This window comes from Squalius cephalus (genome assembly GCF_949319135.1).
Source record: "Squalius cephalus genome assembly, chromosome: 8".
Taxonomy (NCBI): Eukaryota; Metazoa; Chordata; class Actinopteri; order Cypriniformes; family Leuciscidae; genus Squalius; species Squalius cephalus.
In genome coordinates this window covers 16,114,626-16,186,714 of record NC_137129.1, presented here as the reverse complement: position 1 = coordinate 16,186,714, position 72,089 = coordinate 16,114,626, and the positions used below count along the sequence as shown (strand labels likewise).

At 38.0% G+C, this 72,089-nt stretch overlaps 1 protein-coding gene and 1 long non-coding RNA gene across 5 annotated transcripts; one reads left to right on the top strand and one right to left on the bottom strand.

The window, feature by feature from the left end:
* Positions 1 to 24,743: 24,743 nt before the first annotated feature.
* mc5ra (melanocortin 5a receptor) lies at positions 24,744 to 47,194 on the bottom strand. Of its 3 annotated transcripts, none has more exons than XM_079878275.1 (2): positions 30,629 to 30,883; positions 24,744 to 28,203 (listed from the first exon to the last, which is right to left on the bottom strand). In XM_079878275.1, the coding sequence occupies exons 1-2, from the start codon at positions 30,677 to 30,679 to the stop codon at positions 27,142 to 27,144; spliced, it is 1,113 nt and encodes a 370-aa protein (XP_079734401.1). In that variant the 5' UTR covers positions 30,680 to 30,883; the 3' UTR covers positions 24,744 to 27,141. The 3 variants fall into 3 exon arrangements, with proteins under 3 accessions (XP_079734401.1, XP_079734402.1, XP_079734403.1); XM_079878276.1 differs by lacking the exon at positions 30,629 to 30,883 and adding an exon at positions 47,022 to 47,194 and having other exon boundaries at positions 24,745 to 28,203; XM_079878277.1 differs by lacking the exon at positions 30,629 to 30,883 and adding an exon at positions 41,556 to 41,610 and having other exon boundaries at positions 24,745 to 28,203.
* Positions 47,195 to 49,080: 1,886 nt separating this feature from the next.
* On the top strand, positions 49,081 to 51,945 carry LOC307162744. 2 transcript variants are annotated; one of them, XR_013821973.1, is made up of 7 exons: positions 49,081 to 49,514; positions 49,626 to 49,699; positions 49,798 to 49,874; positions 49,999 to 50,060; positions 50,175 to 50,249; positions 50,487 to 50,596; positions 51,476 to 51,817. It is a non-coding gene; the product is annotated as an uncharacterized lncRNA (long non-coding RNA). The 2 variants fall into 2 exon arrangements; XR_013821972.1 differs by lacking the exon at positions 49,999 to 50,060 and having other exon boundaries at positions 49,084 to 49,514; positions 51,476 to 51,945.
* Positions 51,946 to 72,089: the final 20,144 nt, after the last annotated feature.

The window sequence follows — 72,089 nt, the reverse complement described above, 5'->3', positions numbered from 1 at the left end:
TGTCATTTGATCTCGGATGTAATAAGCAACGTACGAAGAACGGGCCCCTGGACTTGCTGTCATAGCAACATGTGCGCAAACTTAAACCTGCTTGGGAGCAGGCTTATTTCATGTTAACAGGATAGATCCCGGCTTCATAAGCGGAGCTGATACGGGAAGGCCAGCGCAGCGCGATAGTGCACTTTCTTTCTGAGATATTTTTTTTTTTTCTCGTGATTCGTGAAATTGTCGTTTTTTGTCGCTTTTATGTTTAAAAAACAGTTTTATTTATTTTTTTTATTTTTTTTTTTTGTGGCATTTCCAAGCCACTTAAGACCCAATGTTGTAAAGCAGTTTTTTTTTTTTTTTTTTTTTTTTTTTTTTTTTAGGCTATCATATTTTTTTATGAAGATCATACAATCATGACCATGCCAATTACAGATATGTCACTCAGGCTTCACTAACGTGATTGGTACCATAGACTATAGGCTACCATAGACTGCCACCAAGGCCTCAATGAAGGGGATTATGTGAACAGAAAGGGGGTTCACAATGTAAATGTGCAGCCCAGTTACTATTGTGATTCTTAATATTCCAGATTAGTAATATTATATCAAATAAAAAAAAGGCAGTTGACTAAAATCTTCCATATCACAAATGTGAAAGCAAAATGGCCAGGATCTGTGCATGACTTAAGAATTTTCAGAGATTCACATTTATGCACATTATTTGAAAGTGGTAAGGAAAGTTCCACAATTAAATATCAAGCTCAATGTATTACACACACTTATGCTGATCCTAACAGAACTGCATTTTTTTCATAGGTGATTATGACATGTTCCTGCAGACAGGTGTTTTATGACCCCATTCCCTGACCCAAACCAGTTACAATGCAGCTCTAGCCAGGACAAGGGCACACAATGAAATTAACTTTGGCTAACTAAAGGGAAGATTTCAGTGTCTGAAAAGTCTGAGGGTTGCACACCTGACAGGGCCTGGGACATTGTTGCATGTGCCATATTACACAACATTGCCAAAAAAAAAAAACACTTTTCATTAAATGTTTAATAAAAGACAAATATGCTTAGTTCCTTGAGTTTTATTTCAATTGTTCTTTGTAAAGAAAAGCCAGTGGTCAAGTGCCTGCAACAAGAGATATTAGACACATGCCTCATGCAACAAATAAAAAGGAAAAGTTGGCTATACACTGCCCACCTGTAGGCCTATGTCTCCTCTGTCTGTGCAGACTCTTCTGTAGGCCTTTCTGTAGATGTGGAATCCTGCAACTTATATTGCAGCCATAAAGCATACAAGTATAAATTAAGTAAAGTTATTTATGCACTTGCAGGTAGGCTAGTTCCTCCATATGACAGTTATCTGAGAGGGTTTATTCACTGTCCAGTGCAATGGAAACAAATGGACATTACAAAGTCTTATACTTTCTTTTCTTTTGGAAAGTTAGAAAATGTCCACTTACTGCACATATTTCAGCCACCACTTTCTTGGGAACAGATACAAGTGTGTATTATGTAAAAGTGCACAAAAGAGGAAAACACAATGTCATTACAATGAACTACACTGGGGAAAAATGTGATCAATAACTCATGGCAAAATATGTGTACATTAACATAAGTTTATCAGTTTTCACTTTCACAAGTCAAAGCAATTCATCATTACTCAAGATTTAACAGTTGAAATGACTATACAGCCTTAATTTAACGCAGCAAAAATTATTTTACAGTGTAGGCTACTAAGATCTTTTCTATTTTTTTCTCAGCCTTTTTCTTGGTTGCTTTTATAAACAGAACACCATTTATTTAACAGTGCCTTTTATAAAAGAGACTATAATATAACTAAAAATGACCATTATGTAGAATATTTTTGTACTTCACTTTTATTTGTTCCCATGTTCTAGTATGGTGACTGACATTACAATGCACAAAGTAATTATGCAATTATTAAAATACAAAAATATAGGCTAATAAGTGATAAAAACATCTAACATGGCCACTTCTAACGGATTTAAATTGTCTGCTACTTTTTGCCAGCCCTCTCTCCTGGCTTTTGCAGACTTTGAGGTGTTCCCTGGCGTTTTGATTAAACATTAAAATTCCGAATAAACTTCGACTATTAGTTCTTGCTCTGCTGAGGAGAAAAACTGAGCGCGCTCTTTGGCCACGCTGAGCAGCCAATAGCAGCGTTGCTGATCAATGTTTCTACTATCGATACATATCCCCTTTTAACCAGCGCATGAACGCGCAATTATCTCAGATAACTCAATCCAGCGATACTAATCATATCCAGCAAGTGTGTTCGAAGAACCGAGTTAGCCAGATCATGATTCGCACGATGATATCATCTTGGATGTGTCATTTGATCTCGGATGTAATAAGCAACGTACGAAGAACGGGCCCCAGGATCATCAAATCAGAACTATCTACTTCTGATTACAATTAATCATTATAACATGATTTTTCATATCCGAAAAAAGGGAAACCAGCAGCAGTTACAAATAAACTAGTGTGATAGCATTAATACAGCACTTTGTGATAAAACATTTTACAGTTTTACACTGTAAAAAAAATTTATTCAAGGTTCTAAATAAAGATTATTGGAGTGTTTTACTATAAAATACTATTTCATTCTTTCTACTTCAAAATGTAATATTTCATTAAATGTGGTTCAATTTGTGAATATTTTGTGTATGTCAATCCTATACCATTTCTATGTGTGTGTGTGTGTGTGTGTGAGTGTGTGTGTGTGTGTGTGTGTGTGTGTGTGTGTCTAAGAAAAAGTTGTGTGTCAATGAGTAACCCGTTCTGTAATATGATCACATATTAAATCCGCAATATTTAAATCCTTTAAGCTGTGCACTTATTTGAGATAGTTCAAGTGTTGAAATTGCCCCAGCACTGTCCCACTCTGATATATTAATTTAAAGCCTTTCTCTATGTTAATATATTAATGGTACTTTATTATTTGTGGTGAATATTCAAAAAGATGGCAGGCAGATGAGGTAATCTTTCAGCTGAGAATAAAAACATTAAATATATTATAGTTGACTCTGTCTACTGCTAGCAGTCACAAGGACACACAACTTTTTAAAGACATCTAATCAGTGAAAGTTTTCTGAAGCTATAGCAACCAAAAGATGTGTTTGTTTTTTTATTCATATTGCCACTGCAGCTGTAAGGTTTATGTGTAGTCTGTTGAATTTCATTGTGTTTTGGTTCTGTTTTCCCTGTTCTGGTTTGCTTGTGTTCCCTGTGCTAGTTAGTCTCCATGGTTGTTAATTTAGTACCACACCTGTTCTGTTTTCCCTTGATTGCTCCATTGTGTGTATAAGCCTTTGGTTCATTCAGTTCTTGATCTGGTATCGTTTGTGTTATGTGGTTGTGATTTATGTGCTACACCCTGTGATTCTCCTGAGTGTTTTGTGTTGGATTTACGATTAAAGACTGTTATGTGATAATCCTTGTCATTTTGTGCTTCATTACAGCCACTCAAGTTTGACAGCAGCAGTGAAGTGGAGGTTCCCTGTGGCGCTTTTGTGTAGAAAGGTTAGTTTTGGTTTTGCGGTAAAGATCTGTTGCCTCTTCTGTTTAGCACACATTAATGAACTAGTGCTCAGACACCTCATGAAATCTCATCATTAATGCTGCTCTGCAGTGCCACAACCCCCCAAACATCAGGGCGCATGTAACTCCACTGTTGACTCTTTGAAGCAGCGATACATGTTGCCATGGGCAACCAAGACCTTGCTCTACACACTGCCTCTCTCTTACTGGCTGCAGACTTTTGAAAATCAGTCTAAACATGTCACTAATTTGTTTGCTCGTATAGGTCTATTTGTTACACACTGAGCCTCCGACAATAATCAGTTTTCCATTCAGTCCTCTATTTAACTCTAGTGTTCTAGAACAGCATTTATTATGTTTTTCTTTTAAAGGATTCAGTCCACCATGTCTTGAAGCTTTCAGTGTGCAAAAACACTTCTTTCCTTTCAGAGGTAGGTAGGAGTGTGGTGTGTTAAAGGAATATATTTTCTTGTTCTTTTCTTCTTTTTTTACTCTTCTTTTTTTACTCTAGAAGACAAAAATAGATTTTGGTCAGTTCCTGCAAGATCCCAAAAAACAAAACAAAAAAAGGCACAAAAGTACAATGAAATGGTTGATACAGTGTGTGCTATTCAAGTATTTTGAAGCCATTTGACAGTTTTTTTTTTTTTTGTGAGAAACTCAGCAACATGTAAATGCACTTACACATTAGAGGAAACTCTGATGGAGCTTAAATAGCTAAATTTAACCTTTGTTTTAAGAGTGTGGAAAGAGCCACACCGTTTTGAAATCAAGCGGAAATGCTGCAAGTTAGATTTCTGAAAAGTTTCTTCTTAACTTTATTGAATGTGCACTTGCAGTGTAATTCATATCTTAAAAAAATATATTTCTTAAAAACTGTACTTGCAGATAATATAATTTAAATTAGATAAAAGGACACTTCAAGAGAGTACAGTTTCATGTTTTGGTAACACTTTATTTGAAGGGATGTGCATAAGACTGACATGGCAGCTTCATAATCATGACAAGACACATGTAATGAATATGAAGGAAGTTTTATGCATGTTAATGACAATTGCCATTAAGTGTCATTCGCTCAATTATGTCATGTTTAATGCAAAGATGACATTGTTTGAGAAGTCTTTGTCATGACAACTTGACATTACCAAGACAACATAACCTGTCATAAATATGTCATAAACATGACATAGCAGATTAATCATCAAACTTAAGAAACTACTTAGCTTTATGGGTTAACATTACATTATATTTCTGACCACTTTTCTTCCAGTGGTACAAATTGAATTTGTCATTAAAATGTCATTAAGTGTTAATATGTTAACATATTTTATAACAGTGTCATGAATATTTTTCTTGACCTCAACTACAGTGATACGAATTTAATTTGTCATTAAAATGTCATTAAGTGTTAATACTGTCAAATTATTTTATAACTAATACTGGAATACTGGAAAAAAAGTGGTCAGAAATATATTCATGACACAGTTATAATGGCCTCATGACAGTCAATGTCAAAACCAACCACATGACAGTTTAATGTAATGTTAAACCATAAAGCTAAGTAGTTTCTTAAGTTTGATGATTAATCTGCTATGTCATGTTTATGACACATTTATGACAGGTTATGATGTATTGGTTTATTGGTTTAATTGAGCGAATGACACTTAATGACAATTGTCATTAACATGCATAAAACCTCCTTCATATTAATGACGTGTCATGTCATGAGTATGAAGTTGTCATGTCAGTCTTTTGCACACCCCTTTAAGTAAAGTGTTGCCCATGTTTTTACAGAAACAGACGTACATGCACTTTATAATATTTTCTTTTAAAGTGCATTTTAAATCATGTTTTAATTATCTTTTGCTGTGTATAGCACTGTAGTGTGTTGTTTGATTTTACATTTAAAGTTAATGTTTTAAATAAATTGCAACTTCATCATTACAAATGTGTAATAACAAATATATTTAAATGCACGACATACAAGTTTCAATTCAGTTTAATTTAGTTCACCATAAATGCTTGTCAGTACATTTGGCCATTCACTTTAACCATATTTCAAATACAATAAAAGTAATTATGAAATAACATAAAGATTAAAATAAATCAATGCATTCTTTCATGCAGCATAAATAGTGTGTTACTAGACTACTGACAGGGGTGTTACCAGAGCTCATGGTCTAATTTAGATAGAGTGTGAAACAACTCATTCTTTGTGCACTGAACATGTTTCTAGCACTATTTATTTCACAACATAGGCTCGTACTGTCACAAATGCAGGTTGAAGCAGGGAAGGATGCAGGATCTACTTGCAGCAGCTTTTATTTAAACTCAAAACTAGACAAATACAGACTCGGGCTAAGGAACAGGACTCGGGAACAGAACAACCAAACATAACAAAACACGACAACGAACAGACTAAAACACAGGGCTTAAATACACAACAGATCAGGGAAACGAGACACAGCTGGGACAAATGAACTCAATGACTAATTATCAAGACAACAGGTGACAGGGATAACATCAGTGAAACACATGGACAAACTGAGTGTGCCCTATAGGGAAACACCATGAACACAGACACTAAACGTGACAGAATACCCCCCTCCCGGAAGACGTGTCCTCACGCCGCAAGGACTTCACAGGAGTGGGAGGGTGGGCATCCTGGAGGCCAAGGAGGTTTGAGGCCTAACAGGACAGGAGGCCTCCAGGGCAGCGCCAACAGTTCAGGTGGCCAGGGAGGTGCCGAAAGTTCAGGGGGCCAGGGAGGATTCCACCGTTCAGGAGGTCAGGGAGGAGCAGGCTGGGCAGGCGGCCATGGCGAAGACTACCCTTCGGGCGGCCATGGCGGAGCAGACAGTTCAGGGAACCATTGAGGCGCAGCCTCCATGGCCCTATCAAAGGACCCACTGTCCCTCCCCAAAAAATTTCTTGGGGTTATGGGTTGGAACAGACACCGGCTCAAGTGTGTACGCAGCCCACACACACCACATGGCTGTGGCCATAGCCAGTGTAGCAGTCACTGAGGGCTCAGGTTCAGGCGTGGTGGCGGCCATCTGTACTGAGGGGTTTAGGTTCAGGCGTGGCGGCCATTTTGGGACGAGACTCAGGCATGGCGGCGGCCAATTCTGTACTGAGGGTTTAGGTTCAAGCGTGGCGGCCATCTCGGGACGAGACTCAGGCGTGGCGGCGGCCAATTCTGTACTGAGGGTTTAGGCTCAGGCGTGGCGGCCATCTCGGGACGAGACTCAGGCGTGGCAGCCATCTCGGGACAAGACTCTGGCTCGGCAGACGTGACGTGAACGGTCTCTTTGAACGTGAACGCAGCATTTATTTAAACAAACTCAAAACTAGACAAATACAGACACAGGACTCAGGAACAGGACTCAGGAACAGGACTCAGGAACAGGACTCAGGAACAGGACTCAGGAACAGGACTCAGGAACAGGACTCAGGAACAGGACTCAGGAACAGGACTCAGGAACAGGACTCAGGAACAGGACAACCAAACATGACTCGGGAACAGAACAACCAAACATAATACGACAACGACAGACAAGGAACAGACTAAACACAGGGCTTAAATACACAGAGAACAGATCAGGGAAACGAGACACAGCTGGGACAAATTAACTCCATGACTAGTTAACAAGACAACAGGTGACAGGGATAACATCAATGAAACACATGGACAAACTGGGTGTCCCACAGGCAAACACAACATAAGACACTAATCGTGACACGTACATTTCACAAAAAGTAGACTAATTCTTAAAACTTTTAATCAGTATTCCTCCGCTCACCGTTATGCACAGCATGCTCTTTGCGAGCTAATGAAGTCCAAAATGTATTCTGCTTGAGTAACCAACATTAGAGTACAACAAAAGGGAGCACAAAATTTAAAGCGAATTAACTGCATTGTCCTGAAACATTTTGGTCTCCCACATTTTACATTTTTGTTGAAAGTGTGTAATTAAATGGCGTGAGAAGATTTTCTGTAAATAACATGAATTTTGTTCTGTTCCTTACACAAAGCTATCACATGGATTCACTCCATTTGGAGAGTATGAGACACAATGAACAATTTTATGATGTTTTTGTCCTTTTTGGAGCTTGCACTGACTGTCATTTAAAGTGCATTTGTATGATGGTCTAATGGTTTGATCCTGTTTTGTTCATTTTGTCTGAAAGTAAATAACTTTCCCCATAGAAAAAGCTAAAATAAACAATTTTGTTTAAACTATTTATCCCTGACACCAGAATGCTGATGTACAGAACACATACTGTCTAGCTTTACTGACTGCAGAAAGTAGGCTTCATTATTTTTTCATAACAGATTTGTTTTAAAAATATTGATTTTTGTAGTTTTTGTTTTTATTGTGATAGGACAGTACAGAAATGACTGGAAGCAAAGTGGGAGAGAGGTGGAGATGCCGGGATTGGGAAAGGTCCACGAGCCGGGACTCGAACTCTGGTTGCCCGAAGCGCAACCACGATACATGTTGGACCGCTGCTCATGAGGCTATTCACTCTGACGACATAGCATAAATGTGTGTGTGTGTGTGTGTGTGTGTGTGTGCGTGCGTGCGTGCGTGCGTGCGTGCGTGCGTGCGTGCGTGCGTGCGTGTGTGTGTGTGGACGAGAGCAGCATGAACTTTCTGCTAAACATTTTTCAACTAAAGAATCTAAATGGAACAACAAGAGAGTATTACAAAATGTTCACTTTCAGATGAACCAGTGACATGACAAACTCATTACATGCTATTTGTATATATTGTATTAAACTTTGTATTAATGTAAATGTTTAAAATATCCATGTTTTATATTGATAAAGTCCTCTTGCCAGCATGTTGGCATGTGTCACTTTGGCTTTTTTAACACAGATATATATATACACTCTACATTTTTTATTATGCTTATTGCAAAAAAAAAAAAAAAAAAAAATACAGATAAATAATATTAATGCAGATACCTCATACCTCGCAAATATGAAAACGTTACTTTAACAAACATTTGTGGTTCACATTAGATCTAGGTAGCATTCTTCCCACACAAATGATCTTGAGGCAACGTGTGATGAAGAGTCACATGCTTCAGGCTGCTATCACTTCATATTGAAGGTCATTGCAGAGCTTTCAAATAGTGCTTTGTGGACCTCATGCCCTGAAGCACGAACGACGTGCAGAAATGATGATGGCTCTCGTCTACAGTAAGAAACATCAAAGGAAGAGTCCACAGGGAAAGAACACACACGGAGACGTCATGAAATGAAAGGGGGATGTTTACTCTTTTTATTATGTTGACATAACTCACATGATGTCTTCTCAGGAGAGTGCTTATCTGATGCCCAGGAACAGAGGAAAGCAGCATTTCTGTGAAATGTAATCACCTTCTTATTATAAGCAGTCTAAAAGGTCTTGCAATATCTAGATAGATCTGAAAAGTGTATATAGGTGAGGCTGTGATTTGATTGTAATGCTCAGTAGGAACCAAAAAATGATGCAATACACAATTTCATTAGTCTTAAATGAGATTCTGCTCTGTTAAGAGAAGCAGCTGCAAGTTCATCAAGTTTACCAGACCGTTGAATTCTTGAAAGTTGAATCTGAAATGGAAAAACAAGTCGAAGACAAGGAACTGGAATGCACCAATACCTTGAACATCAAATGAAAAAACAAAACAAATTCTTGTCTGCACTGATGTGTTTTTTGCAGCGTGATTCCTCTGGCACCATTTTACACTGGCTCTTTTATCATGAAAGACTCCTTTTTCTTATTATCATGTCATCTCCAAAATGGAAAAAGATTATTCAATTAATTTCATGGCTTTATTACTGTACCAGCAAGAGTCTGAACCCCCTAATGGAGTAACCAAGAGCAACCTTTCTGTACAATGTAAAGCCGTGGTGTTGTTCATGAGTAATAATACATGTTTCTGATATCATAATGATGAGAATATGTTCTAGCAAAATCATATTCATGCTCTGAACATATAATTGGTCAAGCTCTGACACCATTAGGATTTAAACCAAGGACGTCTATTTAAAAAAAAAAAAATCTTGCCTAAATATCACAAAAGCATCTGATTTAAGAAGCCTAACTAATGTTTTTACACACTTCTTACATGGTTTTCAGTGATTTAAATCAGCTGATGCTTCATGGACAAGAAGAACATTCATTTAAAATGCACTGCATCCGTATATATATATATATATATATATATATATATATATTAGGGGTGTAACGGTACACAAAAATCACGGTTCGGTACGTACCTCGGTTTTAAAGTCACGGTTCGGTTTATTTTCGGTACAGTAAGGGAAAGAAATGCAAACATTAAACTGCAGGTTGTTTATTACTATAAACATTTTTTAACAAGTTGTTTACACTTTTTTTTAAACACTTTTTAATAAAATATAATAAAATAGATATAAAATAAAAAAAGAATAAGAAATAAAATACTGCTGCAAAGTTCTCCACTAAATAAAACACTCTCAGTCTCAAACCAATATCACATAATAAAATATAATGAAAAATATAAATAAATAACTATGATTACAGTGCAGGAACAGAAAATAGCCCTATATTAAAATAATATTAAACAAATATATTAATGTATTATTATTTTTCAATAATCAATCAACATAATCAATTTAAGAATTTTTCTTTCCACTTTTTTAATAATTATCAAAATAAAATATAGTCCAAAGCTATAGTACAAAGCTATTATTACCAGAGCATGTGATCAGAGCAGGTCATTTTACCATTGTTGCCAGCATGACTATACCAGCTCAGCAAACAGAAATCTAAGTTACTACTGAGAAATTTCACCTTATTTGAGCGGACTTTGCTTTTCCAGTGCGTGATCGGTACATGATTGGAGTGTTTGGGCCGTTAACGACAGAGCAGAACGCGCAGCGCAAACACGGACTCGAACATTGAGCAGAGAGCGCAGCGGGTCGTCGACACACACACACACACACACACACACGCGCGCGCGCGCGCGCACGCCACGGAACGGAGAGTGCGGCGGCGCACACGAAGCGGAAAAGCTTTTTTTCGCCCTGCAGTCTATTTCATTGTTACAGTGACGACGGGTAAAACACTGGTAAAACCAGAGAATGTCTAATAGGAAAAAACATTAGAATCAGCTGCAGGGCGGGATTTGCGCTGAACGCGGAGACTTCCGCCACTTAATATGTTCGTGTGGAAACACGAAAATGTACCTAATGGTAATGTACCTACAAAATATTGCATTCAGTCATTCGGTACACACGTGCACCGAACCGAAAGCCCTGTACCGAAACGTTACACCCCTAATATATATATATATGTAGTCTGACCAGTCATTTCAGTGATGTTGGTCAGGTATAGGAATATATTTTATATATATGTGATATATATACAGGACTTTATCAATATAAAACATGGTATATTAAAACATTTGCATTAATACACAGTCACCAGCTCAGTCACCAACTCTGTAACCTGTCTGCACTACACTTCCCAGCATCCATTCTGGTCCCCACCTGCACTCAGTCAGATCATCACCATCCCGATCCAGATTTCCAGTCAGCGTGTTCATCCTTCACTTGCACAGAGTTTCCACTTCAGTCTTCACCAGCTAAATCTTCATCACCTGTCATCAAGTCACCATCCTTCCACCATCGTCTGGTTCCCACTGTTGTCCCATCACTCTGCTTTTACTTGAATAAACCATTTCACCTTACCATCTGTCTGTTCCCTTCTGTGAGTGTGGCAGCAGGCTGATAGGTCCTTAACTCAATCTGCAATCACATCATTTTCTATAGGGCACAGCTGATTGTTTCCTGCTGTATCAGTAGCCAATGAGCTTGCTGCTCAATCTTCAAATACTGGTCAGCATTTTCTGGAGAGGTTGCATTGCGCTTTTAGAAACCCTCCACCTTTCCCAGCTCCACCTGTGTAGATATGCTACGAGTAAATCATGTATGCTATTTTGAACAGCAGCAGCATGCTTTTTTACTCACAGTAAATTCTTTGTCGTGTATGTATTGGCAGTAGCAAGTCCCATACTTGCTCTGCAGCAACAAAAACCAAAGCAGCGTATATTCACTATACAGCTACAGACATCCAAACTTTGTGTGGCCTTCAGATTAGCTCAAGAACAGTGTGTAGAGAGCTTCATAGAATGGGTTTCCATGGCCGCATCACCAAGTGCAATGCAAAGCATCGGATGCAGTGGTGTAAAGCCCACCGCCACTGGACTCTAGAGCAGAGGAGACGTGTACTCTGGAGTGACGCATCGCAAGGAGAACGGTACTTGCCTGACTGCATTTTGCCAAGTGTAAAGTTTGGTGGAGGGGGGATTATGGTGTGGGGTTGTTTTTCAGGGGTTGGGCTTGGCCCCTTAGTTCCAGTGAAAGGAACTCTTAACCCTTTGATGTGTACGATCACACTGGTGTGATCAGTCTTGGCTGGTCCCTGGAGCATATGATCACACCGGTGTGATTATAACTTTCAGTGAGTCACGTGTTTTTTTTAGGTTTCATACACTTTAAATTACATTACACAACAACAAAAATACTAGTAAAAACTAAATACAGTTTGTTATTGCACACTAATATCTATAACAGCAAGATAACCTTTTACACATTATGTAATATTATTTTATTCGAGTCAAACACACATCATGTAGATAACTCTAAAGATTACTCTGTTCTGTTCCCAGTTTGACACCCACTTACTGTCATATATTTCAGGAGACATGGATGATCTTGCATGTTGTAAACCCAGCAGGCTCCGAGTCCGACTCCATCAGTGTTGTAAACAAATAATGATGGCGCCCATAGCCCATAATAACTTACAGATTTTTTTTTCAAGTATTAAAACAACATTAGGAGTTCCCTTACATATATTTAACAATGTAGTTAACAAGTTTGTAAATATTTTGCATAAAAAAGATTGTAACTGTCATGCATTGCAAGTCTTTTTTCCCGCTGACGACAAGTGATGTAGAGTTGACGTCACCGTTACCTCACACTCGCCTTTGTTCTAATTTGAGACACAACTTTAATAAAATTCACCAGTTTTTCACTTTTTCAGAGAAAATGACAGAAAATGTATATAAAAGAAGACAATTGACAAATGAGGAAATTGTGGACATTTTTTTTATTCTGATGGGGAGATTTTTGACCGCGAGGCAGAGAGTGACAGCAATGAAGACCTTCCCCCAAACCTTGAAGCTCTTGACAACATCGAAGGTGAAGAGACAACACCAGTCCATGTTTTACCCATGTCAAATGAGGCAGACGAGGTCAACTCATCGTCATGGAAGGCAACCAACCTTTTTAATCCTCCTGGCCCAGGCAATTTTGATAGTTTTCAACGACCTGCTGAAAAAAATTTTGAAACCTCCTCCTTTCATCGCATTTTTGTGCCATACAGGGATCTGTGTGTGGATGAGTCTCTGATGAAGTGGAAAGGCAGGCTGGCATTTCGTCAGTTCATTCCATCTAAACCAGGGGTTCCCAACCTTTTTTGTGCCAGGGACCAGCATATTCATAAAAAAAATTCCAGGGACCAGTTGTCAATTTTAAGATGCATCGTTTGGAACATATCACTATGTAAAACAGTAACAGCCTATCATTTATTTGCATATAATGAACTAGGTGGCAACAAAGGCTACTTGTATGAATATACCAATCTTTTTAAACTTTCAGACCGGTTCACAAAATGTTTCCCTTTTCTGCCATACAATTAGGTCTACTTCAAAAGCAACTCACACAGCACTCACTCACTAGCAGGTGGCAGTAATGGCAAATTGTATGAAAATACCAGTCCATTTCACCTGTCATATCTCTCCAGAACCACTAAAGACAATCACTTCAACAGCAACTTAGTGTTTTCACACACCAACAGGTGACAACAAAGGCTAATTTTATGAAAATAAGAGCCAGTTTCAACAGTCAGACAGTTTCAGAATACAATAGCAAACACATAACTTAGTGATTTCAGCCAATCATTTTTAAAAGTATAAAATTAGAGATTAAGCTTTAACCTTTAACAAAAAATACCAGATCAGACCAATGAGAACAAAACTATTTTAATGTGAGCATGAACTGCTTATTGATATTACTATATTTGTAGCTGTGCATGAGACAAGCTTTTCTTCCTGAGCATCCATAACACATATGCATCCAAAACAATGCACACAAATTCCAGGATACAATAAAACGAAATTTAAAAAGGTCTGCTTTACAAATATGAACGAAAACCAGCTTACAGTTTTTCACCACAAATAATACACAACGGATTTGGCGCCACGGAATCGCCTGTTGTCATAAATCCATACCTAATGTATGAGGTATTGTATTTATGAAGCTTGACTTTTCTCTCTCTCTCTCTCTCTCTCTCTCTCTCTCTCTCTCTCTCTCTCTCTCTCTCTCTCTCTCTCTCTCTCTATTTTCGATGAGTTGGTCATCGCCTTTCCTTTTAACAGAACTGTCCGCAATGAAATTAGCCATTGAAAAAAATATCGCGGCCCGCACATCTCTCCACTTCCCTGTCACTTCAGGTGCAGCGCGCTTTTTTGCAGTCCGTTCAGATATGACGCGTTGCTAAGCAATCGCAAGGCGCTCAAAGAAACACATTTTAATCTATTTATTGTTTAGGTTTTGGATTAAATAACATGACGTCATAGCACTTAAAAAAGCATTTAAAAAAGACTATTATTATTATTATAAAAAAAGAAAAAAGAAAAAAAAAAAGAAACATTATTCTGGGAATATTTCAAGGCCCGGTACTAACGGAGGGTTGGGAATCACTGATCTAAACGACACAGATTTGGGCTTGATTTAACGATGTCATACCATGTAGCTTTTCTCTGCTTTGCTAGTGAGAGATATACAAATCAGTAACAATATTAACACTAAAACAAACAAGAAAATTGATGTAAAGCATTTAACGTCAAATATGTGCTTTGGTATATTCATGTTACGTATAACGTATCAATTCAACTGAACCCTGAACATATTTGCAATTGACAGACAAACAAACAGTAGACATGTGAACGTCCACATTATTGAGCACTGTCCGTTTTATAAGAGAATTTTCATGACGTAAAATATTTATTCATATTTATTGCTTGCTTGTAAATAATTCTAATAAAACAAACAAACAAAAATATAGCCTACTCACCGATTGTCACGCGGCTGTTGTGGGGGAGATGCAAAGTGCCGTGTGCAATCGAAATTCAAAGCAGTGGGGGAAAAAACGCCTCGGTTACGACTGTAACCTCGGTTCCCTGAAGAGGTTTGGCTCCACATAAACCTTTAAAGTGGACGGGGTTAGACCTGCAGTGAACCGCTCCTGCAGGAACTCCAGCACTGTACCAACTGGGCAGTTAACTGGGTCCAAACGACGGTCACTACACCAAGAAGTGAAAACTTTCCACTTCAGGGCATAAAGTTTCCTCGTGGAGGGAGCTCTGGAATGTAGAATGGTCTCTACAACCTCAGTTGAGAGACCTGACTCTATGAGCTGGGCCCCCTCAGAGGCCAAGCCCACAGGTTCCACAGTTCTGGTCGGGGGTGAAATATCGAGCCCTCCGCTTGGGACAGAAGGTCCCTCCTGACACGAGATCGGGGAACCATACTCTGCCCGGCCAGCGCGGGGCTACAAGAAGTAGGTGAATCCGGTCCCTGCGAACTCTCTCCAGAACTCCCGGGAACAGAGCGATTTGGGGAAAAGCATATAGACGTAGTCTCGGCCACGTCTGTACCATAGTGTCCAGTCTCAGAGGAGCTGGATGCGTGAGGGAGAACCAAAGTGGACAGTTAGACGTCTCTCGAGACGCAAACAGATCCACTTGTGCTTGGCCAAACACCCTCTATATCTGCTCCACCACCTCGAGGTGGAGCCTCCATTCCCCTGGCCTCAGCCTCTGTCTCGACAGAATGTCTGCTCCTAAATTCTGGTCCCCAGGGATGTAAGCTGCTCTGGGCGACAACAGCTTGTCCTGGGACCACAAGAGGATATGGCGTGCCAGCTTGCATAATGGGCGTGAGCGCAAACCCCCTTGATGATTTATATAGGCGACTACCGATGTGTTGTCTGTGTGAACTAAAACATGGTGTCCCCTGAGATCTGTGAGAAAATGCTTGAGTGCCAGAAATACAGCCAACGTCTCCAGGCGGTTGATGTGCCATGAAAGATGATGGTCTCTCCACAGACCCTGAGTTGAACGACCCTGTAGGATCGCTCCCCAGCCCGTGAGGGAAGCATCCGCCGTTAGCAGCTTGCGACGACAGGGAGCTCCCAGCACGGGGCCTTGGGACAGGAACCAAGGTTTCTTCCACATAACATAAGCAGCGCCGCGTGACCCTGATTTTGCGAAACGGGTTGCCCCTCGGGGAAAACCCCTTGGTCCTGAGCCACCACTGCAGGGGCCTCATCTGCAGTAGTCCAAAAGGTATCACGTTGGAAGCTGCTGCCATAAGGCCCAACAGTCTCTGAAACTGTTTGACAGTGAGTGACTGGCCTAGCTTTATACTTTTCACAGCTGCAAGGATGGACTCTATGCATGGCGGTGACAGGCGCGCCTGCATCGACACTGAATCCCAAACTACACCCAGAAAAGTGGTCCTCTGAAGTGGAGTAAGCACACTCTTTTTGGCGTTTAGCCGTAACCCCAACTCTTTCATATGTGCGAGAACGACATCTCGATGCCGAACCGCCATCTGATGCGACTGAGCTAGAATCAACCAATCGTCAATGTAGTTCATGATGCGAATACCTTGAAGGCGCAGGGGCGCCAGAGCTGCATCCACGCATTTGGTGAAAGTGCGGGGTGATAAAGTTAGGCCGAATGGAAGAACTCGAAACTGTACCCAAACTGTATTTGATACCCTTTTTCTATGGTCTGCAGGACCCAACGAGAAACATTTGGCAGTAGTTTCCACGCTGTCAAAGATTCTACTAGAGGTACCAGCCTCTCGAGACTGGTTTCTGGATTTTGTTGTTGTTGAGTAGTCGGTCCGTAGCACTGTAACGGCGCACCGGCAGGGAACGACTGAACGGACTGCTCTAACACCCTCCTCAGAGGGGGTGGGCATCCCGAGGCCACTACGTTTCCGGGTCCTGAAGCACCAGAGGTGGCAGGGTTGGCAGAACGGTCCCCTGAGGGCACAGAAGAGAGAGCTCCGTAAAAAGAGGTGTTGACTGCTCTACTTCGGGGGGGACTACGCTCATTGTCCTGAGCCCTCGAGCATCAGGACTTTTTCCCCGCAGCCTTCTTGGCGATAATAACGGTCCGCAGATCCGTTCTACCCCTCGAAGACTGCTGGGTTTGAGAGCGCCCTCCGTCTCCCTGTGATTTTTGTGGGGGAGCATGGGAGGAAACGCTCTGCTTCTGAGTGGCGCGATGCAAAGAGCTCATTTTAGATGTATGAGGCTGCTTCCGCTCAGCAGCCTCCTGATAAGAACGGTGGGGAAGGAGTTTTTGAAAGCCAGTTGCCTGTTTAGATGCCTCTTGGAACTTTTCAACAGCAAAGTTAACAGCATTACCAAAGAGACCTGACATAGAAATAGGCGCATCCATAAGAAAATTATTTTCCTTCTCCTTAATATTACTGAGGTTGAGCCACAGATGCCTCTCAGTGGCCACCAGGGCTGCCATAGACCGGCCGACGGATTTAGCCGTCTCCTTGGTGACCCTAAGAGACAAATCTGTGGCTCTACGTTTTTTCGCAAACTACCTCAGGACCAATACCCCCGCCCTCATCTAAATCGCCCAATAATTCCGCTTGATAGGCTTGCAGTAACGACATAGTGTGTAAACACGCTGCAGCCTGACCAGCGGCGGAATAAGCTTTGCCCACCAGAGAGGATGTTTAGGGAAGATGCCGTTGCTGGAGAGAGATAGCTCGCAAGCGTCTCCTCCACCTTCGGCATTTCCCCATAACCATGATCTTTATAGTTTGATATAGATGAGTAGTTGGATGTTTGTGCACTGTAAACTCTATATGAAACAGGTTTCTCCCACAATCTCGACACCTCGGTGTGGAGATCGGGGAAAAATGGCAGACTCAGGCGCTGAGGCTGTGATCTAGATGGCAGGAAACGTTCGTCGAGCTTTCTTTTTGAACGAACGTCCTGCTTATCTGCTGGCCGCTCAATACATAGTCTTTCAACCGCTCTAGTCACAACCTCTAAGAGCTCTTCGAATGCGTGAGACTGAGGTGGTGAATCCTCAGACTCAGCATCAATACTGACAACATCCAGCTCCTCAGAACTGGATAGTTGCAATATTGGTGCCTCAATCGGGGCGGAAGGAACCGCAACGCGTGCTTCCAAACCCCGAGAAGAGGCACTGGATCTATCAGGTGAAGCCTGAGATAAGGCTGGGCCCGTCTCAAACCCCTCTGCCATTTACGAACTCCAAATGCGATCTCTCAAACCCCAAATCCATTTGCGAACCCCAGGTCTGCAATCGGCGCCGTGCCTCAGCCCTGGAGAACGTGAGCCTGAGCGTCCTCTCGAAAGAACGGCAGGCGGGATCGGAGGGCACGCAATGGGAGCGCGTCACAATGCTCACAGCCAGCACCCTCGAGTGCTGACTGGGCATGCTCTTCACCCAAACAAGCTACACCCACAACGTGAGTGTCCCCACCTGTTAAATAATGCGGGCAGGGGTGCACACACTGTCTGAACTGCTGCTTGCTTGCCATGACTTTATATATACATATACTGATATGATATAAAGACAAACAACACCAAATAACGGGACAGTTTTCACATAGAGCGCTACTGAAGACACAGAAGCTGACGCTCTCTGTTTTCGAGCAGGCTTTATAGCTTCCTGGTACGTGACGTCACCCGCATCTGACGTTCCGCCACGCCATTGGACTGATTTTACATGTGCTTCAAGATATCATCACGCAGGGCGTTCCCCATAGCGTCAATCAAAAAATAAAGCGAAACATTCAAACTACTCACCTGCAGGCAGTTTTCCTTCGTGTGCGCCATCGTGACTGCGAATATCACGTGACAAGGTTGATGCGTCTCCATGGAAATTAGAACGCGATTCATTGCATAATAACCATAGACATAATAAATACACATGGCTGCGTTTACACTTGGTATTAACATGTGATCACCGTGATCTGATCAAGCAGATCGGATCATAATCAGGACACGCCTGGCCAGGTTTACACCTGTCCACATCAAGTGGCTTCTTGCCACGGTTCATGAATTCACTGACTCTTTCTCGTGCTGTGTTTGTGTATGTGTGTGTGTGTGTGTGGGCGTGGTCTCTGATCAGCCGCTGATTGTCATCAGCGGCAGCTGATTCTGATCAGCGATCTCTATTTAAGCTTCTGGTCTTTCGTCCTGTGTTTGTCAGATCGATGTTGGATGTATCCCTGTGCTGTGTGGTCTTCGTCTGGTGTTCCCGGTTCCCGTTTGGAGTTCGTGTTGAGTTCTGTCTGCCTGCCATCGTCAGAGGATCCTGTCTCTTCTCATCACACCACGGGTTCGTGTTGAGTTTCTGTCTGCCTGCCATCGTCGAAGAATCCTGTCTCCTCTCATCACACCACGGATTGTCGGGTTGCCCATCTGCCCCCTGCGCTACCAGGGCTCTTTGGGCTGTGTGTTCACTTGCCACCTTCTACGTGTTCATTCAATAAATCTAGTTTTTCGCAGTTGCATCTTCTGTCATCATTTAAACGTCACAGAACGATCTGACCATCATGGATGCAGCGAGAAGCCCAGACCTGGCCGAATTCCTTTCCAGAAGCGCCACGAGGATGGACCAGCAGGAGGAGAATTTAGCCCTGACTGGCCGCGCTGTACAAGCCTTGGTAGCGCAGGTGTCCGAGCTCACCCAGCGGACTCAAGAACTAGCGACACCCACTGCGCCACCCACACCGCCAACTCCACCCACGCCCTCGCCGACCAACCATCCACCTGAGCCAAGATTACCTGCTCCTTAGAGATACAACGGTGAGCCCCAGTTGTGTAGAGCATTTCTAACCAAGTGTTCCATGTTTTTTCTCTGCAACCCCAGACTTTTGCTTCTGAAGATGCCAAAGTGGCTCTGGTTCTGACCCTACTGTCTGGACGTGCGGCACTGTGGGGAACGGCGTGTGGGAGAATCAAGATCTATGCTGTTCCTCATTCCAGTCACTCGCGGCAGAGATGAACACGGAAGAACTCTCATTTCTACTCCTTGACTCTCCTCATACTCCGGTCGTCCTCGGTCATCCCTGGCTCACCCAGCACAATCCCAGGGTTGACTGGGGTCACAATTCGGTGTCTGCTTGGAGCACTAAGTGTTATGCGTCTTGTTTAGTGTCTGCCTGTTCTTCGGTGTCCAGTTCTGTTTTGCAGGAGGAGTCGGTGATTTGTCTAACGTGCCCGCGGAGTACCTCGACCTGAAGGAAGTGTTCAGTAAGTCTCGGGCTGCTTCTCTTCCTCCGCATCGTCGCTATGACTGTGCTATAGCTCTTATGCCAGGTACATCTCCGCCTAAAGGCAAGTTATACTCACTTTCTGTTCCGGAGAGGGAGGCCATGGAGAAATACATTTCTGATTCTCTAGCTTCTGAATTCATTCGTCCTTCCTCTTCTCCGGCGGGGGCGGGGTTCTTTTTTGTTGGTAAGAAGGACGGATCTCTGCGACCGTGTATTGATTACCGGGGGTTGAACAACATCACGGTAAAGAATACTTATCCTTTGTCGTTGATGTCTTCAGCCTTCGAGCGGTTGCAGGGAGCCTCTGTATTCACAAAATTGGACTTACGCAATGCATATCATTTGGTTCGCATCAGGAAGGGGGATGAATGGAAAACCGCATTTAATACACCCAGGGGCCATTTTGAATATTTGGTCATGCCGTTCGGGCTGTCCAACTCCCCAGCGGTTTTCCAGGCACTCGTCAATGACGTGCTGAGAGATATGGTAGACCAATTCATATATGTCTACCTGGATGACATATTGATTTTTTCTTCTTCTCTCCAGGAACACGTTCAGCACGTCAGACGAGTGCTTCAGAGGTTGCTAGAGAATGGGCTTTTTGTCAAAGCGGAGAAATGCACTTTTCATGCACAGTCTGTTCCTTTCTTAGGTTACATCATCTCATCTGAGGGAGTGCGCATGGACCCTGACAAGGTTAAAGCTGTGATGGATTGGCCAAGTCCAGATTCCCGTAAGGCCCTACAGAGGTTTCTGGGGTTTGCCAATTTCTATCGCCATTTTATTCGCAACTTCAGCCAACTAGCCGCTCCTCTGACTGCCTTGACCTCCCCCAGAACGACGTTCAGGTGGTCCGATACAGCCGAGGCTGTATTCGCTAACCTCAAGAGCTGCTTCAGTTCAGCTCCCATTCTGATTGCCCCTGATCCATCACGTCAGTTCGTGGTGGAGGTCGACGCGTCAGAGGTGGGGGTAGGTGCAGTTCTATCCCAGCGCTCTTCCACAGATGACAAGATGCACCCTTGCGCGTTTTTGTCCCATCGTTTATCGCCTGCCGAACGTAACTATGACATTGGTAACAGAGAGTTGTTGGCAGTCAAGTTAGCGCTGGAAGAATGGCGTCATTGGTTAGAAGGGTCGGGGGTACCTTTTATCGTTTGGACCGATCATAAGAACCTGGAATATATTAGATCTGCCAAAAGACTCAACTCCAGGCAGGCTCAATGGGCACTTTTTTTCGGTCGTTTTGATTTTTCACTCTCGTACCGCCCGGGGTCCAAAAACATCAGACCCGATTCTTTATCTAGTATTTTTGATCCATCCGAACGCCCGGTTACTCCCGAGTGCATTTTGCCCAAGAAGATAGTTATCTCCACACTCACATGGGAGGTCGAATCGAAGGACAAGACGGCCTTAGAAGGGGTAACGCCTCCGCCCTGTTGCCCACCGAGTCGATTGTTTGTGCCAGAGGGGGTTCGGTCCGACGTTATTCGATGGGGTCACTGTTCCAGCGTAGAATGTCATCCAGGGGTAAATCGCACCAGTTTTTTGGTCAAGCAACAATTCTGGTGGCCATTAATGGCTCGCGACATTCAGAGTTTTGTTTTGGCTTGCTCGGTTTGTGCCACTGGTAAGATTTCCAATCGACCCCCAAATTACCATCTGCCAAGGAGACCGCGGTGGCTGTCATAGATCACGTTTTTCGTTTACATGGCCTCCCGACAGATGTGGTTTCTGACAGGGGTTCCCAATTTGTGTCCAAATTTTGGCAGGAGTTTTGTAGATTACTGGGAGCGACTGTCAGTCTATCTTCGGGTTACCATCCCCAAAGCAATGGGCAAACCGAGAGAGCCAACCAAGATCTGGAGAGTGTGTTGCGATGTTTGGTGTCTAAGAATCCTTCCTCCTGGAGTCAGCAACTTTCATTGGTGGAGTACGCCCATAACTCGTTACCAGTGTCATCTACGGGCCTATCTCCGTTTCAGTGTAGCTTAGGGTACCCGCCACCAGTTTTTTCTAGCCTGGAATCCGAAGTCGCGGTCCCCTCCGCTCACGCCTTCATCCAGAGGTGCCATCGCACATGGACCAGAGCCCGCGAGACTCTGCTCCAGGTGAGGGCACGCACCAAGGCTAAGGCCGATTGCCATCGGTCAAAGCCTCCCGTATACGTTGTGGGTCAAAAAGTGTGGCTTTCTACCAAAAACATTCCGCTCCGCTCCGTGTCTAATAAGCTAGCTCCCAAATTCATCGGCCCTTTCACTATCACCAAGATCATTAGTCCGGTGGACTCGAGACGGAGGGGACACAGAGCTAAAACTTCATATACACACTCTGGGGACATCAAAGACTTATTTTACATCTTGTGAAAAGGGCATACCACCCCTTTAAAGTCACAGACACAATACTCTGACATCAGTATATTTGTGATGTACTTCACACTCGACTGTATCGCAAAACCACACAACTACATGCAGCAATTCCTGGAGAGAGGAGGGGGAATAATGACAGTGGGCGGGGTTTTGTGTGACGTCCACCTGTGAATACAGACATGATGGCTGGGTTGCGTTTACATTACACTGAGATCCGATCACAATGCATCCTCGACTACCTCCGAACCTGGACACGCTGATCGGATAACATTCCGATCAGAAGCGAGTTTACACTTGTCTTTTCAATGTGTAATGTGGACAACATCCGGATACAGGTCGCTTGTTAATGCCAAGTGTAAACGCAACTAGACGCCCTATTGGCCGCTTTGAAAAGTTGCTGCGATACGTCAACGCGTCCACCAGCTGAGGGCAAGACTGCGCTGTAAACAAATGCAAGTAAGCGGGTGAGCTGCGGTTTTTCTGGATAAAAACAGATTTCAGTGGTTTGTACGTTGTGTACAAAAAGTTCCATCTCTAGTTATTTAAAATCTCGATAGTTAGACTTATAAAATATTTTTTTTAATAAGGAATTGCCAAAGCTCCGGCTTGTCATGTATTTGGCTTTATGTATATGTATATGTATTATTCTTGGATAAGAATTGTGAAGACCCCCATTCTGAGATATAATTAAATTTTCACATTAAATGAAAATAAAGTTTTCTTATTGTGGAAAAATCATTTTCTGTCTTTTACCCAATTTTAGCTTTTCTTGTGCTTAGAATTGATCGCCATTGAGAAAATGAAACAAATCGGCATATACAAATCACACCGGCATGCTGCTTTTTGTATTTTTATAGCACTAAAATGATAGATATTTATAGATAGATACTCCAGATACACAATAATGAAGATAACTGATGTATCCTTTATGGTAATACATATGATTTGGTACAACTACAGTGCAATGCAAATAGTAAATAAGATAAAGTGAGAAGTAATAGTAAATAGTTTAGTGTGTAGTCAATAAAATAAACAAGCAGTATACAGCAAATAAAACAGTAATAAAATAGTAATGAATAGTATAATTATATAATATCATAAGTACAATAATATAATAATAATATATTGATAATATCATATAGTTTATATATAATACTATAATAATAGCATTACCATATGAAATATCAATTACAGAATGCAGACAATAAAAAATAATAAGTTAAATAGTGACTAGTGAATAGTGCAACCATTTAACAGCATAACTATAATAGATTGGTAATTGCAAGTGGTAATATTACAGTATAACAACAATAATTCACTATTAATCGAATTGACAGCACTAATATATATATATATATATATATATATATATATATATATATATATATATATATATAACATAAATATAGACAAAAATAATTAAAATAACAAAAAACATACAAAAAAATCATAAAACTTTAACTAAAAACTAATTGAAAACATAAGATATAAAAACGAATGGTTTAATTTTCCCACTGGATCACTGTATAATTTTATACAAGCCTGTGACAACATTCAATGCACTATTAAATACTATTGTCCTACGTTATAATGCATTATTTGTTTAAAAAAAAAGTATGGCTTACTATGCATTGGGCGTATGTCTAAAAATGGACATTCTGTCACTGTCACACAATCATTTATTTATTGCTAGCTATTTTAGTCTGACTGACTCCGGTGGCCAACTAACATTACTATTACTAAATAAATAATGACCAAATACAACCAGAAACAAATGTTCAGTCTCACTTGTGAAAGGTAATTCCCAGAGACCTGTTTTCAATTGTCCGGCGATTTGTAGGCTTCAGCCCCAAGCAGCACTTGAGGCAGGCATTTTTCTCAGTTCCCGTTGTGGTGTTGTAGTTATGGGAAAGTTGCCCTTCGCAATATGGCAGTGCCGTTGAGGGCGTCTATGTATTATTATGTCTATGATAGATTATGCCTTCTCGTCCCACATCAGTGCCTGACCTCACAAATGCGCTTCTAGAAGAATGGTAAAAAATTCCCATAAACACACTCCTAAACCTTGTAGAAAACCTTCCCAGAAGAGTTTAAGCTGTTGTAGCTAAAAATGGGATGTCATCTATTAACCCAAATATATTAACATTGTCATCCATTACCAAGCCAAACACTCCAAGAGTTGTCATGACAGAAATGAGACTACATGATTACTTTATACACATGTACTTTGTTATGCTAATTATTATTATTATTATTTTAATATTGTAAATTGATGCAAAAAACATGTAACAATGAAAAATGGTCACAAGAATGAACTTTATTCTTATATTTTAATTATACATGCATCCAAATACATGAAAATAAGAGATTGTACAGCATAACACAGATGCACAAAACATTTATCACAGTGAGGAGCATTACTGCTGTTCACTCAAATCTAAATTACTTATATATATATATATATATATCTGTAGTGAGTGGCACTTTGGATGATTGGAATTAATGATAATTGTCTAATAACTGTCTGTGTATGTGAAACCACTCCAGGTAACCACAAATTATTTTGTGAGTGGGATTCAAGTTGTTTTTTGTTGAAACAGTGAAGGGTTTAGAGATACACTGTCATGGAGAGCCAGCAAACCTGAGCACCTGAGCAGTTAATGTACCACAGAGAGACAGAGAGGACAGATCAGACGACCTCCGGGTCATTTTGACAGCACAAAACACATTGAAGGCACATTCTATTATTACCATCATGAGCACATGTAAGGAGGGTTGACATTATGCTTGAGTGACTGGACGGTGATTTGAACTGAAAAGAACTGAACCACTTTGGACCAAAGTGAAGAGAAGTGGATAATATATTGACAAAAATCAAGCTGACAAACAACCTAACTGAACATATTTGCACAGTCTGAGCAATTACCTACTTACACTTTTAAATTCTGGCTCCATTAGAAGTCAATACAAGACAAGAATCAACTAGCCTACTACAGCAGTCCTACTGCAAATTATATATAATGTAAACGTTTCATAGAATTTACATAGCATGAACAGATTTACATTTAGATTACATATACTTCAAATGTAAGCTGTTGGATAAGTGTTTTAACCATAGGGGAAACAGGGCTATTATTTGTCACAAGGACTATATCTTAGTACCTTTAAGGTTTTGAGTCAAAATACCTATAACATTGTTTAGCTCTATAACATCTCATTTAAAACCCTTTTAAATAGAGGTAATATTTCTGAGTTTTCATTTTATTAGGATGAGTTGTGTTTTATATTTTCATAATTTTGTATATTATATTTAACTTTTTTTTTTTTTTTTTGCTGTTTTGCTAATTGTTTCATGTTTTATAATCAATGTAGCACTTTATTATTAAAAATGCCCCCCATGGGAAATATTAACTGAAGAAAAAACAACAAAACACTTGCTTTTATAATTTATACTATGCTCCTATAATTTCAAAATGATTAACTTATGCAGTGACTGCAGACAGTAAGCAGCAAGATGACAAACATTGATTCTCACCCTGAAATTGTACAGCAAATACAAGAAATAAAAAAGCCATAGAATTTAATGTCATTAAATTTAAAGGGGCAGTGGTAAATGCTTCAAATGAGAATAACTGCAGACCCCCAAATTCAAGTACATGTTCGTGCTTACAATAATATGTAAATTGCCAACATATCCACAAATGCAATTGTGAGGACAAGTCAGAAATATTTATTTAAGCTTTTTATTTTAGTAGTTGCAATACTTATTTTAATGAGGTTAAACTTGTTTTCTCTGTTGTTTTATTGTATGAGTTAATATACAGCATAAGTCATAATATATTTTTGATTTTGTTTTTGCAGCTATAGATATACACACATTATGATACAGGCATATGTGAAGAATTTCTATTCAAATACAACTATTATAAAACTCCTGATGCCTTTAAAAAATCTGAAAAATGTGTTAGTGACATGATACCAGAAATGTTGTCATCCTCTTTGTCATGCTGTTCATAAAATATCTACTTAAGATTTCAAGGACTGTGAATCTATTTTTGTCACAGTCAGTCTGGTTCCATTCTTTTATTTTATGTACTTTATGTTGTGTATTAATGTGTGTATAAATTGTGCCATGTTTTTAAAAATTGTAGTCTGCTGCAGCAGTTTTGTCATTGAATTTCATCTTAGGAATCAATAGTGTTGCTCGTTCTTTCTCACCTTCACTGCCAACCACAGAGCACATGCAACAATGTAAACTGCATGCTATTTTACATTTTAATTTTACCTATACAACATTAATGTCTAGACAGGCTTTGTTTTGCATTGTTAATTTGACAAATGATTGCACTTGTTTTTCCCATAGGCTTTGATCAAGAGCTCCTCCGTGCCCCTAGAGACTGTGTTATTAAATCACATTGTTCATCGAGGATTATATTGTTCCATATAGAACTAAGGCCTCCTTAATTCTCCAACAATATTACAACATCTACATATATTTATAATATCAAAAATTGTCTCATTAGATATTCTATTTTGCATCTTTGTGTCCTGAAGAGTTAATTAATATTCCAGTTTTTTTCAAGTTTCAATTTCTGAGTGTTTGCATTATAGAGGATGAGGAGTAAGTAGATGGTATACATCATCACAAAAATCTTATTTTTCATCTAGATCAACAGGGGGTTGGCACATTTTGCTCTCAGACTTTATGAATGGAAAGATTTCTTCTTGTGAAATGACAATCCACTTAGCATTTTTTGGTTTGACGCTACCTTGACATTCCAAAAATGTTCCTCAGGCTATAGCAGCAGATGATTTCCTTAAGCGTTTTCCGCATTTCCTGACTCCTGAAAGCGTAAATGAGTGGGTCGATGACAGAGTTGCACATGATGAGGATGAGGTACATGTTGAAATGAGACATGAAGCACATGCAGTAGAGGTTTCTGGGGCAGGAGATCATAAGGATGAGGTGGAGAAAGAATGGAGCCCAGCAGACGATGAAGATCCCGAGAAGAATGGTCAGTGTGACGGCCGCCTTCATGCTGGCTCTCTGGTGGATGGAGTTGTAGCCCGGCAGGGCGGCAATGCGTTTGACATGAGAACGCGCAAGCATGAACATGTGGCTGTAAAGAGAGGCCATGAGTGCTAGCATGATGAAGAACATGGAGACCAAACACACAATGACGGACGTGTTGTCAGAATAGATTATGAAGACTATTCCACAGCCAGTGCAGAAGGTCCAAATCCCCCCAATGATGAGCGCGGCCCGGCGAACCGTCATGATGTTGTGGTATCGTAGAGCGTAGAAAATCGTGACGTAGCGATCAACAGCAATAGCTAGAAGACTACACATGGACGCTACCACAGAGATGCAGATCATAGAGTCAAAAACGTTGTCCATCTGTCTGATGAAATGGTCCTCCACCACCAACTGGCGGTTAGTGAGCAAGTAGATGACTATGGTCTCCCAGGCGTTGGAGACGCTCACCAGCATGTCGGCCACGGCCAGGCTGCAGACGAAGAAATACATGGGCGAGTGTAGGTTTTTGTTTTTCACTATAGCGCAGATGACCAGGATGTTTTCCAGTAGACTGACAATGCCAAGGATGAGGAACACCTCAGTGGCAATGTTGAGCTGCTCGCATGCTTTTGGCTTGGCATGGGATGAGGTCTCGGTAACATTGAGGAGGTACGAAACAGGACTGGAATTGACATGGATGGCCCAGAGGGAAAGAGTGGTGGTCTCTGAAGTGTTCATCTTGAGGAACTGAATGGGAATGTTGTAGACTTTTCTTGGAGTCACTGTGATGGTGGGTAGGGCATCTTTAACCTGCACAAAATTAAACAAATAATGTTTAATCTAGGAAGAGCTAACTCTTAAAATTATAATTTATTTGTTGGCATTGATGGTTCCTTGAAGAACCTAAATTACATGGCTCTCTGAAAGGCTTAATTCTGATTGGTCAGGGGCTCAAGCCCCTGCCCATTTTGTCTCAGAATGTATTGTGCCCCTCTCTGATAAATGTAAATAATAACAATAATTATTATAAATATTATAATAAATAACAATACACTTATACACCATTGCCACTAACAATAATAATACAAGCATTTGGCGGAGGTGAAGTGGTAGGCGGAGTTTCCTTTGCAGCGCCTCATACGCAGCAGTTCGCCGCGAGTCTTCAAACTACACGAGCAGCAGGTAACATTAACTAAGATTAAACGTCTTTTCATTTGTAATGAAGAGAGGCTCTCTGACCCACTGCTGCTCTCCATTGAGCGAGATATTTCAATTAATTGCGAGGAAGTCATAAAAATATTTAAAAACACAACAGACAGACGGGTACTTCTTTAAATACAGGTGATTTATTTAATTATTTTTTTTTATTTTTTTTTAAGTGCCCTTTTTGGTCCTTCCACCCCTGCCCCTGAGGAGGTCTATGCACGCCACTGTTCAGTATTAATAGGTATATGGTATTATTGTTGCTAGAATGATCGTTTTTTACACTGTAGTGGATTCTAAGATAATAAACAGGTACGATTTTAAAACAGTTTCTTCTGTGTGAAAAGTGGTGAAAAGCTGCGTAATACGTGATATGACTACATTATCCCTTAATGTCCATTTTGTTTGAACTTGTTATTCTTGTTCTCTAAGCTGCTTGCTTTGAACTGTATTTCTTCACAGAAGCTTTGCATTCAATGAGGTAATCAAATATTTCAACTCAAATTAGTATTTTGTGTCTAATTATTTACTTATGTCCAGATCATGTCAGGGCCCTGATCACCCTGTCAGGGTTTAAAGTCTTTCTTTTGCTATTTTTCGCAAACAGACGACAACCTTGTCAAAATGATCCCTGTTCATACGGATACACGATAACGACTAAAAACACACATGGCTGGTCAGTAGTTGGCGATGTCACTTTATAAAGAAACCCTATACGCGCCTGTAGAATGAACAAGTAATACGCATGTCAATGTCACTTTATTTATAGAGCACAATTTAAAACAACAACTGTTGACCAATGTGCTGTACATAGAATACAAAACTAAATACAGATTGGCACACAACAAACAATAACCAGACAAAATAGGCACCGCATCATTGATTAAAAGCAATGGAAAACAAAAAATCTGCATTTTGTACCACTTGTAGCCTAGAAAGAGTAGCCTGACTAATTCCTATGTAGAGTGAGTTGCAGTAATCAAGCCTTGAATTAAAAAGGGCATGAATAGCCCTCTCAAATTTCTTAAAGGACAAAAAAGTCTTCACCTTTGCCGGTGCTCTTAGATGGAAGAAACTAGATGTGACCACAGAACTGACCTGTATATCAAAGTTAAGAGCACTATCCAAGTATACTCCCAAGTTTTTTGCACAAGGTTTTACAAATTGGGAAAGAGGACCAAAATTGATATTGAATAGCCATCTCAAAGTTCTTGAGGGACAAAAAAGTCTTCCCCATTGCAAGTGCTCTTATATGAAAGAAACTAGATTTTGATTGACCACAGAACTGACATGTTTATCAAACATAAGAGAATCCAAGTATACTCCCAAGTTTTTTACACAATCGCCCTATCGAAATAAAAAAACATGTTTGAATGGGCTGGGAGGAATATCAGTCAGACTGTATAGGTTCAGAAAGCGGGCTCAAGTCAACACTCGTCCACAGGTTTCGGTAATGCATAGTACTATACATCAAGACCACATGTGGCAAAAAAGTAATTCAGAATAAAAGTCTTATTAACTACTGATATGGTGTTAATCAAAGCAATTTTCAACTTTACAGATTCATTGTTGACTTGTGAAGCACGGCAAAGTGAACGGAGTTGCTGTGATATAAAAATATACTTTGAGCTTAACAATGTGAGTTCCTGCCCCTCCGATGAAAGCAAGGAAACCTAAGTAAGATATTAAAACACGTTTCATTTTATTTAAAACACGACACTGCAAATGACAATATATACGTTTTTCACTTTATCGAAAAGGATGAATAGCCTATAAAAACGACAATGTAACAAACAATGGTACATTCATTCATAATTCTGTTTACACTGTAAGTCATCCTTTTTCAAATAATAACAAAGCGCTTACTTATTTTGATATGCAAAACTGTTACCCAATCATAGCAGTGGGCATTTACTTTCAAGTCTTGAATGCAGCACGACTTTCAAAATGGAGTGTTAGTTAATGGAGCGCTTAGAGAGGTTTGTTTATATCCTTACATTGAAATATAATTTATAAAAGTAGTGAAGCTTACCTTAACAAACCTCACTAAAGAGCATATAGATGACAAAGAATAGGGATCCATTCAGGGTGAAAAACAAAAAGCATGCATGTGTCTAGTAACAGAAACTATTGACTAAATATGGCCTTTTAAATAACCAGACCTTTCAAAACCAGACCCAGAGGATACCTAATTACGGTTATGAATTCTTGCCTTGCACTAATTCATCATCTCTCGCTTTATTCTCTGAGATAACACTTTAAAAGGTAGAGAAAAACATGATCATGCTCCAAGGTCTTCAAGCTACTGCGCGACATGAAATCTAAGCACTAAACACATCCTCAAAAGCATATGATCATCTGTTTCGTGACGGATGGCCAGTAGGCTTTTGAAACAAGCCCATTGTTCATAAAAACAGCCCTGCAAGTAATGTATCATTGAATTTCCTGTAAAAGAGAAGATTTATTGTGCCTACTGGTGATCATCGGTCAGGTGTCTGGATGAAGGGTCTTCTATCTGAAAGTGTGCGCCAGAAGTCATCTACTATCTGCTGATAACTGTACCGCAAATGAGTCATTGCCTGGACAGACTAAAGAGCTTTAGAAAACAAGAAAGTAAGAACTACACAGTTTTACAACTTACTCAAATGACTGTAATGATGGGCTGATGGTGGGAGAGCAGAAAATAATGAGTGTTCAGGGTTGGACACAGAAATACTGAAATGATAAAATCGTTTTACAGGTCTTTGCTTCCTATTAATGACTTGTGATTTACTTTAAAGTAAAATGTTTAATTTGATATTATTACAATATCAGGAATGTCACGAATGTCACGAATGTCACGAATGTGTGTGTGTGTGTGTGTGTGTGTGTGTGTGTGTGTGTGTGTGTGTGTGTGTGTGTGTGTGTGTGTATGCTGTGTGCAGGCATGAATAATGCCTCAAATTATGTGGCTTGTTGAGGTGAGGTGAAAATAGGTACAAATCCCATAGATTTACATTGACAGATATGGGACACACATCTATGAGGAGGCATACTAATGCAACCTAAAAAGGCTTAGAACAATGCATTCAATTAAAGAATATGGTGTATAACAGTGTTATATTTTATCAGTGTTATATATAGGACTATATCCTAACTAAGGCCATCTGCAAAATGCACTGCAATGGTGACTCGCGCTCATAAACTTGGGTAAACTTGATTGAGTGTGAGACAGCAACAGTGTTTCAGTCCACCAAAAATTTCCCCCGGTACATCTTGTAACATCTTCATTGTGCAAAGTAGCTCATTTTATTTTAATAGGTGACTGCTAAACATCGAATTAAATGCATGTTCATAATGAATGTGATTATGACAAGTACCCTTCATTCATTAAGTACCCTTGCAATCAGAGGGAGAGGATGTTGATCCATGTCTGTCTTGCTGACGGTAAGTCTTTCAACAGGTTTAGTTGTTGAAAGCTAGTTATAATGCATATGCCATAATGTAATTTTAATTTATTCTAATCTGATGGACATCTGACACAATTTTAAAGTTGAGGCAGAGGTAATTAAAATGATAACTTGCTGACATTTCACAACTGTAAAATAATGTCAAATAAAATGAAATGTTTCTGTGTGAATACTTCCATTGCAAACTTTAACAATGTCACATAAAAAATAATAATAATGAAATAGAAATCCCCGCAGGTCCCAGGTGGCAAATAAAAAGAAAATCTGGGATAGATTCTAGCCTGGTGCAAACACTGTAATATCGAGATCTGACATTTCAAAGGATTTAATGCATTTTTTTCTCCCGAAATGTGCCATCATTGATAAAAGCAAAGCCCACCAACTCCCATTTATGCAAGGACCTATATACATACTGTAGATCCAAAGCTCAAATATTAATTTTAGTTTGAACCATGATTCAGTCATGATGCAGTGGCTTCCTTACTGTTATTTTCCATATTCCAGAGCTTCAGCTTCAGAACACAGCCATAGCAGTGGGCTATTTTCTTTAGTCCCTTCTCTAGTGTTATTGTTGTGTTATAGTGTGTAGTGCTTTATTTTGAACATTTAGTGCTTTGAACATTTTGTTGCAACTTCATTTCATTATGTTCAATCCACTTAAATTGGTAAAAACTATAGAGGAGTTTCTAACTTTTTGTGGTTACCATTTAGCTGAAGAGTGGAGCTTAATTGTCTATAACATGTTGGTTTTAGTTATTTTCTAACACATGAACTTAATAGGATCTATTAAGTTTGTTCAACAAAGCATGAGTGTTTAAATTAACAGTGTTGGGGGTAACGCACTACAAGTAATGCATCTGGCATAATCAGATTACTGTTTTCAAGTAACAAGTAAAGTAACAGATTACTTTTGAATTTAGAACAAAATATCTGAGTTACATTTTTTAGTAAGTAACGCAGTTGCTGTGTTTTCCCATTTATTGACTGACACTTTCCTATATGTCCCGATGCTGAGAGAAATCTGTGTAAACATGATGGTTATTGTGGTTCTAGACTAAATGTAAGCATGCATTTACTCATCTCACTTGCACAAAGACAGATTAAGTATTTCATTTGTCAAATGTAAGTACTTTACAAAAAAAAAAAAAAAAAAAATGAAGTAATGCAATTAGTTAATTTTTTTTAGAGAGTAACACAATATTGTAACGCATTACTTAAAAAAAAAAAAAAAAAAGGTAACTTTCCCCAACACTGTTCCTAAACTAATCTCGTGGAGATGTTTTCCTTAATTTAATTAATTAAGTGAATTAAACTTCAACTATTTTTGAGTGTAGAGTGTCAAATGTCTAGTCCATTTCATGTTTTTAAGAGTTCTCCAAAAGATACTGTCAAAATACATGATTAATTATGCATGTCAATGCTGCCAGATGGTGTAGATACAGCATCTTCAAGCTGGGAATAGCAGGGCCATGCTGACAAGCAAAATCTTGACCCCTTAAAAAGAAGCACTGGAGCATGCTACCATGTTATTAAATTGCATCTAGATTTAACATATCTATGTTATATTCTAGCAAAATTCATTACCTTAAAATTCATACATTTGGAAATGAATAGTTGTGTATATTAGCACAAAAATGAAAATCCACTGTAAATATCTAATTTCTCATTTCAAAGGAGTATGACATGTGATGACATCCAGTTCTCAAAGAAACGCTTTAATTTGGGGAAATCATTATCTTGGCTAGATAACACTAGAAATGTTTTTTAGAATGGTAGAAGAAACCAGTCAAATTAGAGATTCACTGAATGGAGATAAGCATAGATAGCATCTATTCCTCAGGCCACATTTATATTGTACATTTAGTTGTCAAATAAATCTTTTTCACATTCAAGATAAATGGAATTCCCTGCTTTTGTGTTTTTATTTTTTTTAACCCATTGGACAACCCTACTCCCTCTATTGTGGAAAAACAAACTCTAAACCTATGTTGGCTATGTGTAGATCAATTTGCTGATTATCAAAATGATTTATGTTTGTTCAAAAAAAATTGTTTGCTTAGATTTATCTGAAGCACTACTAAATACAGAGTGGAAAAGTGTGCCCTTGAAGAGCATTTCCCAGAAGAATGAAAAATCTCTTTAACATCTCAAATGTTTCTCCTAGACAAAAACCTCAACGTCACACACTGTGCTCATACGCATATGCTTTTAAAAAGTATAACCTAGACTGCTATAAAAGTATAACCTATAGAAATCTATTTACTATTAAAACATTAGGCTAAATAAATTAATAAATAAATAAATTCCACTTTCATAAAGATAATTGTGCAGCTTAATTTATTTATCTATGTATTTATTACATCAAATGTTTAAAAAATTCTAACAATTAGTGCAACAAGGTCTTCTAAACAAGGATGAGTCCTCTGGATTACTCACTTAATGGAAATCAATTAATAATAACAACTATTATATTTATATATAATAATAAATAATAATCAACAAGATGGACAAATATTATTGGTATGATTCATTTCTTGCTGAAATGCTGATTGTATATAAATAATGGCACCACTGTGCTGCATCAAAAAGTAGAAAGGTCCTATTTTTATATACTAACTCAACATTAGTTTGAACACAGGTGTACGCAGTTAATTGTTCATTGCACTACATGTAGGTTAAGCATTAGACTTTCATTATTAGACACACAATATTAAAACTGTAAATAAAACATGGAAATAGAAAAATGTAAAGACAACTTAAATGTTCAAATATTAAATAACTTTAAAATAGTTTTAGTATTTTTCTGCATATCGTTTGAGAACCACTGTTTTAAACATAAATAACTAAATAAAACCAAAAGTTAAAATCCATAAAAGCTAATTTGCACAGAAACTTAAAAAAGAAAAACACCACGGAAAGAAGGTGAAAGTGTAATGCAGTTATTTAAATGGGTGTGTATAAATATTTTGCCCTAAATTTTGCCTTGCATCCTGGTGAGAATTTTAAAATAGTAGAGAGTTTCGGGCTCCTCATTAGAAAGGAGTGTTTTGACAGCGAACATATATTCTATTCACTCCTGATCTCCCCCCTTTACTCTCTCTCTCTCTCTCTCTCTCTCTCTCTCTCTCTCTCTCTCTCTCTCTCTCTCTCTCTCTCTCTCTCAATTTCAAATTTCAAATGAGCTTTATAAGCATGACTGTGTATCACAATGTTGCCAAACCATTAACATATTATGTATAAATAATAAAACAAACAAACAAAACATATATGTATAGATCGTGCCATATGTAGCATTTTAAATAAATGAATATAATCCATCTTAATAAATGAATAAATAAAGGAGGTCTCTCTAGACAGTTAACTGTCTCTGACATTGTGAATGGCTAACACATATTTTGAAGTTCAATGAATGATGGAATCAATGTTTCAAATCTGTGCTGAAAAGTTTCTCTTACATTGATTTAGTACAGATGAGTAGAAAGTAGAAGCACATCTAATTCATGGAGGCGTTGGGCCTCTGGGACGCCACAGAAAGACTGCAATTGATCAGCCAGTATTGTAAAATTTCTCAATGCAATGAATGAAACTCAGAGATAGATTCCTTTTATGATCTCATGGCCTGTTCTCAAGGATGAAACATTAACCTTCTTCTAAGAAAGCTTGTAACACACATTTCTTCTGACAACGGCAGAGATCGTGCTGTCTGCAGTGCGCTGGAGGATGAGTCACTAGCTGGAGAACTCTGATACGACCTCCAAAGTAGACAAACACTGATGTTTTTCTTTAGTTTTATTTACATTTTTTATGATGTGTGGTTAAAGAAGCATCCTCTGGGCCACTTTCTTTTAGTTAGAGTCTTTTTAAGATCAGGCACTTACATGCTAATTAAAAGTTCAAATGGAGCCTAAAAGGATTGAAATAAAGCATTTATAAAACTTTTCCTGACATTTTTATATTAAGAAGTGGGCTTAATAATTGTATTGGTTATGCACTTAAGTGTACTTCAGATCTTAAAGGTGCAGAATGTGATTTTTGAGAAGCAGTTGATATTTGAAATCAACCCAAACAAACACACCCTTCCCTTCATTGCTCCGACCCCCAAAATGCACAAACAATCAATGCATAGCTGGTGCATTTATAGCTGAAGCGAAGCAACATAATGAACATACAGTACACAACAAGAGTATAATAATAATTCGTTACATTTATATAGCGCTTTTTCTGAGACCTCAAAGCGCTTTACATAGATGGGGGAATCTCCTCAACCACCACCAATGTGCAGCATCCACTTGGATGATGCGACGGCAGCCATATTGCGCCAGAACGCCCACCACACACCAGCTTACTGGTGGAGAGGAGACAGTGACTACGTTTACATGCTGCCAATAACCCGGTCACGCACGGCCATGTAAACACCGGCAAAAACCCGAATATGCTCATATCCCGGTTTTTAAAAACCCGAATATGATCCCTGGGGTACCCCTTTTCTAACCCGAATATTTGGTCATGTAAACGCGTATCGGCATATCCCCATCAGAAGGAACATTGATTTGTGTTCTGCACATGTTCTATTCGCAAGGAATCTTGGTCTTTTTAGTAGAGACGGCGCATACAGAAACCCGCGTGCAGTATTCATACTTTGCAGTCACGTGACTACCACGGATACCTGGCGGGCAACAAACGGGTATTTTCAACGTAGAGTCCTGTAGTTCCAGGTCTTTCTAGTAGCTATCAAGTCTGTTAGCGAGCTAGCTGCATAACTATGGACTAGGATTAACTCCAAGGTAGCTAAATTGTGTAAAGCAGACAAGGTTTTTTACGATAATCGAGCAGTAATAATTCCTCCGTAAATAATCTAGCTCTACTGTTGGGTCATCTCTGGTTCTCATTGAAAACCATAGATAACACAAACCTCAAAACAACCTATCACACACTTTTGTTGTTGTTAGCAAAAGACGACAGCTGTTACTGTGCGTTCACACCGCCACCGGCGAGAGCGTCAAAGTGCCCGGAAGTCATTCATTTTCAATGAATTTTGCCGAGATGAGTCCGAGCTGCGTCAATAGCAGAGGAGAAAGACCGCGAAATTTAAAATACGACTGTTATTGTGTCACAAAATGTATTTATAAGAGTTTCTCAGTCGAGAATGTAGTTGTTTGAAGCTCAAATATGTTGTTTATTTATTATAAAAAACACACTTACAACGAGAAATGTTTAATTTCACAATCTATAGCTTCGGTTAAATGCTAGTATATTAAACATATAAGTTAAAATACATTAATGACTCGTTATAACGTAGATCCTTGATTAGTTTACTGGGTTTCGTTGCTGGAGAACGACGTTCTTGCCCGCTAGCCAGTACATGTGACGTCACGTGCAAAGTATGAATACTGGAAGTAAACAAGAAGTAGAGGTAAACATGGCGAGACGCAGCACAGCACCACACTTTTGGAGCGAGGAGGAAAACGCAAACAAACGTGATCGCTATCTGCCCCGAACTATTCATTATCCGTGTGCTGCTGCTGTTGTTGTTGTCTTTGGATACAGGAAGAAGAATCGGAAATGACGCATATTGCGTCTTAAGGTTGTCCGTACGTCAAGACGCTAACTGTGCGTCGCCGTTTACATCGGGATATTGCCAATTCCATGTATACAGGAGTAACTCTCTCTACTCACGCATGTAAACGGGTTATTCCGAATGTTTCAGAAACCCAAATAGTGACCTTAACCCGACCATAACCCGAATATTGACAGCTTGTAAACGTAGTCACTGATGAAGCCAATCAGTATATGGGGATGATTAGGAGGCCATGATGGACAGGGGCCAAGGGGCAAATTTAGTATACATGCAGGAGTTTGTTGTTAGTCACCAGCACAGCTCCAGACAAACAATGACTGTCCTGTTACAAGCTACAGCATATCTTATGAAACATAGCAAAACTAATGTCACTCACATATGGAACAGAAACAACATAACCTCAGCATGCGTTTTAGGCTTTCCCGCTCCCACTAAATTATTTTAGCTTGATAACATTATCAGTTTCACCTTGAATTAACCTCAACGTACATGAATGTGTCATATGAGAAGCTATAATAACCGTTCTGTGCGTCATCGGTTTCAGATCATCATGTTATGAAAGCACAGAGATCTCCTCACATTTAATGCCTCATTCTTGTGGTGTACTGGTGCCATAAACTCTGAGCTTGTTTAAGATCAATGTTTGTTTGTTTGTTAGATGAAACCTTAGAATATTTCATAATGAATGTATTTACTTTCTGTTGTCTTTTGTTGTTGATAACCATAAGAGCAGCTTGCTTTCTAAAGAGAGCTTCAAAATCCTGGTGTGACACTTCATGATTAAAAGATGAAGGGAACACCTAGTGCTCCTCCAATCTAATAACGCTGAGACCACGTTTCTGAGTGGTTGGATAATGAACTGCTGTCTTGTTTCTTTTCACAATCCTTAACCCCTCTGGTTTTGCTGTTGAATACAGAAAGGGAAAAGCCAGACATATAGAATGGATGGATCACACAGATGATCTACAGAAAGTCTTTAGAACAAGCATGAAAAAAAATGGTAATCAAGGAACATTTCTATTCAAAAACACTTTAAGGTGTGCTCTTGAGTTTTTGATGGAAACTGCAATACATACACCTTCAAGTCGCACTTGAATTTCAAATAACATGCAACAGGAATAGACAAATAGCTGCTGTTATGCTGCTATTTCTAAGAAATGCAAGTAAAACACAGAAACATTCAAGAGACTATTTTCACTAAACTGTTTTCTGAAAACTTGATTTCAGAGTTGGGCCACAACATGACTGATGTCATGTCTGTTCTAGGTTATGGTTAATGTTCATGTTTTGTGATTTCGTCTTCCCCTCATGTGATCTTTGTGTTCCCCTCATGTGATCTTGTCATGTGGTTCCTTTGGTTCATTGTTTTGATTGCTTTCAGGTGTGTCTTGTTTAGTCATTATAGTCCATGTGTGTATAAATTCATATATGTTACAATTTAACTATTAAAAAAAATAAATTTTGGACTGTATTTTCCCAACTAAAATGACAGTGTTATATTTGAATTTGTTCCACCTGTTTTTAATAAGTGCTCTGTTTAAAAAATATTGCTATAAAAGTATACCAAAAAACATAACATTAAGTTTGCACTTATAAACATTAAGTTTGCACTTATAAAATATTAAAAACATGCAATTAGCTGAATTTCAGAGTAATCTTTGTGTAATTTCATAATTAATTAATCACTGTAATATGGTTAAAGTGTACTGCTGAATGTATTTTTTATGGAAACTTGAATGTAATTTAATTAAATATATTTGTAATTACACATTTGTAATGATGAACCTGCAATTTAGTACATTTAAAATATATTAATTTTAAATTAAACTGAATAACGCTACAATTCAGCACAAGAAAAGATTATTAAAACATAATGATTTGAAATATCATAATGAAAAAAAAAAAAGTATGTTATTACAAAGTGCACTTTTTAAAAGTATACTTAAGGCACGTCTACGTCTACATTAATCTGATTCTGGATTCATTTGAAAATAGCGATTTCATTTCAAAATACTCCCTTTCCACACTAGTTTTCTCAAAGTAGCTCATCCACACAGCTACATCCACACTGAAACATCTGAAAACGCTTAAATCGTCTTAATGCGCGTGCGTAAAATATAATAAAAGCTCACGAGATGATACCAAGAGAGCAGGCATAATAAAGTTATTGTGCTTCTGGCACAAACATTTTATTAGCAAAATATCCCACCACTCACTGTTGCATCCAGGTTGCACTCAAATCGTATGGTCTAAAAAGCAATTGTCATCATGTTTTGCTGCAGGACTAGCCTGACTATGTCAGACTTCGTACTTTCATTTCATTTCGCTTCTGTACTCAGTCTGAGACAGCGTAATAGCTTTCCGTTTTCCTCCGGCCTGAAAACAGCCGGCCAATCAACGAACAGAGGGCGGGCTGAGAGCCGTGACGACATAAACACTGATTGTACCGTGGATGCGTAGATTTACTTCACATAATCTGCAAAAGTCGCTCACAGCCATGTTCACTCCGGTATTTCGCTCGATGGTTTTGTTTTCGCATCATACATGTGTTTACAGTGGAAGTTAGATGCAACTGAGCATGCGCATAACACACGCCATAACCAAACGTTATGTGATTGGCTTATGGGTAACCAATGATTTTAAACTTCAGACAAGCGCCCCCCCGCGAGAAAGAAAACGCTTTTCTATTATGCCCTTCCAAACTCTGTCTACGAAGCAAAGCGCAGTAGCAGAGTTTGGTATTACCAGGCTACTGCAGGACAGCAATTGCTAGTCAATTTTCTGTCAACTTTGCAGGAATGTAGTATGGAATTCCAAAGCTGCCAAAATAAATAAATAAATATGCGATGTAAAAAAGAATAGAAAAAAAGCATATATAAATACGTAAATAAATATACAAAGATACAAAAAAAATGAGTATTTATACTTGTATGTCCTTATTTATGTAAAATGGCATTTTTTCACATTTATATTTTTATTTCTTTATTTAAAAATGTATTTATTTCCACTTTTATTTATGTATGCATTTATGTCTACTTTTCGTCACCTTCCTAAAATAATTGCCTAAGTCATTTTTTGACAAAGATGATTTTTGAAGAGGAGTCATCTCGGCCACCTCTGGTAAAATCGCCCACATCCTCAGTTGAACAGATCATGCAATTCTACCCCTGTAGTATAATGGCCTATGTCAAGAGTGTGACTTAGGCCGTTTTATTTTGCCTAAGTCAAAAGACAATGAGACTTAGGCAATTTTACAAGCTTTTCAAGATGGCAGCTGCATCAAGAAGAACGAAAATCTACTCAACCTCTGAAGTTAGGTTCCGTTTTTTGTGTTTTCTGAGAAAGCTGAAAAAATGACTTGTGCAATTATTTTAGGAAGGTGACAATTTATTTATTTTCACATTTATTTATTTATAGATTTCTTTGTCTGTATGGTAATGAGGGGGCATTTTACCTCAGACATAGCATGACGCGAGATGTGTTTTTCACCAACTGCGTTTGCATGAGCACCTTTTGTTTGATTGAAAACAGAATAATTACAATTGAGGATTAGCCTAGAATTAGACGTGTGATTAATCAGTATCTAAGAGCAGCATCTTTGAAATATGCATTGTATTTTAAGCATTTGAACTGTCAAATGTTGTGCATGCAAAATTAGGAAACGCAAACGTGAACTCTATTTGCAGTCGCGTTTCAAACGAATTGATCAATATGCTTGCGTTGACTTCTCTCCGCATTCTGTGTCTGCGAGTCTCATCGACAATAAACGCAAGCTCTTAGCAACCACACCCAGCGCATTTACTGTTTTACGGCCATGTACAGAATAAAGAGTTTATATGGTCAGCCGTGATATAAGATTTTGGCCATATTGCCCATCTCTAAGTCATTCATTCCTTGTGTGACTTGCAATGGCATGTCCACAAACCACAAACCTCTTGCGTTTCGTGTGGTCACACCACAAGGTGTCACTATGGCCTCAAAGCTTCAGCACTGCCACTCTGAGCTCGATTGCTATGTCTGAGGTAAAACACGCCCCCTCATTACCATACAGACAAATAAATGTATAAATGTGGAAATAAATAAATGTAGAAATAAATAAATGTTAAAATAAATAAATGTAGAAATAAATAAATGGAAATTTTATGTAAATAAATGTAGACATAAATAAATATATACATTAATAAATATATAAATAAATAAATGTGAAAAAAAATGCAATAATACATAAGGAAATAAATGTATAAATGCTCATTTATTTATCTATTTTACATTTCTTTGTATATTTATTTACATATTTATTTGTTTTTTTTTTTTTTTGTTTTGTTTTTTACATTTCTTTGTATATTTATTAATGTATTTATTTGTTTGTTTATTTTGGCAACTTTGGAATTCCATAAATGAAGGTTCTACAAAGGAAAATTTATGAAAACACTATGAAAGTAAATAGCAGGGACAACAATGCCAGTATAACCAGAGATTTGTCAATCATAGACAACATGTGTCATCGTATTCGAATACCTCCGTTTTCACACAACATGAAAACGGCTTTTTCCAATTTATCCACTGGATAACATTTTCAAAAAGCTCCGTCTTCGTTGACAAAAAAGGCGTCTCAGTGTGGACAGAAAGCCAAAACAGACAGAAAAAGGTTGTTTAATGGCATGTTCCATTATGGCAATTTAGATATCTCCTGTTCAATAATAGTAAAAATGTTTATAGTTTTTGTCATTGTTACTGTTGGCAAGTATGGAATGCCAAAGCTGCCAATATTAAAAATAAATAAATACATAAATAAATATACAAATAAATGTAAAAAATAAAAAATAAATAAATAAATATATAAATAAATATACATAGAAAAGCAAAAAAACGAATATAAATAATTATTTATACATTTATTTCCTTATTTATGTATATATTTATTTTTTTCCATATTTATTTATTTATTCTTTTATTTATTTATACATTTATTCATTTCTACATTTATTTATTTCTACATTTATTTATTTTTACATTTATTTATTTATACATTTATGTATTTCTACATTTATTTATTTCTTCATTTATTTATTCCTACATTTCTTCCTGCGTAGGGTAATGAGGAGGGCGTGGTTTACCTCAGACATAGCAATAGAGCTCAGAGTAAGCGAAGGCGAAGGGTTGAGGCCACAGTGAAACACTGTTGCGAAATACAATAAGTATAGCTCACTAACGTTGATACGGTCTGTGACTGCGAGGTATATGGTCAAAATCCTAAATCTTACTGTGTGACATGGATAGGCTACTCTTTATTCCGGACATGGCCGTAGAACATCGTTTGGTCTGGATTTGTAAAATGTCCTGGCCTAACAAACATGAAACAGGGACTCTGAAACGGAAGCGCTTGATATTTTCTATTTTTCGGTCAGAACTCACGGAAAGGAAGCAGGGCACATATAGGCTACAGTGAAGTCGACGCAAGCATATTGACCAATGCTTTTGAAACGAGACCATTGCATTTTAATGTAGCCTAATTTCCAAAAACAATACTGACAGCAACAGAAACATTTTTTTATTCTATTAAGCGGTGGTAGTCTTTAGCCCACCTCCATAAACTCATGTCCAGGGGCAACCTTATTAAATGTATGAACGTCACGTTAATCCACATCGATAAATTCAGTTAGAGGATAAGACTGTAGGGCAGTTAGCCTACCACTAAAATAACGCATAGGCCTAAATAGAAATGATCAGAAACAAATTCACAGCTGAACCGCTTCAACACGTCGAGCTGTTTTTGATTCGGTGTATTTTAAGGAATCAAACGAGTGGATTGAACTCACTCATTAAGACAGTGACTTTCTGCCACCTGGTGTCTGTTTTAGTTTCATATTAAACGTAGGCCTATCACGTCATTGATTCCATCATGTCATATTTATGTCTTCGAAATGTAAAACACTTCAGAATATTTTTATGCACTTGTAGGCTAATTGCTGTGTAAATGCATTAAGATCTCTTCTGTATTGATGGCTCTGATGAAGCTCTGGTTGGATTTTAGTGGTAGGCTAACTGCCCTACAGTCTTATCCTCTAACTGAATTTATCGATGTGGATTAACGTGACGTTCATACATTTAATAAGGTTGCCCCTGGACATGAGTTATTATAAATAAATAAATGTAAAAATAAATAAATGTATAAATAAATAAATGTAGAAATGAATAAATGTATAAATAAATAAAAGAATAAATAAATAAATATGGAAAAAAAATATATATACATAAATAAGGAAATAAATGTATAAATAATTATTTATTTTCGTTTTTTTGCTTTTCTATGTAAATTTATTTATATATTTATTTTATTTACTTATTTTTTTTACATTTATTTGTATATTTATTTATGTATTTATTTATTTTTAATATTGGCAGCTTTGGAATTCCATAGGCAAGACTTATCAAGACACATAATGCATGTGCCTTTACACAAACAGTACTTTCACAACTAAACAAATTCAGCATGGCAAAATTTGTGACAACTAGCCCCGGTCTCCTCTGTATATTGGTTTTGAAGAACAAGAAAAGATGCAATGTAACAAGTCATTGTACTGACTTATAGTTTTTGAACATTTGTTGTCAAAAGATTTTACAATAGAGAAAATTAAATGCACTAATCCAACATTTATTTACTGAAATAATGTATAAAATAATAGATGGAATATCACAAGCTACATTTGCAGCAATGTGCTATATATTTGCTATTTGGTAACAAATTGAGCATCTCAGAGACAAGGAGACAAATTCTGGCCATTTTTCTTACACAACACTAAGGGAACACAGAGTCTTTAAATGTAGTGTGGCATTTATCAGCGTTCTGATGCAGTCATATAGACTTTTGTGGGATCTGTGTTCATTCCCCATGGCTCATTAAAGCAGGGAGTGTCTGTGCCAGGCCTGTGGATTTAAACCCCACGCCAAATAAACAACTTCGGCTATGTGTGTGTTTATTGATTTTTCTATTAAATAATCTCAGAGGATCCTTTTGACCTTCAGTCAAGACTTATGTTCCTGCTGTGGTTTTGTGTCCATGCACCACTGCAGTGGGCACACACACACACACGCAGAGAGAGACGTGGCATGATCCATGCACACACACACCCACGCAGCTCTGACTCAATCACAAACACGTCCCTGCAATGCCGAGCGCTGGATGTGTCCCAAAACCTATTGATCTGCCAACTTGCATTTTAGGCATCAGAGGTGCTTTCCAAGTCAGTAAATCTCACATTCTAAAAATCTATTTATTCACTACTTATAAAGACAATACAATACAACAACAACAAAACAAAAAAACACCATAAATAGAACAGATATATACACAGAAACACACACATAGCTGAACTGACTCAGATCGCACCTATAGCCCAAAATGCTGTCTTTTAGCACTAAAAAATGACAAATGAGAGATCATTGTTGTGTCAATATCAATTGAAATATAAAAATAAAAAAAGTAAATTCAGCAGTTCAAATCAGCCCAGAATTCCCTGTGCAGCATTTTGCATGTAATTTTTGTACTGAAATATTTGGTAAAATTATGGTTCCAGCAAGTCACCTTTTTCATTCAAAGTTTTTACAGTAGAGTACTTTCATTGCCATTTTTTCATAATTTAAGGAACTATATGGCTGTTATGGCTAAGTTACATAGTACAATGTTCGTTCGTAGCATCTGTCTGTACATTTTTTTTTTTTTTTTTTTTTTTTTTTGTAAAAACAATTAGGTAATGCATTATTTTACACATCTCTTACTTCAGTACTTACTACAGTCAAAACAGTAATATACATAATCTAGCAACTAACCCTAAACACTATTCCTAACCCTAACCCTTTAGATGTTAATTAATACTACTTATTGTATATAACGCTTTAACAAGGACACCTTGTACAAAAGAAAGTGTGTATGCCTAAGCCTATATAGGCCTAGTTTAATACTGAATGATTTTAAACTGAATGTCACATCACTCATTTACTCGCAAACAGAGATTTTAGCGATAATCGATTTAACTCTTTCGTTTAAAACAATTGTTTTGTTTAACCTCATGCTTTAATCGTCAACTCTCCCAAAGCCGCTAAGACTGAGGTGAGAAGCGAGATCAGCAAGTGAATAATTAATATTTAAATGATTCTAAACGCCATGAACAATGCTACAGTTTGTACATAATGTGCATACAATTAGCCTATTGATAGGCCTAAATCGCGATTCGTTTTCTGTTTTAGTCTGTATTGATAAGGTCTTTCGTCAATTCACATGTTTTATTTGTGTATTTATCAATATCGTAAGCCTATAGTAGTCCAGTTAACGAAGAAGCAGGTCTAAGCGTGAACTCTGTGAACGTCATTGGTCATTCAGTGCGGACAATGTAGAAAAGTGAGGAGAACCAGACGAGAGTTGCATATACCAATCCTACTGTACTACTTCAGGCATATCTTTAAATGGAAGACATAGTAAGAGTAGGCTATCCTATTTCGAATTTAGCCACTGCAATAGATCCAGCGATTTACTACAAAACGATCAAATTGAGTAAGTTGCGCATCGGAACATGGTGCTTTAAGAAGCTTGCTCGCTATTTGAGATAGCTGTAATCCACAGCCACGCCGTGACTTACTGAAGCAACACCCTCAATTTTAGCAACGCTATTCCCACTTAAATCCAAAAAACAAGATGAAAACAATCCGGTTCATAAGCTTTACACAACATCACTAAACAAACAGCAGAAAATGCCGGTTTAGTTCAATTACAGCATATTTTATGTAAGCTATTACATGTTGGAGAGTTATCAATTACAACAGTAAACTACTACATTCAACATTTACAACAACATGATAGCAGGGTTCCTTCTTATGATACATGTATAGGACATAATGTTGTGCTTTCATGGTTTTCCACGTTTGAAAAGTTACAAATAGTATTTTATGTCATTAAATGACAGTAAACTATATGCGCTGTAGGGTGAATCCTGATGAATGAACATGAATTTGATTTCAGCACTAGTCGGCGGACAGCGCCGAATTAATGATCGATCTGATCATTGTCACTCATTCAATAAATGAATGGATGGATGAAATAGGCTACAGTCTGATGTAGTAAACCCGCCATGCAAAATTCACAAGATTTACAAGCTAACTAAACACATTAGGCTATTCAGCATCTACCGGTGCTCTATCCAAACGAGATGGTGACGTCTTTAGGCTTCTGACATTGTAGAAACAACGAATGAGCGAGTAAATATATTTAGCGCAGTGCAACCAAAGAACAAAAAAGATATTTGTCAGAATAATGTTGCATAAGTTTTGTTGGGACGTAGCGCAGCTTAGACACATTTAGGCTAGATAGAAATGACAAAGCTGAAGTTCAGCAATTGACTCACTTGTTTGGAGAAGGAGTTGTCTGTGCTGAATCTTATCACCACTAAGAATTTCAAAGACTGTCTGTTTATTTCAGTCCAGAGCCGTTAATTCGCGCTGGAGGAGGATGTTTGAAGATCTCCATGAAGAACGCGGCTCTGCTGCATCAGATAAATATATAGGATCGGGTAACAGCGACAGCTCCACCTCCAAAGCTTCTGAAGATCCTCTAGACACCCAAACCAGGATTCATTAAACACTGCAATGAAACTCAAATTCTGTGTTTTACATATTGTAAGACCAGAATACTTGCAACATAAAAAATAAAAACAATCAAAAAATATTATTCATTTATAGCCCAAATACAGGTCTAAACCTGTGCATATGTATAATGCAAATATACGCATTATATATATACATATATATATATATATATATATATATATATGTATATATATATATATATATATATATATATATATATATATATATATATATATGTATGTATGTAAAATAGAAAGCAGGAATAAAAGTCAATTGAGATTATTCATTTTAATTCTTGTTTAAAAATCCAGTTTTATCAGTCTATAATCAACACATTTTTCTTATACCATTTGTGACACCAAATGTAACTGCAAAAAATGATAAATAAAAATGTTGAAATAATAATAATAATCCAAACTTTTCTTTTTCTTTATTGCCAACATGTTTAATAAAAGAAGCTGAAGAAGACTGCAGGGGATACAAACAATTCAGTCTCTGAGAGATTACTGTGGAGTCAACAGAGAAAATTCATTCAAAATGGAAATTGATTTGTTTTGATAATTTAAAAGTAGACATATAGCTGGCAAAACACAAAGGTCTGACTGCAGCATTTCAGTGGGGCAACACAATAATTTGCATTATTTCTCTCTCTCTTCCTCTCTTACCTTTTTAAACTTATTTTTATCTGTAATAAAATCAATTTAAATAATAAAATAAAGCCTACTGTAGACTTTGTTGCTTAATTGCTGCAATACATGTATTTTATTCAATTTGCTGTCAAAAATACATCACCATTTTTTTTTTGTTTTTTTTATTTAGGTATCTAAAACAGCCAAATATATTATAAATTTCTCTTTACTTTCCCCAAATGAATTGGAAACAGTGATTTGTTTACCCCTGGGTGGCCGGGGCCTATCTTGCAGACTGTATTGTTCAATTCACATTTCAATTCACATTTATTTGTATCGCTTTTCACAATACATATCGTTTCAAAGCAGCTTTACAGAAAATGCATGTCCCCATTACAATTTAGAGTGATCTGTTGAGGTGACTGTGTCCAAATTATGTATTTCAGAAATGTACATACAAATCACACAGTTAGCTAATAATGTATTAATTTAAACAATTATTGAAGTAATGAATTCATGTTTGTTAACAAATGATTAGGATATAAAGAAAAAAAAATGCATTTGTGCATGTTGATTCAGAGCTTGCTTCATCTGAAGTCCTCGCAGGAGTTGGCACTCTCTTTTCACAGGTGTTGGGACATCTGAAGTCTTCATAAGAGGCTGGATACAAACTGGATATACTCTCTAGTTACCTCAGGATGGGCATCCCGAGATAAAACAGAAAAGCAAATGGAAAATAATTAGCATAGCTGCTGATAATAAAAGATAATCATGAGCATTTGATCTGATATAACTGGGTTATGAGTAAGGTATTGAGATGCATTATGTGAATGTTTGGCTAAAGAGATGTGTCTTTAATCTAGATTTAAACTGAGAGAGTGTGTCTGAGCCCTGAACATTATCGGGAAGGCTATTTCAGAGTTTAGAGGCTAAACATGAAAACGCTCTCCCTCCTTTAGTGGAATTAGATATCGCCCCAAGTTTTGTGATCTTAAAGAGCGTGATGGATTGTAGGGCGATAGAAGTTAAGTTAAAAACACAGGAGCTACACCATTTAGGGCCTTTTAGGTCAGTAGCAATAATTTGTGATTGATATGGAACTTAAAGAGATGATAAAATTGTTGTTATACACTGTAAAAAATGATTGATGCGAAAAGTTGTACAAATGAGGAAATACATGTTGGCTCAACATAATGGTTGTGTCAAAAAAGAAAAAATATGTTTGGTCAATGATTGCATGATTTCCATGACTGTACTACAAAATGTTCATCAAGAGAAAATAAATAATTGTGTTCACAGAACTTTTAACGTTGCACAAAAAATATTATGTTGGCCGAGCAAGAGGGAACAGCGTCAATCGTCTGAGCATGCGCAAAGAAGCGCGACGAAACTTTTTTCACAGACGCCATTTTCTTTGACTCACGATGCAAGGCATACGAGGAGGGAAAACACAGATATTTAGTGTTTTATCGCATTTATATATGCATTTTATAACATTATATTGTTTTATTACAATATGTATGTGCTGTAAATGGCTAAATCGTTCTCAGAAAGGCATTTTCGTTGACGCGCGATGCGGAGCAGACCTGGGTGAGGTTGCTTTTAAACAGAGAAACGACGAAAGTAAGTGTTTTATCTAATTTACAATATGCATTTTATAACATATTGATTTATAGAGAAATTTAAATGCTCAGTCTGTGCACATGCTTAAACGAGCTGAAACCTTTCTCAAAGGCGACATCTTTGACTCAATACGGAGCTGACGACGAGAAGGTTTGCTTGTAACGTTAACAGGGAAAACACCGAAAGTAAGTGTTTTTAACCTAATTTACAACATGTATTTCATGGCATTATATTGTTTTATAACGATATTTATGTGATGTGTGCGCCTAAACCTTTGTCACAGACTAACGTTAGGCCCTGCATCTTTGACTCGTGACGCAGTGCAGACACGGAGTTTGCTTTTAACGGTGAAAACACAGAGTAAGTGTTTTAACTCATTTACAATATGTATTTTATAATGTTATTTTGTTTTATGACAATATTTGTGATGTGCAAATATCATAATGTATTTATCCTCAAACCATATTTTACTTTCGTTTGCCAGCACACCTAACTTATCTTAACTGAAACCTAACGTTAACTGAAAAACAAATTTTCTTAGAATGTGTAAGTAATTCTTTAAGATTAAATGTTTATGAAAATGTATTTATCAGATTCAATTTTGGTTGATGTTTGGATATGCTTTCATGTTTAAATGTATTTGCTATTTGTGTTTGCTAGGAGCATTTCCATGCTGCACCAAGTGGTTAAGGCTAACCAGGCTTGGTCTTTAAAGGCTGTGCAGACTAGAACCTGGTGAGGGTCAGATTTTACAGATAACATTTGAGATAATCATGTGCATAAACATTTAAAAAAAGCTTTGTTGCTATTTGGTATAACTAGATTTTTTTGTGTTTCATAAGTCATTTTGAATTTGTCCAGTCAAATTACTTTACAAAAGTTACTTTTCCTTTTCCTTAAATAAAATTAGTTTTCAAACCAATTGTTTTCATGATTTGACAGGTAGATGTTGTCTTGCTTTTTTAATTTTAGACTCAACTGATTGGGAAATCTCTGCCCATCACCTGCCTCCAACATCACAAAGCCACAAGAAGGGAACAAAGATTCTTCCGTCAGCTGACTATTTAGTGAGATTTCTTAAGGTGCGTGTCTAAATTTATTCCTAAAGGGTTAGTTCACCTACAAATGGAAATTATGTCATTACTTACCCTCATCTCGTTCCAAACATGTAAGACTTTCTTTCATCTTTACAACACAAATGAGGATATTTTTAATGAAATCTGAGAGCTTCCTGTCCCTCCATTGACAGTCTACGCAAATACCACGTTCAAGCCCCATAAAGGTGTAAAGGTACATCATTAAAGTACTCCATGCGACTCCAGTGGTTTAACATACATTTTATTAAACTACGCGAGTGCTGTGTTTGCAGCAACAAAACATTTACCACTTAATTTAGAAAATATAAATTTCCAACATGCGTTCATGAGAACATTACGAGTTGTGCATGTTGTTGATGCGAAAGCAGATGTTAAGTGAGCGTGCATCGAAGATTAATAATTAGTACATAAAGTTAAGTTTTTTGTTGTTGTTTTTTTGTGCAAACAAAGCACTCTTGTTGCTTCATAAAAAAAAAATTGAGGTTAAACCACTTGAGTCACATGATTACTTATGATTTCCTTTATACCTTTCTGTGGCTTTGGAAGTGATAGTTGAATAGGCTGTCGATGAAGGGACAGAAATTTTAAAATATCATCATTAAGTGTTCCAAAGATGAGCAAAACTCTTACTGGTTTGGAACAACATAAGGGTGAATAATTAATGACAGAATTTATATTTTTGGATGAATTAAGTCTTTAATTTACTTGGAAATCAGTAAATTCAAGTCTTAATCTAACCAAAATAGTTTATTGTTTGAGTCACGAAAGTCTAAGATGATTGAACTTTTTCCACCATAAACTTGCTGTATTTATAAAACACAAATATTAATTGTAAATGGTCTGGTTTTGTGTTGTCTACTCTAGGGAACCAGCACTACAGGATTTTTCGAGAAAGTTGGATCTGCACAGCCTTTCCTTCTCTGTGAAACAACTATGCACTGAACTTTACTGTTAGCAATTGGACACAACTGATCCACTCGTATCCTGCAACTGTTTTTCATCTGTTGAATGTTGTTGCTGTACTGTTGCAAAGTCGAAGGTATTGACTCAACTTCACTGACACAGGACTTACATTCACTGACATGTACAGGACTTGAAGTATTACAGAGATAACAGACCATTTGATGAGCAGCTTTCACATAATTCTGATGGCAGAAATGTCTATATTTTGCCTTCATTTATTTTAAAAGTTAACCTATGATGTAAAGGGACTTGTTTGTTAATAAAAACTAGTTTGTTAAAACAACTGTTTGCATTTTGCCTTTATTTTTAACATTACAATGAACAGAATTCTACTATGATCCCAGACTAAGGTTACATTTTAACTTTCTGGATTGTTTTGATGTGCATTCATTGTTATCAATAGGTTAAATGCTTTGCTTTTATTTCTGAAAAGATTCCTTTTGTCAAAAAGCACATCTCATAAATACAAACTCAATTTGAGTCAAATTTAACACTCCTGAAATGTATATATGACTCCCTCCATTTTGGAGTTAAAATAACACTTTTGAAAGTGTGAAATATGCACATTACTAACGGAATACATTTTAACACTGTAAGTGTAAGTTTCGAGTTTCATTTTGTAAAGCAGATATTTGTTTTTCCAGTACAGCTATTGACTAAGAGTGATATGCCATGCTATTTTATTAGCATGACAGACAAGTTCATATGGATTTAAATAAATACATAAAATGTACTTTATCAGAGCATAGTGTGTTATTTATTTGAAATAACGAAAAATAGATTTTTTGACCAACATTAATGAAAAATAGACTTTTTGGCCAACATGAAATATTTAATTAATACAACATTTTATTTCAATTTGAGTCTGCTTGTTGGCCCAACAAGCTATGTTTAGTCAACAGAAAATATTTAATTGACACAACATTCTATTTCAAGCTCAGTCTACATGCAGGGGTAGTCAGCACAACACAAAGAAGTTGGTTTCTGCAACTTAAATTGGGCCAACTAAAAATTTTAGGTGCAACGGGTCACTAGAAATTTTTATGTTGGAGAGGCATATTTTTTTTTACAGTGTATGATCATATTTGCTTGGCCTGGCAGCTGCATTTTGGACTAATTGTAGCTTGTTTATTGAGGATGCAGGACAACCAGCTAGTAATGCATTACAGTAATCTAGTGTGGAGGTCATGAATGCATGAACTAACTTTTCTGCATCAGAAACAGATAGCATATTCCATTGCTTAGCGATGTTTCTGAACAGGAAGAAAGCTATTTTTGTAATGAAATCAGATTTTTTGAAAGACAAATTGCTGTCTTATATAACACCTAGGTCTTTAACTGTAGAGGATGAAGTTACATTACATCCTTCTACATGCAAATTGTATTCTAAGAGATTCTGTGTACAGGTTTTTGTTCCAATAAGTAATACCTCAGTCTTATCTGAATTTAATAGAAGAAACTTGGATAATTTAGAGATTTCATCTGGTTGTGATGAAATATTTAACTGAGGATCATCTGCATAACTGTGGAAACTAATTCTCTGTTTTCTTTTAATATTACCAAGTGGCAGCATATATATTGAAAATAGCAGAGGGCCTAACACAGATCCTTGCGGCATTTCATAATTTACTGACATTATCTTAGATTTTTCCCCGTTTAAATAGACAAAATGGTAACGGCCTGATAGGTACAATCTAAACCACTTTAATGCCTGTCCCTGAATACCAGTGTAATTTTGAAGTCGATCTAAGAGTATTTTATGATCTATAGTGTCAAACGCAGCACTAAGATGAAGTAAAACTAGTATTGATATGCAGCCTTGGTCAGAAGCTAAAAGTGAGTCATTAGTAATTTTAACGAGCCCAGTTCCTGTGCTATGATGGGGCCTGAATCCAGACTGAGATTTTGCATTGATATTTTCCTTTTTTTTTGCAAGAAGGAGCACAATTGAGCGGACACAATTATTTTCTAGTATTTTAGACATAAATGGAAGATTTGAAATGGGTCTGCAATTTGCTAATTCATTTGGATATAACTGTGGTTTCTTAATGAGAGGCTTAATAACTGCCAACTTGAACGGTCTTGTTACATGACCTAGAGATAAAGACAAGTTAATAATATTGAGAAGAGGCTCTTCTGCTACAGTCTTTAGCCTCCTTGTTAGAGCGCCCGCGTCCCATGTGGACGGGCCCAGGTTCGAGTCCCGCTTAGAGCGGGCGGTTCGAACTGGAGGGGCTACAGTTGCATCCAAAATTTCATCCAGGTTGTTGTAAGGGACAGGAATACATAATTTCAGTGGACTCCCCACTTCAACGCATTTTGTTTGCTCATGTACTTCTGTCATAGTATTTTATTATTTTTTTAACTAGTAGTGTAGTGCTGTTCTGTTATAGCCTCTTTTAGGATTGAGCGATATGGCAAAAATATCATATCACGATTTTTTTTCAGGAAAATCGTGATTCATGATTTTATCACAATTCTTTTCATGTTTATGTTACTATTTTGCAAGTGACTGAATAATACAGCCAAACTAATTTCTCTATTTTAAAAAACTTAGCTTTACAAGGTAACAAAATATAACAGAAATAATATAAAAAAGAAAGACAGACCATGTAGGCCACAGGTGTCAAACTCAGTTCCTGGAGGGCCACAGCCCTACACAGTTTTGTTCCAACCCTGCTTCAACACACACACACCTGCAGTTTTCAAATAAGCCTGAAGGACTTGATTAGCTGATCAGGTATGTTTAATTAGGGTTGAAGCTAAACTCTGCAGGGCTGTGGCCCTCCAGGAACTGAGTTTGACACCCCTGATGTAGGCAATATAGTGGGTGAAAATAAAAATCTGTATTTCATTATTTTATCTTTGTTATTAAAAATAAGATGCACATTACAAGTACACAACATAATTTACAAATTAAATAAATTTTGCTTTATTTTTTCAGCCACAGTAGGTGTAAATAACAGCACCATTCAAATAAGAAATTGAATTAAATGTAAAAAATAAATAAAACACTACATAGACTTCACTGTATAAATTATACATTGATTCTTATTTAAGCAACTGTAATTCTTCAGTGAAGAGCAGTGAGTGATTTGCTCTTTTGTTGTTTTATTAACATTAAGGACTAGGGGCAGCATGTTTATTATTATGTTGCTGTCACTTTAAGAGCTCATGCAGCACGGATACAGACACACATCCGATTTTCTCTCAATTGTCTACTTTAACTTTAGACTTAACTGACTGTGGCTATGTCAACTTCATGTGTATTTGCCAGTTTAAACCCAATAAGACGCAAAAGATAACTTAGTTCAGTACTCAAGCGCTGCAGGCTTTTATTGCACAAACGCTTCACGTGCTCAGAGCAGCATGCAAATTAAATTGTTAGGAGGTAACAGTTTAGGACCCAAGGACCAGATGTTTGAAAGAAGGCCCGGAGTCAGAATTATAATAAATTAAAGAAAATATTTAGTGAAGATAGTTTGCAGTTTCATCAGCAGAAGTCAGCTTCAAGACTCACACAGGAGTTTGTGTGAGCAATTATACCCTACATCAAGGTCTAAGCTACGTCCTTGCTTCAGGTTGCAGTTTCTGATTGGCTAAGAAATAGATAAACAGTAATTTTCCACAGATATACAAATAGATTGAAGCATGTCTCCATTGATTATGCAGCTGACACTTGGACACTTGAAACAAAACAAAACATCTTTCCATATTTCATTTTTGGAAGCTGGGCTAAATGAGCAAGCACTGTTACTGCATTAGAGAATACATGAAAAGAACATTTCAGTGATCACATTGGTAACTTCTATAATAAAGTTGATTTTGGTGATTTTGGTATGGTAACTGCTCTTTCCCATAACAGAATCTTTGACAGTTTTCTTCAACATAATCAGTTGTTCGCTGGAGCTTAGGGAAGGTGCGATCAAGAGTCACCAGAGCCTCAGGTTGCATAATAGTGTTAACACAGGGAGACAGGTTAATAACAGCAGTATTTAATCACTAAAATCCATTAAACATCTCCAAATCAGCAAAATCTCAGTGCTGAGATTAGACTCAGTGAATTTAGTTATCAAAACCATCCATTCAGTGTACTGCTACATCTGTAACTGGAACCATCAGCCCTGTCTCATGGTGGAGACTAAGACTAGACAAAGAAGTCACTGGTCCTAAAATAAACTAGTCAAAAACGTCACTTCTATTGTTTAAGGTCTTTATTATCATTTTAAAGACTTCTTTAAAGTCATTCAGTTTTACTTTTAAAACATTTACAAATTGCCCCTAAATGAATTGCCCTCTAAGTGAATTATCACTTGACACAGGCTCAGATAACAGCTTTTAGCTGACATTGAATGAGAGAGACTCTGGGGCATTCAGGACTGGTACACTGCACTCTCATAAACTTCTAACATCAGACTTTAACTCTAGCCCAGTTTAAGGCATCTTTGCCAGAAATGACGTGTTTTCAAATAAACATATTTTTTATATTTTTGCAACTCACATTTTTTGGAGTCATTAATTTTACATCAACCCCTATTCATCAATTCACAAATAATTATTATAGATCTTTCCTTCAAAAGGATTCCCTTAAGACTTCAATCTTTTGACCTGGTTTTTATCTCTTGTTCTTTCTCAGACAAAAACTTTAAAATTGTCATATTAAACACTGATCTACTTTCAAACCCACATTAACACCAGAAATTCTGTCACTTTCACATTTTCTCACCTTCTGAGAGGCCATTTACAGTAAAACACTCTCTGTCATCTGATGGCTGTGTCAGCCTGAACTACAGCAGCACACACCTTGCCTAGATTTTGATCATTGTGAGCTAGCAAACGGCTCCAACTTACTGCACACCCTTGAAGCAGTGTGTCGCTGTTCTAAGGGATTTTCACATCTTTAGACACACTTGTCCAAGGAAATGATCCCCGACCCATAATTTCCTTTACTTGCTTCTTGTAATCATTGTAAGCAATACGAGGCTAAAACTTAGAATTTTTCAGTTTCTTTCTTTATTTGTAGCCAGTCAAGTTGTTTATCTTGCCAATCGTAATCAAAACCCTGACTAAACTTAATTTTCTTAATTTCTGCAAATCTCTTTGAAGTGAGAGCTTCAGAGCGCAGCTGCTTACAGCTTTTGCTCTCTTCTGCCTCACTATTTGTTTGAGGACTGATCAAGTTACTTAATTTGTCTGCCATATCTTAAAGGGCACCTATTATAACTCTTATCACAAGATGTAAAATAAGTCTCTGATGTCCCCAGAGTGTGTATGTGAAGTTTTAGCTCAAAATACCCAACAGATAATTTTTTACAGCATGTTTAAATTGTCATTTTTTGGGGCTCAGAAAAACACGCTGTTTTAGTGTGTATCCCTTTAAATGCAAATGAACTGCTGCTGCCGACACAGGGGGCGGAGCCTCACGAGCTCGCGCTTAGAGCCAGGACAATCTCATCTGGTAATATCAGAACAGAAACTCTCAGATGCGGTGTTCATTTCGACTCGGAGTCGGACAATAATGCCCACAGAGCCGGAGAATATATGCTGTATGGAGATAGAACAGGTATAGTTTAGTTTAATTATGGTTATAACTTATTTGTCATCTGCTTTTATCTAATATTAATACAAGCCTGTTGTAGCAGACCCTGTCCGAATGATGACGAAAATATACTGATGAGTTCAGTGAAGTTTATTGTACATCACACAAAAGATGAAGCGTTAGTTTTACTCCAGAGAATCACAGTAAGAGCTGAATAAACACAGTATAAGAAGTGAGCATTCAAGTCAGTACTATACGGTTATCCGGACCACATGCGATGACCTACCCCAACCCCGCCGCTAAACCTACCCGTCACTGGGGTTGCGACCAACCAAGAGCGGTTGTGGTCACGTGTGGTCAGGTGTGGTCCGGATAACCGTATAGTACCTTAAAGTCTTATCCATAAACTCTCTCTCTCTCCCTTTCATTATCAACAACATACACAGCGAAGTACACAAAACACTTGTTACAACTAACAGTAAACAAATATATACACACCTTTTCAGTGGATGCTTAATAAACTGGTAAACCTTATATCCGTAAAATGAATCGATGAGCTGTCATAAAGTGTGCGCTCTCACTTTCATTTCTGCCGTGGTCAGTAACGTTAGGCCTGTCACTCCGGAGACCGTAAGCTGGATCACGAACAGTTGTACTGATCCATCCTCGAGTAACAACAAGAGTAAATGAAGACTGATGTTCATTCTGACATCCAACAACAAAACACCTCAATCGCTTAGGAGACATTCTTGTCTACAGTTGCTCAAGCGTCGAAACAATGGCAGACTCTGTGTCCAGCTCACTCAGGGTGGGTCTATGCTCAAACTGTAGTGTCAATCAACCGTCATGGGAGGGGCCTGTGCAAAGTGACGTCACATTGCCCCGAATCTGAGAACAGCTTGTTCTGAGACAGTGCTTATGATTTATGGGGATTATAAAAAAAAGCACTGGGTGGATTTTTATCATTATAGGGTGGTTGTGTACACACACATTCAAACACCATATTAAAGTGAATTTTGCTTAATAGGTGCCCTTTAAAGGGTCATGAAACCCCCCTCTTTCAGCTCAAGTCTAGCTCACAATTTTTTTTAAAAATGCAACTTAAATGGGCGTGGTGGCTGCGAGAAGAAGGGAGGGGAGTGGGTGTGGTATGGCACGGCAGGGGAGAGGGGGGGAAACTGTCATCGCCAGTGGCCCATGCATATCGACTGTCACTAAAAATCAGTGGTAAAACATGAGGAAATGCTAGATTTTTTTTTATAGCTGGCAAAGTTAAAGTCTAATGAAATACACTGACACCTTATTTTTGTCCTTTCAAAAGTAACTGAATGCCCTGCTACATATATTAGCCTACTATGAAGTAATCATAATTCTATTTAAAACATATAAATGTACATGCATATGTATAATTATGTCATTATAAAATATATATTTGTTTCTATACACACTATAAATGCATATTTGAAAATAATACATTTTCCGCTTAAAAAAAAAAACGTTCTATACATATCCTAGATCTACACGCCCCCTGAACCCTATAATAAAGATGGACAGTGACATAGAAATTTGCACAAATTAAGCATACGTTCCATACAATTGAGGTATTATCGAAATATCTACATTTTAATAACGAGTATTATAAAACGGTCAGGGTTACATTTTAGACACACACACACCTCTGAAGCGATAGAAAAGTCCTCGGGACCGCCACTCGCAAGACGAAACCTGCATTGCTGTACAAGGCCGAAGTCCACCATTCTCAAGTTGAATGGTTGCTACACACACATAGTTTAGATGTGTCCGTGGTTGATGGCCAACCAACTCTTGTCTTCAATTGTCTTCAATGGTGTTCAACACATATACCTCTGTTAAAATCTCAGAAAATTTGGTTTAGGGTTTCATGACCCTTTAATCACGATTCAAACTCACCTGAAGTTATTGCAGAAATGGAGGCGGCGATCTTTGAACACAGCTTGGCTTCTGCGTGATGAAAGTGGAGTATACTCCAAAATACTGGTCCACGCCAATTTGGGTCACAACTTTTTTTATTTTTCTCTCAGGATCGTTCCTGATGCATCCCTGGCAAACAACCCTATTTTTTTTAGTATTTTTGTTTTCCTAACTAATAGCTTAATCCCTAACTGCCTGATTCACTAAATTTGGGGATCCCCTATCTGAGATGGAAGAAATGGAGCAGGTTTGTGGTGCCACTGGACCTACAATCCAGGGACGTATTATGCTGGGGTGGTGCATTGCCCAGTGGGGCCCCCACAGAGCACGCTTCGGGTTGCGCTGTCTGCTACCGTCAATCGTAACGAAGCTACCAGCGACTTCTTATACTCTCAGCATAATTATTTAGCACTTACTCGTGCGTAGCACTGCCTGCTGCCTCTAACGACGCCATCAGCGACTACTTTAGTAGCCTATAATTAATCCTCACTCTCCCCTTTGTTGACCCAATCTTTTCCATTCAGACAGCCCTAACCAAATAATAAAATCTTTTTACAATGTTTGCTGATTTGCCAGGGGTGTCACCGAGAATAATTGCCCGCGCATCCTCCACCATTACTGTTAGGGGTTTAGGACCCAAGGACCAGATGTTTGAAAGAAGACCCGGAGTCAGAATTATAATAAATTAAATTAAAGATTTACTGAAGATAGTTTGCTTGCAGTTTCATCAGCAGAAGTCAGCTTCAAGACTCACACAGGAGTTCGTAGGCCGCCCCGCCTACAAAGATCACAGCAATTATACCCTACATCCAGAGGTGGGTAGTAACGAAGTACATTTACTTCGTTACATTTACTTGAGTATTTTTTTGGTAACATGTTTAAGAGTAGATTTAAATGTGGGTACTTTTACTTTAACTTGAGTACATTTCTAATGAAAAAACTGTACTTTTATTTCGTTACGTTGGGCGACGTTCCTCGTTACTTTATTTTAATGCAATACATGTTGTTAAATGCGTAGTTTTATACCAAGTGCACTGTATCTTTTTTCTGGGCATGAGCGATGCTCAAATCACAAATGAATCACTCTTTTGAGTCGATTCTGTTCAATGACTTCATCAAACAAGTTGGCAGATCTGTCTAAATCGGTTCGCGAATCAGTTTGAATGATCTGTTCTGTTTCCTGCACGCACTGAATCGTCTGAAGCGCTTTCAATTCACACTCGACTCGGAGTCGTAACAGGAAGATTTAATAACATCAAGAGCGTTAGATGAAGTGGCCGTGGACCTACAGTGCAGTCAAGTGAAAGCAAATCTGCAAATGCATCATATTTTTGCCAGCGATGAAGATCTTTATTAGTTGAACATCTTCGTAAGCTGTCTGTGAATAAATGATTCCACAGGACGATACATTCGATTTCATTTCATTAAGTATACATTTTACAACCAAACAGATTATTACGCCACGATAGCACTACTACAAAGTATGACACAACAAATTTTTTGGACACATTAATTTATACATTAAATAAGCTACCATTGTCCACAGTTTATGAAATGAACACCCGCCATCCCGCGGTAATGTGTGTGCAGTAATGTGAATGCAAAACTCTGCAGTCACTTTATTTCGCAATTGTCTAATAATCCAAATGTAGTTGTATAAGTTACTATTATACAAACCAAAGGACAGGCAATGATTTTCGGGCTACAGATGGCAGGAATAAAGCTTGTCTCTTCTGTTTTTGTTGCAAAGATAGCCTATATAATTATGATAATAATAGTCATTTAAATGAAAAATATCTAAATAATATCATGTTATATATATGATCTGAAGTAACTAGTAACTAGCTACTTGAGTAGTTTTTTCATTGGATACTTTTTACTCTTACTCAAGTAACTAAAAAACCTGCAACCAAAAAGACTAACACGCACAATGACACACAGCTTTTCCAAGGTTGGATTTGGCCAGGCTCTAACTATAAACAGGAGAGTCGTCTAAAAACATCAAGATAATGCTTTCTTTCTCTCAAGGAGAGCTACACTTAAGTCTAACTGGAAAGTAAGGTTTTAACAAAGAGATTGTCTCTTAAACTACAGACTTCATTGACCCCTGTGACCATAGTTGTCAGAGTACACTAGAAAAACAGATGTATGTATTGACACATGTTGAAGACCTTTCTCAAACAAAACAAAACATCTTTCCATATTTCATTTCTGGAAGCTGGGCTAAATGAGCAAGCACTGTTACTGCATTCAGATATCAAATACAGACATTAGAGAATACATGAAAAGAACATTTCAGTAATCACACTGGTTACTTCTATAACAAAGTAAAATCTCACAAGCCTAGATAAGTCATTCAACTCATGTGACATTTAGAGGAAAAATATTGATGAATACCTTGATTATATTCACTTATTACATATACATTGAAGCAGCAGTTTATTCCAAAATCCACACCCTTCAAAATCTTATGCTATGTTATGTTATGCATTTACACATGCAAATTATAATCTTTTATGACTGCAAATAACTTTAGTGTCACATGAGCGTAACTCTCTTACTGCGTTAACATGTGAAGTGAATGAATGTCGTGTTGTACAGTATGTTGGGACGGAGGCACCTGAACTGCAAAAGATAGAATGTACTATAGCACAATAGTATGGTATCGAATCACAAACGGAATCCCAAACGAACCATTTAGTAAATCTGTAAACGCAGCCCCTAACACATTCTTTGTATTATCTACCTGAATGTTAAAATCTCAAACAATTAATGCTTTATCGACGTTGACCAATAGGACCACTAGACCAAAACCTGAAAACTCTTTTAGGAAATCGACAAAGGACCCTGGGGGTCTATACATGGTAGCCAAAGCAAGAGATAGTAGGGATTTTTTCTTATCTGAGTGTAATATTTAGCACACGCCCTTCAAATGATTTAAACCTGTTTTCTGAGTAACATTAAGAATATCTCTATAGATAGTTGCAACACCACCGCCACGACCACTCAGACAGGGCTCGTGTTTATAACATCAAAACTATTATCTGTGATCATTTAATTTACAATAACCGCCTTAGGTGTGAGCTATCTGATGTTTAGGAGACCTAGCTTTAGAAGTTGTTTTTGTTCACTGATTTTGAGATTTTCTGGTTTAATCACGATCAGATTTTTTCTAGATCCTACAGTAGATTTATTGTTTGACCTCACTAACCGAGGAATAGACACAGTATATACAATATAATGAACTAATTCACACTTCTATCAATTAAAGCTGCCGTCTGCAACATTTTTTTTTATCATATTCAGTGAAATCTACACTATAATCCGACAGAACAACATAAATAAGGTGGTTTTAGAAAAAAACCCGAGCTTCTACTCCACCTGGAGTGTGTTATTTGTTTTGCAAAAATCCACCGTTCCCGGATCATCGGGTCCAATCAGCGCAGGGGGGTGTGATATCTGACTGTCAATCACAGGTCGGGCACACGCCACAGATCCCCCCCCTCCCTCGCACACGTTACAATATCACATGCACACGACACGCCTGAAGTTCGCCTGAAGATTGTACGAAGCGTGATGGCGGAGAGAAAATCTACTAACAAGCTTCTGTTGGATTACAAATTTATTAAATGTTTAATTTAGTTTGCAACAGTAAAAGTTGAGTATATTGAAGTTAGCATTTTAAGGTTAGGTTAGGATAATGGTATCAACAGTTTCTGCCAGACCTGTTTTCTCTATTATAAGTCACCTTTTGTCGTTAATGGCTCGAGTAAGTAGCCCCAAGACGCACCTTTTGTCTTTAATGGCTCTTTGGGTCCCAGTATCACTCAGACTGATGGGATTAGCACACGAATGATTCGTCTATGCAATTTGCAATGCAATAGACTGTTATGCTGATTGGCCAGACATTCAGTCTAGGGTGTTTTACCTAAACCTGTATACTTAATTTGCATGCTTTGTTCAACCTCAATGTAAATCCCTCCCCCTAAATGTCTATAAATTTGCAAGGCAACTGTCTTGAGTTAGTCTTGATGATGATGATGAACTACAGACTACTTGGAAGAATAAATCTCTTCTGCTTATAAGATCCATCTCAAGTCTCCTGGTTTTTGCTTCGATGAAGGAATAAGTTCCCAACAATTTGCTGCTGTGACCTGGATGGAGAAAAAGGAAACTCAAAGAACTTTAAGCTCAAAGATCTGAATCTTGAAACTTCAAGCTCAACAAAGAATGAAGATTACCAGACTGAATCTTTCCAGCTTTCCAGCTTTCCATCCAGTTTGAAAACTTCAAGCTCAAACAAAGATCTGCTTTCCAGACTGCATCTTTTGGAATCCAGAGCAAAACTTCCAGCTGAACAAAGATTTCCAGACTGAATCTTCCTTTACAACCAAGGGTTGGTGAGTTTCACTCCATTCAAAGAACCGTTGCAAACCAGTACAAATTTGCTTTTCCTCTGCGCCGTTCAGAGAAGTTAACAAACAGCTGTAGAGTTTGGTTAACTAAATTATCCTCTAAAGTTGTCTTTTAGAGATGAAATTTATCCTCTGTTTTCAGGCAGGGAAGATTAGCATAATGTGCTAATATTTTGTATCCTTTGCTTTAGGCAGAGAAGGATTAGCTTTATGTGCTAGTTATTTTGTTTATCCTCTGTTCTTGTCGGCAGGGAAGTTAAGTGTTAAGTGTTTGTCATTTGGAAAGTTTACAAGTGTGCCCTCTGTTCAAGAGAGAAGTTTAGTGTTTGTTTGTGTGGTAACATAGAAATTCACAAAATTGTTAGAAGGAATGCTAGGCTGATTCCCACAACTGAGAAAGGTGGATTAGCTACCCCTTTATGGACAGACAATGAGTTTAACCCCCTGAGGTCGGCTATCGCGCCGGCGCGATAGGCTCGTTTTTTTCCGTATGAGTGCAAAAAAATAATAAAATAAAAATATAAATTTTTATCTTATATGCTTGTGTTATACATCAATCTATCCTGTTAAGTGTGTACTATTTTTGTGTACACTCACAATAAAAACAAAGTGTTGTGCTTTTCGCCAAATAAAGAAAAATAAACACGAAGCGAGTTCTGCCTTCTCTCTCTCCGTGTAGTCCAGTCTGAAACGCGTCCGAAAATGAATCATAACTCAGCGAATACTTCTCACACAGGCACGTGAGATATGTCTTTATGAAGCTTGAAATCTCCTCTTTTAAATGAAGTAATTTATATAAAAAACAAATGTTTTCAACTCACGTAATCCGTTTGAAAGCAAGGAGAGGTACCGTTTTTCCTTCTGCTTCATTATCTCTATAATCAGCTGCGTCCGCCCCGCCCCCGGCGCGATTCACATGTAAATAGTTAGGTGATCTAGTATGCATCGCATACGCCCCTCGATCAATGCCATAAAAAGTTTCTTCATCAGACTTAGTGATAGTTCATCGCGTTTTGAGTATGACACGCTTCTCCGGTAATAAAGTTGCCCTTCAGATGATTCTGGACAGCGAGGAAGAATGCACCTTTTCCTCAGAGGAAGATTGTAACTCAGACGACGAACGGCAGCATATTGAAGAGCGAATTCCGCCGAGAACACAATTTCGGAGTAAGTTTTACTTAAAAGTCTTTTGTCTTTTATTTTTCGTGTTCGCATGTATGAGGAAAAAACAATATTAGGCTACGTGACAGTTCTCCATTATGGACGTGAGCGCTCTAAAAAAAGCACTAAAAGACTTTCAAACTTTCACAGAGACCTCAAAACAGAAAGTACAAATCCTTTCTTTAAAACGAATTTCGTTTTGTATCAATTGTATCTTACTTTTAATAATTTTTTCATTAACAAATGTGAGCCGATCCAAACAAACCTGTGAAACGCCCACATCAGCTGGATAACACACACCGCGAGTTCACTTTCAGACTCATGTACTTTACGATGCTGCGAGGAATAATACTATCTTGATAATAATCCTGCAAAAAATTTACCTCAGAAGTTCTGGAAGTATCATTTCGAGGAGCAAATGGATACCGCTGAGGAATTAGGTCAGTTCTGTTTGCTTTGTTCTAATCTGAATGAATGAACGCACAGATGCGCGCTGTTGTGGAGCTACTACAGCTGGCAAAAATACTGTTTTAATATGAATCGCGAATACAAAGAAAGATTACACTGGAAATATTGTTACAATTTTAAATGTTGTTGTAATTGTATAACCTTATACAATATAACAATTGTGTATATATATATATATATATATATATATATATATGGATAGATGTAAACAAAATCTTAAAAGGTCATTATAAGCCTTCTCTTTAAATAATTTTATTATGCTTTATTAGTGACACATTTGGGAAGAGAATATTTTCCAAATCTGAAAATACAGTATGAGAACAATTAACTGCACAATTACTAGAAATGTTTACCTTGGATATTGTACAATTTGCAAGCAAAATTTGTGGAAAAAACAACAAATCAGTTATATATTGTCCTTGCATTCTTGTGGCTGAGTCACACACCTGAATGAAAGGCTCATTAGGTATGCAGCCTCATTATGCGGGCCCCATTGACTCTGCAGGTGTGAATCACGCCCACCCGCATATTGCCTTTCCAAACAAAAAGTGTTTTACAAGATTTAAATCAATGTATTGTGTTATGTGAATGATTAGGCAGGATGATTTTCACATAATTTTGAAGAAAAAATTCTAGGCAACGAAATCCATTCGTCAAAAGTCTTATTTACATATATTTAGAATGTGTTTTATGGCCTTATTTCAGAAACTTTAGTTTTTTGTTTTTTAAAAAACCATGCATAAACATTATTCTCTCAAAAATACAAACATGTACATGCAAGTTGTTCACATATTATGATAGCCCTGTTTGTGCTAAATAGAGTGAATTTACACTTTTGCCATTAATATGTTTATAAGCAACTGAAAAAAGCACAAATGTCAGGGCATGTCAGAACATCTCAAGGACCCCAAAAACCCCTCAGACCCCAGAGGGTTAAGTCTTTGTTAGGAGAATGCATGGACTCAATCGTGACTGAGGAAGTCAGATTGAATTTAACAAAGAAATTTGGCATTGATGCAGACAAAGTATGGTCAATTGAAGATTGTAAAAAGATACTAGGAGCAAGTATTCGCAAGAACAATGTGAAAGCCATTATCTGTTGTCACAGAGAATTTAGCTTATCCATTGCACAAGAACAAGCTCAGTGTATTGCTAAGTTAAAAGAACAGAACAAACAATTGCACACTCAAGTATTCTCTTTCAAGAAAACGGTGGGCCTCAAGGCCTCAACCAAATGTGACTCAGAAGACCAACAGTCAGATGAAAGCTATCCTGATTTACAGTCTTTTGATTGAATAGAGGACAATGTCAATGCAATGATGAAAGATGTAAATGCAGTTGAAGTGTGTGGAGCAAGACAAAAGGCTCAGAATAGGAGAAAAGGGGTTAATCCAGTTCCATCTGCAACCCCCATACAAGCAGTCAACACAGCTTTAGGTCCTAAAGATATTGAGAGAATTGCTGAAAGTTTGCCATCAGTACAAAGAAATTTTTCTGAGTTTAGGAGAGAGTTGTCCAAAAAGATGCGGCTCTACGATATGTCTCTAGCTGAAATCACCCAGCTAATATCACAGATTTTGACTGAGTCAGAATTCAATGATTTTGAAAGTGCTGTAAACAATTCTGAGTTTCAAAATGCCAGAAAAGATGAATTGAGAGAGGGAGTTCTAAGAGTGTTAACGAACATTGTTGGACCGAATGTGGACTGGTCAAAGATCACTGGTTTGGTACAGAAGAAGGGTGAAACTGTATGCGAGTACACAGAAATATTTTGCCAGACCGCTGCAGCTTACAGCGGGATTGCTGACACTTCAGAGAAGGTGCTAGATGATAATGGTCCCCTCGTTCGTGCATGGTTTCAGGGTCTTCTGTCAGAACATAAAAATGCATAGCCTTACTTAGAATTAACATGGTCCAGTAGAACCCTGCAAAACAACTTGGACAGGTTAGCTACTTGGGAAAGAGACTCTGATGTCAAGGCAAGAGTAAAAATTGCAGCAGCATCCTTTAAGGGCAACACAGAGAATGAACAGAAACGCAAACGTCCTAAGAGAGAGGGCAGCTGTAATTACTGTGGTAAACCTGGCCATTGGATGAATGAGTGTAGGAAAAGCAAAAAGAATTTTAAAGAAGTTAACAAGGTTACTCAGCTTCTGCTCAGCCTGCTTGCTATTCTGAAGCAGCCCCTTCCCTCTTCGTTAAACTCGTGGGGCAACTTGATACGGTGTTAACCATTTAGGCTGTGAGTGCTTAATTTCCCCAGTAACTCACAACAAAGATGAAAGACTTATTTTTGTTTAAAAGAACAAAAGGAAAGTGACTGTCTCAGCCTTTCTTTGTGAGACATTAAGTAAGACTCACAGCCTTAACTCTTCGGAGTCTTGGGCTATTTTGGCCGTTTTTGAGTACTTTTTATTTTTTTTTATTTTGCGACATAAACAAATGTTTACCATACCAATGTTTGGTATTGTTTTTTTCAGCACAACATCACCTATATGAACAGAGAATTATTTTTTCACTTTTATGTACTGTATCAACATACTGGACCCAAAATCACACAAAAAACACAAAATCCGAATAGAAAAATTATAGTTTTTTTACTACAAAAAACATAAACATGCTCAATGAAGCATTTTAAAAGGTTTAAAATGTAAACACAAGTTGTAAATGTCAACATATACAGGTAAAATTCAGATATAATCAAGCTATAAACAAAAAAATATGATTTACAAAAAAAAAGCGAGTGTAGCCATAGGCTTTTTTTTTCTTCTCTTTTTAGCTTTGCCACTTTTTAAAAGTTTATGCACACAATTATACAGAGAGCTATATTTAAGGCCTTGCATTCCCAGAGTATGAGGGTTCCCAATTAGTGCAAATACAACATAAAAAAGGTAAAATTGAGATAAAATCTAACTATATACAGCAAAAAGCAGGTGTGGCAATAGGCGTTTTTTTCTTTTCTTTTTTGCTTAGAAACTCTACAAAACACTTCATGTACAATTACACAGACAGCTACATTACAGGGCTTTCCTTCCTTGAGTAAGAGGGGTTCCTAAAAAGTGCAAATATACTATACAAAAGGTAAAATTAACACAAAATCAAACTATATATACAACTATTTACAACTATTATCAGGTGAGTTTTTTTTTTTTATCTGTGCCACTCCTCAAAACAGTTTCTGTCAACAATGAGACCAAAGACATTCGCTTCATTTTCCTTCCACAAAAAACTACCTAAACTACCTAAACTATCTACACTACTCCTAAACTACTCTCAAAATCTATTCAAACTTTTCCAAAAACTAGCAATAATATCTCTCTCTCTCTCTTTCTATATATATGTCTCTCTGTCTACTCCGTCAATCTCCCGACTCCCGAGGGCGCCTTTCAATTTCACTTCTTTGCTCAGTTGGCTCCTCCTCCACTCCCTAAAATGTGCAGCCTGAAGAGCAGAGTCAGCAGATTCACGCATTTTTCTCCGTTTTGTTTTATGACAAAAACCGACGAAGTTATGAGAATAAATGCAACGCCTGCCGCATCCCATCTTGCGTTCCTTTACGAACGCGTCAATATTTTCAAAAAAAAATGTATATAAAGTTTAAATTATCATATCTCCGTTTTTACTTGGTCTATCAACACAAAACAAAAAGTATAATAGAGTGTCAAGCCAGCACTTTCGACAGAAGTGGACAGCAGCGCTCAACGTGACTTTGTTTTTATTCTTCGACGTCTTAAACTGGTCATGTGATTTGATCACGCCGGCGTGATCGGCGACTCGGAAGAGTTAAATGTTATACCACAGAATATTCCAGTCAGACACCTCTGTTATGATGCCTATTAGGACTGATGTTTCACTGGAGAATGGAAATGTGCCAATTTTCTCACACACTGTACAGTTGTTTCCCCCTTCTACAGGGACAGGATAGGACACACGGACAAGTGAGGTGCCCTGGGAAGAACTGAATGCAACAGGCGAATCCAGGGTGAAGACACTACCTCATAGGCCTTTCCCCATTTAGTCCATCCTTACCTCACTGGTCCATAGGTGTCAAATCAATTAAGAAATAGGGAAAGAATGAAACAACAACAGCAGACTCTGAAAACGCTACAACCCTAGTGTTTAAACAAATACTGCTACAACCCTAGTGTTTGGACAAATACTGCTCTGTCGTCTTTTGTTTTCTTTCTTCCTCTGTGCAGATACCACTTGATGGCTGTCCCGAGATCCATATGCACTGACCTCCTCACCTGCATATGAAGCCACAACCTCAAGAAAACAACTAGACCCACTGCCGAGCCAACCAACACAGAAGAAAAATACACAACGCAGAGACTCACATACGAAACCTTCAGTCATCCATCGACATGATCAAGACTACAAGCCTGCACCATTACATGAGTGCTGCACCGGGTTAATGTCAACAGACATTCTTGATCTTTCAACAAAATTACACCAGATGGCTGAAGATAATTCTTCATGGTTCAGAAACTTGTTCACAAGAAAATGAGTTCCAACCATAAAAGAAAAAAAAAAGAAAAAATAAAGAAATAAAATACACAACGTAGAGACTTCACGGACCCTAATTGCATGTTTGTTTCTGTGTCAACATGCAATTACAGAAAATCAACACAGAACATGTGCGACTTATGGAAGAATGAAGTCCATGCATGAATACTGCTAGTCTGCCGTTTCTTCGTTTTATTATGTTACAGGTATGTGTGTATGCCATGATGTCATCACAAGCGGCATACTGGTATAAAGCATCACCTCAGATTTCCATGAACAAGCCTCATGAGGGACGAGTCATCAGAGCGACTCTACGTGGGAAATGGACTCTACAGGAAACAGACTTAACAGCAATTCAGACGCCATGGACTTTCAAGACTTCCACTCTTATGCTACATGGTTTTCTGTGTAATCATGTAGTTTATATGACATTTTACACCCTGCGTCGCAGGTGTCAACAGTTATGGTTTTGAGAAGAACTATGACACTCATGTAAATCATGGACACAACACAGAATAAGTTATACGTGCCTGTAACTTACACAAGTTACAAGAATGAACATATGCTATGTGCCTGTAACTTACACAAGTTACAAGAATTAACTTTTAAGTGTATAAATTTGTATATTATGTGAGAGTTATTAGAACTCTCAAAACCGCTCCAGAGTTTGCTGCTTTCACACCTGCCCAAACGAACCGCACCAAGGGGGACAACGAACTCTAGTACGATTCAACCAAACTAAATGAGGCAGGTGTGAAAGCACCCTTAGTTTGTTGGCCAGTTCTCCAGACTGAGCCTGGTTTCTCCCAAGGTTTTTTTTGCTCCATTCTGTCATCTGATGGAGTTTTGGTTCATTGGCACTGTCGCCTTTGGCTTTTGGCTTGCTTAGTTGGGGACACTTAATATTCAACAATTCACCATTCAGGATTTCGGGTACCTGCGCAACGACATCAAGAACACGGGCACCAGGAAAGCAGTGACTGCGCACCTTACCTTGGCCGGACGATGGAGCCGGACGATGGAATCACAGATGAAGCACCCAGGGCCCGTGGTGTTTTGGCGCTGGAGTGAATGAGGGCTGGAATGATCGCGTTCTGGGTGCATGGGCCCTGTGCAGAGAAACACACTGAGTAGAGGAGGTCGGAATCATAACATTACTTACCACGGACTTGTGAGCATCAGCCCGCGAGATTTCTTGTGCTGATCGCTTTTTCCATAGCTTGGCCTTCTTCTCTAGTAGGTCGCATATCTGCTTCTCCACGGCCTCCAGCTCCAACTGCACTGCATGCAGCTCGAACGTGTCCTCACCTGCACTCAAAGATAGAAACACATCCGATACTTTCACCATCATAACAGAAAAACAGTAATTTCTTGAGTGATAAGAGCAAGAACAAGACGAGCGATAGGCGAGACCACGCTAGTGATGCTAGCGGGCTGAAGCTAGTAGCGGATGTTCAGAAAGTTTGATACAAGTACCGATATCAAAACAATCCAAAGCAAAGCAAAAATTGTTGACATGTTGACCAACACAAATAGAACCAGACAGTGTTTACACTCTTCAAATATCAACCATATTGCTTGCTTATTAGCATCCCTTATTAGTCTTATGTTACACTGGGATATGAGAAAACATGTTAATCATTTTAACATTTCTCTTACTTTAGACTCAATTTCCATTATGTGATTTATTTTTGTCTTGGGAACTCTATTCTGGCAGGACCACTATCGTCAAAAACAATTTACAATTAGCATACAGTTTGGATTGGCGGAATGGTTCCATTCTGGGCAAGAACTCCCTGTGCATCCATGCAGCCTAGCATGGATAAGAGCAGGGAGAGCAGCAATAACCCCCTTTAGGGTAAACAAACAGAACAGAACCAACATGAATGTATTGCAGATATCATTAATTAAGATTTTAAAGTACAACATAATTCGAGAATTTATTCTGATTCAAGGGGAATCAGAATGCCATACTGACTGACGAGAGGAGGAGCTGGGGATGCGATAAAGCTACTGATAATACTGAAGGAGTTCATATATGAATACAGTGAGTGATAGGCTTTGTATTCCTATAGGTAGACGTGGATCAGCTGAGAGTCAGCTGATGCGAGCTTGACTAACGTGACCTGCCAGAACTGACGCAACGCTTAATTATTAATTCTTGAGATTTACCTTTTTATTTTAGTATAAGCCTATTTTAGGTCATCCAGATTCATCTGATGAGTGACAGCTCAACATCAGGATCAACATGTGAGGAATATGATGATAAAGTCTATATCGATTAGAATTACATTATAAATATAATCTACCTGACATGACTCTAAGAACACAGATAATTCATATATCGTTGCAATCATGTTTATTGTCTCCAAAACATCTTTATCTGCATGTTACAGCGATCTCTGATAAGCTTTGTGTATGTCAGGGTGTTCCTGGAATGTCACATGAAATGGCTTTTCTTCATGTGTTCCATATA

Bases quoted from the DNA above. Each gene is read 5' to 3' on its own strand.
- mc5ra (XM_079878275.1), bottom strand. From the start codon at position 30,679: ATGGATCCCTATTCTTTGTCATCTATATGCTCTTTAGTGAGGTTTGTT. The intron at 28,204-30,628 runs GTAAGCTTCACT...AATTTTGTGCAG, and splicing joins CTTTAGTGAGGTTTGTTAAG to GTTAAAGATGCCCTACCCAC.